At 38.6% G+C, this 72,089-nt stretch overlaps 3 protein-coding genes across 3 annotated transcripts; 2 read left to right on the top strand and 1 right to left on the bottom strand.

Annotated features, from left to right (window-relative positions):
• Window positions 1-21,942: 21,942 nt before the first annotated feature.
• nkx1.2la (NK1 transcription factor related 2-like,a) lies at window positions 21,943-24,053 on the top strand (the record flags this gene model as incomplete). Its single annotated transcript, XM_079363299.1, has 2 exons — window positions 21,943-22,162; window positions 23,443-24,053. The coding sequence occupies 2 exons, from the start codon at window positions 21,943-21,945 to the stop codon at window positions 24,051-24,053; spliced, it is 831 nt and encodes a 276-aa protein (XP_079219425.1).
• A 10,769-nt stretch (window positions 24,054-34,822) lies between these two features.
• On the top strand, window positions 34,823-53,150 carry LOC306836206 (carbohydrate sulfotransferase 15-like). The gene is made up of 8 exons (XM_079363190.1): window positions 34,823-35,068; window positions 44,510-45,126; window positions 46,441-46,780; window positions 47,480-47,623; window positions 48,308-48,464; window positions 48,865-49,021; window positions 50,205-50,352; window positions 50,459-53,150. Exons 2-8 carry the CDS (start codon window positions 44,656-44,658, stop codon window positions 50,647-50,649), a joined length of 1,608 nt encoding a protein of 535 aa, XP_079219316.1. The 5' UTR covers window positions 34,823-35,068; window positions 44,510-44,655; the 3' UTR covers window positions 50,650-53,150.
• Window positions 53,151-65,952: 12,802 nt separating this feature from the next.
• LOC306836201 (G-protein coupled receptor 26-like) lies at window positions 65,953-70,442 on the bottom strand. Its single transcript, XM_079363182.1, has 3 exons — window positions 69,370-70,442; window positions 68,414-68,527; window positions 65,953-67,453 (listed from the first exon to the last, which is right to left on the bottom strand). The coding sequence occupies exons 1-3, from the start codon at window positions 70,038-70,040 to the stop codon at window positions 67,177-67,179; spliced, it is 1,062 nt and encodes a 353-aa protein (XP_079219308.1). The 5' UTR covers window positions 70,041-70,442; the 3' UTR covers window positions 65,953-67,176.
• Between the last annotated feature and the right edge of the window lie 1,647 nt (window positions 70,443-72,089).

Below are 72,089 nucleotides of genomic sequence, written 5' to 3'. Positions count from 1 at the left end.
CTGAGATCTGGATGTTTCCTCCTGTTTCGGCCGTTTTTATCACTCCTCCCTTCCTTTGAGACACGCTCATACTCAGGGAGATGAAGGGACAGGAGGAGTGTCAAAGGAAGGAGAAAAGCCAGGGGGGTCTTCTTCTTCTTCCTTTTTTTTTTTTTTTCTTCTTCACTGTGCTCCATCACCGAGTTGTCGGGTCCCTCCTCTCTGGAGCACGTGGCAGTTCTTTCTTCAAGGTTAAGGAGCAAAGTCGGTTCTGAGGGGAGGAAGTCAGAGCTGTCACTGGGGCTCCAATTAATCTGCTTCCATTTAAGTTGTTCAGCTCTAGCATGGTTGACTCCTCTGCATGAGAATCCACAGGCTGCTCATAAGAGTAATGCACACACGTGTGTGCAGAAATGAATAAACAATGACATGCACGCATACTACAGGTGCTCAATCATTTCGGCATGTATGTTCTTACAGAAAGTGAGACAAGAGGAAACGGGGATGAGTTGAGAAATAAAGTGAAGAGGCAAAAGCATCAATGATTTAAGCAAGTCCTTTTCTGCGACTTCTCAGTGCTACAAGCCTGACTGCAACTTTGTTTTTAGAAACATGAGTGTGAGAAAGTCAAACTAGCCAAAAAACATTTTTCAACCTTTTTCCTTCATCACATGGTTTGTGAGATACGGATTCAGCACAATGTCATCCACAAAGGCCTTGGAGGGAGTTTAGGGTTTGGAAAGCCCCACAGCACTAATTTTCCCTCCCCCTGCCTTCGCCAGCCTGCTCCACCCGGCTATTACAGCGGGGCTCCTCTCCAGGGACCCCTCAAACACAGACACTTGTTTTGAAACCTTGAGCTAGTTAGATTGCCTGCATTTCAGCGAGGAAGAAAAGAGGAAGGAAAGGACGAAGAAAGGGAGAGAGCGGCCTTGTTCCTGGCTGCATCTTCCTGAGTCTGTGATTTCCATCCACCGAGAATGTAAACAAACAAAGACATGAAAGAAGAAAAACACAGACCAATAGAGGAGGCGAAGGAGGGAAGAAGAAAACAGTCAGCAGGCAAAACATATCTTGGCATGAGGCGTGAGAGACAAGTCATGGACTCATTTATTGGTGCTGCTGCCAGACATGCAGACAGAAAACACATGCAGGCGACAAAAGCTGGTTTCCAGACACAGAGGCACGTATGAAGACTTTGACTGACTTTAAGCACACATTAGTTGACACTGCACTGCCGCTGCAGAGAAGAGATTTCTGATTTCATTAATTTAAAGTTTAGTCGGTTTGAAGTCCGTAAACCCCATGAAAAAAGACACACTATAAGTTTGCTGCAGAACATATACCTATGCCTTATAACTTCAGGGGTCTTCACATTTTCTTGTGAATGTGTATTTTAACCAGTTCAGGTATTAAAGACACTGATGAAGGCCACAAGCCGAAACTCGTCATTCTAATAAAGTTTAAAAAGTTGATTTTCATGCTGCAAGTGTTGCTGGAGCCTTTTGAATTCTTTTGAAGCCTTTCACTTTCCATGCACCCTCGTGGTTGGTGAAGATGTGCCAGAAAACCCTACTCTGAGTCAAAAAAAGGAAAATAGAAGGATTCAAACAACACAGAAAGGAAAAATGGGTTATGTTGACTTGGCCTCTGTATGTGCCATGTCATGTCACTTGTGGAAGGACATTTGTTTTATGAGCATGCAAGCCAGACAAGTTAAAAAATGATTTTAGGAAAGGATACAGTCCCTCCAATGTTATCATAACATGCTCAAAACACCTCTGTTTTAAAAAGATAATGGATTCAAATAGATTTCAACCTGAATTTTAATATCCCATGACTCAAACTGCACTGTTCAGTTTCCAACTGTTATCAGAGACACTGTGGCATTGTTTCTGATACATTTATTTGTTATTATTGAATTTTGTATTAAACAAAGCAAAGCCACAGCAGAGAACTTGTATCATTCTAAAATTACCCTTGCTTCAATTCACACTGTAAGCCAATGAAAACACAACAATAAACACTCAGATGATATTTTTGTGATCATTAACATATCTCAGTGTCAGGCTAAATCTATGCATATCGCAGCTTTGGCTTATAGAGTTATAAAAGAATAAATATAAGTCACATTTCTATGTAAGGTAGGAAAGTAATCTACTACTCCTTGTGTTGTCCTGTTTTAAATATCTGTTGAATGTCATGTATACACAAGCACTGTCTACATGGCAGATTATTGTAGTCATATGTGGCCTCTTATAAAACTTCCATACTAGCTAATTACACTGACGTCAAATCTGACCGACTTCGCTGTATGTGAACAATGTTACCAATCAAAGTTCCTGCGACATCCTGTCCCTGTGTTATAACAAGCTGTTACATAACCTATGCAGAACAAAATGGTTCCATGTGCAAAAGCTTGTATTCATGGGTGGACCTGTGCAGAGAGCAGGACATCAGGAGCAGATTGATTGGGTGTCAGGAAGGTTGGGAGGAAGGAGCTTTATGAGCTTTGAGCCCCCTTTCTTTTTTTAGTATTAGTCACTATAACCTCTTTCGGTTTCCCATTAACCTCTCTTCGTCCTCATGTTATAAGTCTAAGAAAGAAGAAACAGAAATCCTCAGCGTTGATTGAGTATGAGTAATATCTGTTCAGCAATGAGAGCAACATTCAAAAGGCAGTCAAATTAGTCAACATTAAAAATTGATTTTTTTTATGTCCTTCCCCACTATCCCAGAAGTCTTGCTTTATCTCTGTAGAGAGAGATTATCTGGCTCTGTTGTCCAGGTCTCTAATTAACTCCACTTGGGAAGATTATTGCAAACATAAATTCACCAATTTATTCCAACATGGAGCCATCTACAGCTTTTCATTTAAAGCAATTTCCGTCTTTCTTCCATTTTATCTTCCACTGGTGCATACCATCGGAGCTATAGTGGCATTTCCAGCTGCCAAACCGGCCACAAATTGCTTTAAAATCTGTGTCATATGGTCTGCCTCTGCTTTGCTCTCACCACATAAAAAAACTACGACCGCAGTAACATGAAGGCAGAACGGCACTGGATACCCAACAACAGCATGGGCATTTTTTTTGACACTCTTTATCTCTTTCTGATCTGAACATATCTTTAATTTAGTAGTGTCTAAATATTTACTAAAAGCTTCCTCCTATTCAGAAGATATCATGAGCAGAACAGAAGGCCATACATCATATTTTGGAGGGCGGCCAATCATTGAAACAGTTATTGTGACTGGTGATCCTGTGAGGATGTGAGCCAAGGTGCATCTAGGCTGATGTTAAGATACAGGCTGATGATGCTTTTGGTCACCATTCTGTGTAGTTTATTTAAAGTCCTAGTGTGCCGTTTTTAGCTGCTAATGAAGCACACTGAAATAAAGAAGAATTCCTCTATTAGGGCTTTCACATTTACAGAAACTCTTAAAAAACTCTGGGTATGTCCATCAGGAACTGTTAGTGTACATGCAAACAACACATTTTTCAGAAAATGTGTGCTCAAATAGGCCGTTTGGATCCCTCCCCTGGTGGGTGATACTACCACAGCTAGGTGTCATTCTATCCTCTGAATTTACCTTTCCACACTAAACGATATGGAGCAAGAAAAGCCCAGACCGCTGCCGCTTCCATAGAGGGCGAGGTCAGACACAACTCATTTGCATTTAAAGCTGCAGACACAGAAATAGCTGTTTTGAGCAGAGCTAATATAGAGGGGTTTGTAGGTATGATAAAGTGGATTTAAAGTAACATACTTCACAGGCATGTTTTAGGGACATCTAAGACTTATTTAAATTTGTAGAAAAGGAGTAAAACCTATGAAATGTTAAATTTGCAATCTTTTTTTTTGGCAATTAGCTGGTAAAAAAAACCCCTCAATGTTAATATGTTTTTAACTTGTTATGTGGTTTGAAAGAACATGATAGCATGCATGAACTTTATCCACTCTTTAGCTACAAAATGCTCCAATGACTTTTATTTCAAATTCATGGGGCAGGGTTAGTTTGTGAGTAGTTTGAAAGACAACATAAGAAGAATGTAATATATCATTATCCTGACTCTTATGATAAAACATCCTTTTGCTGGTGCCAAATACAAACATTTACATAAATAAATAAAATGTATTTAAAGCACTTGGATTCAGTGTGTCACCACTTAATAGTGCCTCACACTGCTGTTTTGAGGGATATTTACAAGGTTTATCATTATGATGCTTTTTGATTCAAGGCCATTGTAAAAGAATAAAATACTTTCTTAGTTAATAGAAAAAATCCACAAGTGAATGACATGACAATGCCAAAAAATCTATTTTTATGATTTGATCTGTCAGTGATTCACTGACTGAATGAACTCCAGCCTTTTTTTTCTTACATGGATACTTTCTTTGTAAGCCTGATGCTAACATTGTGCTGTGTGTTTTACTTGGAATAACCTGAACACTGTTTGGTACTGGCACAAAGCCTGCTGGATTACTCAAAGTGTTTGTCCAGCAGAGAGTGTCAGACACAGAAAGGTACTCAGGGCTGACATGGAAATTGTGGGTTTATGAAAGAGGGAGTGATCTGACATGCAAAACAAACATCAGTCTTCTTTCGTTTGTGAAATCCTGAGGGGAGGGTTCAACTGTCATATGTCGGTCAGGGCAAGGCAATTCTAATCGTATCTTCCTCATGGATACAGAGCTGATGAAGACAGATTAAGAGTAACATGCTGGATAAAATTGGTCAGATGAATTCTACTTTTCTTGTTCTACTTGTTTACAGACTGGTGTTAATTTCTGCCATCCCTCTGCTGGAATGCACGACTCTCATCCTCTGTTATTTCAAATGATGATTTGTATTAAATTAAAGACTATTAGAGAAGTCTCCGTTATTTAATACACATTTTAAATGCAAAGGACATAATTCTGGTAGAATAAACCCACATGTGGGTTGATGTGCTGTCTTGAATGCAATAGAAATAATTAATTCATCAACCTGATCTCACAGTCACTTGAAGAAGTTGTGGTAAAAGAATCAAATCTGTTGCATGAAGTTGTTAAAGTTGGGAAAAGGGCTCAGATAGGTTTCTTTTGTCACAGGTAGATTAAGTAAGTATTTTAACTACAAGACATATTTTAGCCTATACACCATTATAAATTGCCAAAAGGTCATTTTTGAATAAATAAACAAGTGTTGTATAGATTCAACCGAAAACACGTGTTCCATAGAGGGGAGGGGAAAAGGGATTTTGCGATCTCTAGCAAGCTGTTTCATTGTGTCTAGTCTTTCAGATAAGCTAAGCTCAGCTAACTTCCTTCTTCCCTAGCTGTTTCCTCACAGGCCCGATCCAAAACTCAGACTGGATGAACTCAGGGACTCAGGATTATGGTCATTTTTATTGCAAGAATTTATGATTTGTCAAATCATCAAGTATGCGAGGACGCTGATGCAAACTTTTTGCATTCACATTTTTGTTGGCTTTCCACTTTCCTTTAGGACTGACTTGGAGTTTATTTTGACCTCTGTGAAGTGTAAGACGTCATTGTTCAGCTTGCCCACTAAATGTTTGTGTATTGCAGTACTACTAAAAAAATGAAATTAAAATAAAGACAACCAATGTAGGCATGAATATGAAGGGAAAACTGCAAATAAGTTCACATGTTAGTAACAACATCTAATGGATCACTTTCGTGATACTTTGGTTTTCTAGAAATTAGAAAGAAACATAAGTAAATAATGAATAATAAAATAAAATAATAAATATAAGTTGGTAAGCGATGTGTGATGTCTTGAAAGTGTGTCTCATTTTACACCATCCCAAGTCTTTATCGACTTCATGCCTGAGATCATTTAAGTCTTTAGGGTGGAGATCGGGATTTAGTCATACTCAGACAAATATGAGAGTGGCATTGATCCTCTCATCTATCAAATCAAAGTTAAACTTTGAATCTATTCAAATGGCTACTTTAAAGGGTACATCATTATAGAAACCACAGTGCAAAAATAGGACTTTGTTTACCACACTTCCATTATCTGTAACGCAGGAAGTGCGTGCGTAATGAAGGAAGCCTAACTAAAAGATAAACACACCACACCTCGTACTGTCTTCTCCTGTCAGATCCTGTCTCACTCTGCCTGACTGCTGCCTCTGGGTTAACAGGAGAGGCATACCTTACTTTTTGCTAACAGGATTAGCTTTAATTGTCATGAAGGAATCCAATCTGTTGCAGCACTCTTTCATGTTTTAGCCCATTCAAATTACAGAAAAACTATAAGACTATGTGTCATTAATACACAATTATCTTCATTTCAAGTTAACAGAAAGGCACACCGACACTCCCTAAGCACACATACCTATAAAACAGTATTGCATGATATGAAGGGCACATCCTTGGCAAAAGTATTCTAGCTTTACCTGTCACTCCCACACATTTGCAATAAAAGACATTTTAGCAAACACACATATGTATTTAGAGACAAACAAAGAAAGCTGACGTGTGGTGTGTTTACTCTGTCAGCATGTTGTGGCAAGGCCTGAACAAAAGGTTCCCGTTTTTTGGCCGTACAATGCTCCTTGCAGTTTATTTCTGGTGCCCCGGTGGTGGAGAAGGATGAAAGACCAGCCACAAAGGAAAGAATGTGGTTCCTGTTGTGGTCTTCGGGGGTCATGAGCAAGTAGATGTGGGGATGGGCCGTCTGCCTTTTGACATTGGGTGGCCCCTGGGATGCATGAGTCAAGGTCTGACTGTGGGAGGAGGGGTGAAGAAAGGGGAACAGGGGTTAGGCAAGGCTTGAAGGGGTCAGAGGGATGACTTATGCCATGAGAACAAGTCGATACAAAGGATGCCACCTCAGTATAATTCTGCTGAACGTAAGAGAGTTTTAATGAATGAAGAAAGTCTAGCTTGGCGCTGATGTAAGTTCCGTTTAAAGGTGAAGTTTCCTCAAGTCAGGTTTTCATGCTTTGACAAACTGAACTCATGTCCTTTTCCCTGCAGGGACATCTCACCTCTGCTAACAAAACAAAGACTGACAGAGGTGACACATGACATGTAAATCCCTGTGGTAACATCACGTTCACTACACATCTTTGTGTACAGTAGATGTGTGCATATGTGTGTGTGCATATGTATGACCTTGCTTCAGAAGATTTTCTGTGTGTATCATGCACTGTGATATTACACACAGCTAAGACCATGTTAGCGTAAAAAACATAGAGTATATGAGAATGCCTGACACTGTGTTTTATCCCATCACTTTGTGTTCACATGCTCTACTTTTGGCAGGCGTTCATAACTGCCATTGAGAAACAGCGGCACAGAATCTAGTTCTGCCACTGTCTGGCTGTCTGTCTGTGTTCACTCCAGCCATAGGGCTATCATTATCAACCAGACACACCCCTTTCATAATAGGCAACTGATGACAGTATGTGTATGCAGGCAACTTTTCTTTTTATAGACAGATTGTGAGCTAATGGCTGCATGAGGCAAATTTACACAGATACAAAGAAATTTAACAAAAAATAGTTCCAATAGAATACAAAGTGTCAGTGTCGCCGCACACAGTCGCCGCGGACCGGTCCTCGACCTATGTAATTTCGTTGTTCTTGTACTTGTACCTGTGACAATGACAATAAATGCATCTGATCTGATTCTGATAAATAAAGGAAAGGCACAGAAAGTTTCCAATGTAGACTGTTTGTATAATATTCCCTAATTATGTGTACTGAAATAATTCATGGCAGGCTGGTGATTGCAGCTTTACAAATGATACGTTACAATGCAAGACATTGTGATGGGAAGCAAAGTGACGCAATGCAATGCAACATGGTACGATACTAACAATACAATACGATACAAATGTCTGTGTAGTTTCTCAGTCAAACAGGTCATGATAAATTAGAAGCTTGATCCGAAGGCCACAGGACTGGTTGAAGGTCTTGAATGGTGTGAGTTTCTCTTAATCATTAACATGCTAATGATCCACAGACGCTTACATTTCTAGCTCCATCCACTAGATAGTTTAGAACTGAAGAAGCTTTTTGGAAGAGAGGTCAAACATCTTCAACCTGCCTAGTTGCCTTTGGATCAAGCTTTGAATACGATACAAAGGCTACAATATGGTACATTAGGATACTATACAAACAACTTGATAGAAACGTTACAATACGATACCTGAAAAGCAGCCAGTACAATAGAGTTATGTAAAATCAATATTATAGTAGTTCTTTTTTTTGGTTTATCTCCATTCAAGTTTTCCTCTTTAATTAATTAATAAGCGCCTTGGTGAGGAGTCATCAAGTGGTGACGTGGTGAGTTAAATATGCAGAGAAATCTTTTTTTTTTCTTCAATTTTTCAAATGCACCAACAACTCAATAATTGCATCACCAGATTAATAATGAGCATATATTATCAACATGAAAATAATGTCTGGAAACTGTCATGGATACAGTGTGCAGGGTGAGAGTGTCAAGGTCCAGGGGATGTTTGGCGTTTACACTGACTGTTTGTTGGCTGATTTGTGTGTTTTCCTCATGATGACATGCAAGAGGGGTTGCTGATGATTATCATCTAGAGTACAGCTTAATCTAATGAGACAACTGCACAAAACCCACAACGCAAGTTAACTGTAATTTGTGCTACAGTATCTGCCTTTCCTGTAACACGGCACAAAAAGTTATTGTCACGCATCACCACAAAATATATCATGTTAAATTAACCCTGAGGTTACACATAAAAATGTGCATATTGTGAAAGTAACGCATCAAAGCAGTAGCACTAGTTTTCCACTAATTATAAATTGCATAAAAATATGAAGTTTTATAACAGTTTTATTTTTCAGACAGAAAGACAGTCACAAAAATAAATAAAACGCATAAAGGCTCTCTCATTAACAATTCTGGTATTGTAATACTGATGAAGTTGTGTAAAGAGGATTAATCAAGAATATAATAATCATTAATACCAAAGGAGTATGATCCAACCTTCAAAACTGGGCCCTAAGTTTCAAACTACACTCTTTGCCTCTGTCACCACCTGGTGGTAAAATAAACTAATAAACTCAACTACTAAACTGCAGGGTCCCTTTGCACCTTTAAGAAAAAGCTAAAGACTCAGCTCTTGTATGAACACCTACGCACAAAATGAATTGGTGATGACAATGACGATTTTGATGATGGTTTTGTTCGATAATGACAACGATGATATTTAGGATGGTTTTAATGCAGATTAGAGCCCCTGAGAAAAGTTATTATTTGCCTCTGCCTGTCAGCACCTGTGTGTTCGATCAGACTTCCTTTTGCATTTACTGACATTGTTTCCTCCTTTCTTGAACCTGGGTTGTGTTGCACTTGGTGAACTCTCAGATGTACGTCACTTTGGATAAAAGCGTCATGTAAAGAAAACTGCAGAATTGTACGGGCAATGATAAATTAGGACACAAACAAAACAGATATTATGTTTGAGTGTCAAAGTAACTTATACATGCAATTGAAGTTTGGGTATAAGAAAACCACATTTTTATTACAGTTATCAAATAAAGGCTGAGAAATTGAAATCAAAGGAAAATGTTTTATGTTTAGAACACTTCGTGAAGAAATTTTGAATAAATTCGAACTCCATCTGAGCTCCTCTGAGACACAATCTGTTACATTTTTTACATATTTTGGAAGCTCTTTTAACTTTTGGATTGTATTTTTGTGTACAGCTATAATTCCCTATTTATCTAGTTTTACTTCCTGAGCCAAAGAGTAACAAATCAAAAGGTCACATAATGGCTCATGTTCAAGCACAACTAAGAAAACTATTGAGAGAGAGTTAACAGGTCACACATGTCAAACAATACTGGAGCAGCAACACCCCCAACATGAACTGTTTGCCCCTGAAATTCACACATGGACAAGGCTTTAACTCAGAGAAACTAAAAGCCCCCTGATCATCAGGCCATCAAATACAGGGATGGTTCAGCACATTTTTCCACCTTAAGATCTACCTCATAATCCTTCATACCTCATAAGATTTACTTTCACTGTGGAAAGTGGTTACACCTTTATTCCTACTGCACATTAAAGAAAAAAAACTAAGATTTCTTTTAAACTCCTGATTTAGTAAAATACTGCATACTAATCAGTAGCTCTGGCCCTGCAGGGTTGGTACACACACTGATGGTAATTGAGAGAGTACAGCTGGAAAATTACAACAGGGCAAAAACAGGTTTGGGTTTGTCAGCACAAAAGTCATGCTGTAAACCAAAGCTTTTGAATCTGGCCTTTAAAAACACCTCTGTACAATGTTAATGCATTTAGAAGGACACCATATTTACAGCTAATGTAACAGCCCTACCTGGAATTCTACTCTATTGAGCTGTGCTTCAAGGAAAGACATCTATGCCTATCAAGCAGAAGGACATGAAATTTGAGAAGCCATAACCAAACTAATAAGCCCAGAGATGATTATTCAACACGGCTGGCGAGAGACAGCTGTCAGGGATACAGTGGAACGATCCTCATGGCTTTGAACCTGAGCGGGGCCTTCGTGGGCGCAAATAGATGTAGCAACATGGCTCTGACTTCAGCATGGCAGCTGTGTGTGTGTGTGTGTGTGTGTGTGTGTGTGTGTGTGTGTGTGTGTATACAAGCCACTTCTTGTTTAACAATTTCAGGGCTTGGGTTGTTTAATGACAATGAGTAACACAGAGCATGTTCAGGCTAAATCCAATGACCAATATAATGAAAGGCACTCATACACATCGCATGAACGTGTTGGATGGACAAACTTCAGCAAACATACTTATGTGTCATTAGAGTGCATAGCCAGCAGGTGGCACCATTTCACTATGACATGTGCAGAGGAGTTGGATTCAAGGTTCAGTGCAGGGATTTAAATTAAACACATGAATCGATTTTGTTTATGGAAAACAGATGATAAGATTATTTAGCAGAGTGACTGTGACTGAAATGAGTGGCGTTCCTTCTTAAAAGTGACAGTTTTGTTGTTGTTTTGAAGAGAATTTAATCTTGGTTTGCTTCATGTTTCAATCAGAAACATAATGTCAACATAATGTATCAATTCATCAATCCTGTTCCTTATTAATCATTAAACACATGCATGCACACTTCCAGAAAAACTCCTGTGGTGAGAGCTCATGGAGCCTTTTTCTGAGTTTACTGCTCCCTCTTCTGACACAGAACATATTGCAGTTCACTCACACTGTTGGTGAAGCTCATCTTGTGACACAGGGATTTGCCTTTTGTTGTAAGAATTATAAATCAAATGGACTGGGATCAAAATTAAAATTTGAAAATTTGAATCAATAAGAGAGATATTGAGAGTATAGGCCAGAAATAAAATGTAAAAAATTTAAACAATCATTTAATTGCAAAGCAACAATTATAACCAAAATAATAATGACCAAATAAGAATATCCAAACCTCAGCCTCTGCCTTAAGGCTGCTCTTCTTTGTGCAGGAAACTTTATACATGAATTCAGTTAACTGTCATACACTTTAGGATTATTATGATGTTTGGATCAGAGGTTGATTCAAACTCTAATAAGCATCTTGTTTCCATGTGCATATTTTACGTTTATAATTTCCTCTTCTAAGTTTTTCAAATGTCCGATTGATAAGGTTTGGTTTAAGTTAACAAATATTATAACATAAAAGTCCATATGCATGAGTAAATATTTTAGTGGGTTAAATTAACAGAGATTACTGGGCCAAGCATGGATATAATTTGGCAGTTTTTTTCTAAACATTCTGGCTAAAAGGACAATTGAGCCATACCAAGCCATCCTTTTTAATTTAAGGCACGGCTTATAATTGATCATCAACCTAATGTCGGCCATAAATGGATTAAGAGTGAAGTGGGGATGGGAGGAGAGTGGAGTAAAACCCTCCTGAGACTGCTCTCTGAGTCCCTGAGGTCTTATCAGTTGCCCTCCTGGTCCCTTTACTGCCCCGTTCACTGCTCAGTGTCACCCTGGCAGATAGATAGAGGTCTAATAGAGAGCCCGCTCTGTTAAGTGATTGAGCTGTAAATACAGATTGACCTGAACTTAGACTCTCATCATCTGTAAACTCATTCAACACTCTGTGCGTCCTCTGCCCTGATGTCTGGGAGAGTCTGAATGATTTCCATCCCAGAGCGAGAGGGGCATCTCTGATCTTGAGCTGGAGACCCACAGCTCAAATTACAAATAAACGAGTGTGTGAGAGTGTGTATGTGAGGGTGCTGAAGCGTCAAACAACAGCCCCTGAGATGGTCTTTCCATCAGCTCCACAGAGAGCGGAGATTGTCCCAGGCTGGATTTATGGAAATGGTGATAAAACGTGAAGAGTTCAGTAATGGGAAATGTCGATAAAACCCTCCGCGGCACAATCTACAGCAGTTTACTGAGGAGATGAGTGGCCCGGCTGTTAGACAACTCAAATCTAATTTTCTACATAAAGGCCTGTAAGTCAACGACCCTAAAGGCTCCATAAGTCATAATACAGACAGATTCATCAGTACTGTATTTATTGCTGCGGCAGAGCGCCAAGAGAGCATTAATTCTTTCACTATGTTTGCTCTAATGGACAAATAAGCTGTTTCCTCATGTCATGTATGTCATCTCATACACATATTCAGATATACTAGCTCTGCGCTTACTCAAGACGTGAAGTTCCCTTTTTTTGTTTCTATTTTTCAGCCTTTATTAGTTAGAGCAGCTGAAGAGAGGAAAGGTTGGAAAGAGAGTGGGGGATGAAGTGCAGCAAAAGGATGAAGTCAGATTTGAACCCACGGCCGCTGCAATGAGGACGACAACCTCTGACATTTGGGCACATACATCCACTATTCTAGCCAGCGCGCTGAAACACACAGTTAATAAAAAAAGTCCATTAAATTATGATTAGGTTTTAATGAAGGCAATTTTCTTCAACAAGATAATAAGAGACAAATACTGACAGGAAAACCATTGATGTAAAAAAAAAAAAGTCAATCAATTTGTATTTTCAATGTGTTTTTAAACACAATTCCTTAATTACTCAATGTGTTGAAGTGTTAGGTTGATACGTGTCTGATGAATAAGAACTGCAACAATATAACCATTATAAAAACACAACACACAGTTGGATCTTAGATGCTAAATATATGTGGAATTAATAATGATGCAGAATCTAATATTACAACAACACACAAAAAGAAACTTTGAACTTGAAGCGTTATTCTATTTTCCTTGCTTAAAATGTAAAATCAATAAGGTTAAATAGATGGCAGTTGCATTTCATTTTGAGAAAATGTCTGATCTTATCTTATAATGAGCACTTAATGACACGCAGCCCCCCAACCCAGGCTGAAGATGCTAATTCCTGTTTCGACTCACAAAAATTGTAGATCTTTGAGTGTGAATTATATTTAGAGAAGAATTCTTAATGTGAAATGACTTTAAAAATAAAAAAAACTCTCTACTCTCTTCTAGTCTCTTCTCCCAAATATTACTGGTTTTAATTTCATCAATGAGTGACGGAACACTTTGAGAATCTAAGGGTCACATTGTACTGTTTATATCTAGATTTAAGCTGTTACAGTATGGCCCAAAAATTAAAAATAGGTTTCATAATGTGAGAAGTCGGTGTCAACGCAATTAACTTTATTTACCTGAGAGACACAAAAGTTTTATTTTAACCCTCACTTCTGAACCAGGCTCAGTGTTTTAATGGCTCGCTGCACAACATGGACAGCAAAGCCCGCACAGCCTGATATTCAGGATGTAAGGACGCCTAATGAAAGATACCGACTCCCTTCCCCCCCATGGGGTGGGAGAGGACCAACATGGTTATGGCACAGAAGGGCAATAAATGCTAGAGGACAACAATTATACCCTAATCCTTCCCTGATTCTTTGGCAGTCATGGGGGAGAAAAAGACAGAAGGATGAAGATTACAGGGCAGCAGACACATTAAAGACATTTTATAGAGGGGATATGCTGAAAAACGGATCTCTAAAGCAGAAAAATCAGGTTGTGTGAGAGAATATGAGCACATATTCACATATGTCTTGTAAGTTTTAGTGTCTTCTTTAGTTTTTTTTTTTTCAATTTTTGGGTATAACCCTGTTTAATATTAATTTACTGTATTGAGCCCCTCAGGAGAAATTAGGTGTTTACACTCTGGTGAACATGTAAAATACACATTGGCTGAAATATACAGCTTCTGAGCTGGTGATGGTGGTAGGGGGGATTTGATGCTTTGCTCAAGGGAACCCCAGCAGTGCTTAAGGAGTGGTCTGGCACCTCTCCAGTTGCCATACACATTTCCAGACTTGAACTGGCAACCTTTCGGTGGCCAACCCAAGTCCCTACAGACAGCTACTGCCGCCCCAATGTGTAAAAAAAAAAAAAAAGAAGAAAACTTTGGAACTGACCCTTCACATTTATGAGCTTAATAGGAATCCACATCAGATAACACCTATGCCAGTGCATATTTATGAATATAATATGTTTAAAATATAATTTTAAAGTCTGACTTACACAGTGGTTCATACAAGAAGCCACATAAAAGACAAGTCTTGAAAATCTTTTTTTTTAACAATAACAATTTGAAAAGAATAAGAAATTAATTTTTTAAACAAGACATTACATGTGAAAGGCTCTGTGTTAAAGTGTGTTTTAGTACCTAAAATATATACTGTATGTGGTGATCAAGCTGAGCTGAAGCCTCAGCATATTGAGGTCTTTATTTCAGCCGGTGGTCCTGCTCAGTGTCAGGCCTGGCGCTGCTCTGGGGAAGCTTGAGCCTGGATCAACAGTAATCCTCCTCCCATGGAGGTCACAGTCTCGTTAAAGAAGGCAAAGGTTCCCCCTGCATGTTTTCAGCAAAACTTCCATTAGCCATCTGTTAGCTGCAGTCTATCGAGAGAGAACTCTAGCTCCTGGGAGCAGACAAACATACAAAGACACACTGAGACACTCACACACATTCAAGGCACAGACGTTGTTTGATGAAAAAGAACAATTACGGCAGAAATGAGGGAGAATCATCAGGGGAAATGGCTGATGAAGACTTTATTGATTAGAGTAGCTCCAGCGATCAAGCCCTCACTGTAGCAATTACCTCCTGCCGGTGGGGGCTTCTCAGTTTGAAGACCTCAATGTGAAAGACGAGAGCTGGGAAAACATTTTTGCACTTTATTTGACAAAATAACAAGCAAGAGTGTTAGCCTTTGGCTATTTTTTTTCATTGAAATGGAGAAAAGAAAGCCACCAATTTGGGTTTCATTTGCTCATATACGTATGTTTATTTGTATTTTATTTGTTTCACCACAGCTAAACATGCAGCAAAGCACCCTGGGATGAGCATGTGATTATGTAGAATGAAAAGAAATCTCTTTTTGTCGATGGCTAAACAGAAACACACACACACACACACACACACACACACACACACACACACACACACACACACACACACACATGACAATGATTAATTCAAATCCCTGGTGAATAAAGCCATAAAGTCTAATGGGGGCACATCTGAGTCAACATGCCCACACACACACACCTACCACAGAGGCTGGTGTGATGGTTCTATCGTTCTGTTTACTCAGCTAAGACAGCTCAGTATTTATATTTAAATCACACTGCTGCCTCTGCTTTGACCAAAGACGCTGTAAGGCAACTCATAGTAGGTTGAATTATCAATGCAGTTGTTTAGATTGTAAACAGTCACATGCTTGGGTGGCTTTACATGCTGTATGGTGATCGTTTGCAAATAGTTTAAATGTAACAGAAAAATACAAAACGTAGTCTGAAAATCTTAGGGAGAGGGAAATAGTAACCTTTCATCACGTTAGGCATCTTCTCGTAAATACTCTAGATTAGATTATACATTTTCATCCCTGTGGTTGAAATATCAAGGGAAATGGTTGAATGAGGTGACCTTGGGAAAACCTTCATCTAAGAGGTGAAGATCAGAGAATTCATCTGAGAAGTGACCTGAAGTTCACAAAATATATTCTTTGAATCTGTTATTAGTCTGCACCCAAAACAAGGAACTCAACAGAACTAAAGATCCACATTAGTTTATTGCAATGAGTTGAAATAAAACACAAATCACGACCAAAGAAGTCAATCAAAGAAATAAAAAAAAAAAAAAGAGTCATCTTGGTGGTGCGGTGGGTAGTGCGCGCCTCCCTGTGTATGAAGGCTATAGTCCTTAACGGCCCAGCCAGTGGCTCCTTTCCCCCATTGTCTATCCCCACTCTCTCCCTGATTTCTGTCCCTGTCCACTGTCCTAGCTCTCTAATAAAAATCACAAAATGAATCTTAAATAAAAGAGGAAAAAAATAGTCATTTGAAAAGAAGAAAGCTGGAGTGCTGGACAGCCTATAGCAGTTATGTCACCCATCCCATGTACAGAGGCTAAAGTCCTGGTCACAGAGACCTCTACACTTTGCTGCATGTCATATCCCCTCATCTTAATATTTCCTGTCTCTCTTCAGCTGTCCTAAGTGTAAAAATTGATTTCTTGGCCTATTTTCTGTTTCCCCTGCAATCCTACTTTCAATTCTGCTTTTATCAGAATGTTTTTGCATGTGAAAAATTGGGAGAATACATTATTGCTCCTTTCTCAAATTTGGAACAGCTGAGTTCCTGTGTTTGCCCTTACTGTCATTAATTCAGGCTGGGAATGCATGAAAAGACACCAGCACTCCCAGTCACATCTACTGTTACAGATCCACTGTGCTCGCACTCTGCTTCCCACTAACTACAGCCTTGCACTCTCACTGTTTCATGGACTATTTGGCAAGGGCACAGAAACAAAAAGGAGATAATGGTCAATGGAGAAATATAAAGGGACAAACACAAGCTGTTTCTGCACTAGATGGAGATGAATTGGGCATAATCCATTGCCTTCCATCACACCTACCCTGCCGCCTGCACCATGACAGCAATGATGATAAATCCTACACCCACTATTTATATTTCCTAATCGTAATTAGCACGAATTATCAATTACGGTTAGTGCCTAATTGCCCTTCATAAAGACAGCTCCCAGGTTTAAACGGGTCCATTTAAATAATGTAACTAATAGCTCTTGCCTTTGCGTTGTGGATACATCTTCATTGTTCCACGTGTGAACAGTGATGGTCGCTCGTAATTTAACAGGCCAATCCGGAGAAGGAGTGCAGGTGGCATTGCGGGACTAATTATTGTTAATGAATTATGATGTGACCTTCTCAGAACAATAGCTAATCAGTGCTCACGTTGAGTGACAGTGCGCTCCGTGCACATGCCAGGGACCACCGAGCCAGTACCAGCAATCCTGGGGGCTGCAGAAAATGGAAGCCACAGCTCCTCAGTCTGTTTTCTCTTGGTGTTTTCCCAATTTGTACACTCTCCTTAAGTCACCACAACACTCTGGCTGCTATTGCAGTTTTGTTTGGAGAGGAAAACGACTGCCAAAACGTCTGTGTAGCTGAAATTACAGATTGTGAATCTGGAAAGCTTAACCAGGGTGTTTGGCCGAGCTAGCTTAGCTTCTTCTTCTTGAAGACAAAGTGATGCGGCACGTAACTGTATAGGAAGGAGCGCTCTTTACTATTACTACTTGTTGAGTTTTTGAAATGTTCATCATGCTAAAAGGAGGATTGCCATAAAAGAAAATGCAAAACAAAGGCTTTAAAAATTCAAAAACATCCTTTAAGTGAAACATCCCTGGTCAGTGCTGTGGTAAAAAGTTTGCAGACATGACCGCTCTCTGCTGTGAGTTGACGACATCAGCGTATGAACTGACCTTTACCTTGTGGTGACAGGGGCTGAGTATGACAGACAACGTCCCTCAGCATAATTTAAACACCCCCCCCCCCCCCCCCCCCACACACACACACACACACACACACACACACACCTCCACCACATCGCCCTGCATCTCCTCTGCGCTGCAGTTGACCCCTTTACAAATCACACCCCAACTTTACACATCTGCTGCCTGTCAGCATCTGCCAGGCGCACTCACCCGTCCCGCCCATAATGAAAAACTCTCATTACTCGCCTCCACCCAACAGGTATACAGGCCGTTAGGACAATTACTGGGCAATGCCACTGACCTTGTTGTTAGAGAGAGTCAAACAAACACAGAGGTCTGACTGAAAAGAGTCGTGCATTGTAGACAGAAGAATTGCCAAAATGAGGGAATCTTGAAGGAGGATTGTTCTGTATTTGTCTAAACCAGCAAACATCAATTCCAACTGCTCCTGAGTGCAGAATTAGTCGGCACATAGCACTAAGTAACAAACAGAATAGCCTTACATATCAAACACAGCATACAGATGACTAAACTGGTGATGAAAACCATACAGTACAAGGTTCGTACGTGTCATGCTGACAAATTCCGAAAACAAACATTAACTGTAGCAGAACTTGGTAGGAATCAAGAAAGCTATCGTAAAATAAACACAAGTTTTATATCGTGCCTGTCGTGCAACATGTTTTTCTTCTGAAAGTCAAACAATAAAGGCAGACAGAGTGTGCGTGAGTCACCATGAGTCAAAGTAGAATTGTTTTATAAGCGATAACCATTTAAGCTGAGCTTGACTTCCCTTTACACTATCTTATGTCCGTGTTTCTAAAACTAAACAAAGAGTTTGGTTCCGGTAACTTTCATGAATCTGACACTTGTGGTGTTTTCACACTTGCACTAAGCTCCTGTAAAACTCCTGATAGTTTGAATTTGTTCACTCTGACTTTAGAGTGTGCCCTGTGAGCCCTCTACCGTCTTCTCTGCATAAAGTCTGAATAAGCTGATGTGAGAATGCAGAAGGACGTGATCAGGAGAATTCCTTGAGCGAGTGGGAGGAGGTGGTAACGTTTATTTTTCTTTAATTTCCCTCGGGATCAATAAAGTATCTATCTATCTATCTATCTATCTATCTATCTATCTATCTATCTATCTATCTATCTATCTATCTATCTATCTATCTATCTATCTATCTATCTATCTATCTATCTATCTATCTATCTATCTATCTATCTATCTATCTATCTATCTATCTATCTATCTATCTATCTATCTATCTATCTATCTATCTATCTATCTATCTATCTATCTATCTATCTATCTATCTATCTATCTATCTCTATTCCCTGCGATCGGAGCACAACCATAAACTGAATGCATAGGACTGGTGGGATATCCACGCATGTATATAAACTGGTAAATTACATTTTTTTGTACACCTAAAACTCTTTAGACATTTTCCGGACTGCAAATGTGAAGTTAACAGGCCCAAAAACTACTATGGTCAGTTTGGGGGAAATAATCTAGTTTGAGCCAAAACAATGTTTTAAAGTTGACGTCTGGTTCGCGGAAGACAAAAAAAAATAGTCTAATGTGAGAAAGAGAAAACCTTCTGAAAAAACACCCTGAAGGATTTGTACAACTTCCAGGACAGAAATTGACAACTCATGTTTGTGCACTAACCCTACCGTTTCACTTTTGCTGCTTTGTGACTAAGTTTAACTGTATCTTAGAAACCAAGAGAACAAAACAGATGAGGAATCTGTCACAGAGGATCTAACGGCCTCACTTAATGGTTCACCGGACACTTGCTGTTCTTTTGTATGAGTCTGTCTTTACAGGAGCGTTTGGGAGGCAGTGGAGGACTTCAGAGAAAACAAGAGACACTACAGTCTTTGAATGGAGCTGCAGCTCATAATTCTGCTCCTGCCATTAGACAAATTATCTGACGCTTAGCGGACTGGGGGCAGCCTCCCCATGAAGTGATGACTTTATTGACCCTGGAGGGGGGTCTTGGATGGAAGTGTGTCTCTCTGGCCCCCCTGCTGTGTCTAACAGTGAACTCTCCTCCTCTCTGAGTTCTTGCTCTGGTCCGTACAAACTCTTCCCGCTCTCTAAGATCCACCTGAGGCCGTCCTTGTCCTCTGGGCTTGGCCCTTTTGTCCTGCTGTCACACACAAACAGATGTGCGGCCACTGGGCCTTCTCGTAGGAAGTTGTAAACCTCCAGTGTGCAGCGGGCTCTATTCATATGGAGGGACTACAGTAATGGCCGTGCAAGTGCTATACACATGCAAATGTGGACACGCAGACACCCTGTAGGGGCGGCTTTAACAAATGTTTGACTATGTAACTTCTGTGGACCATGCCAGTCTGCCAGACGATGACAGAGGCAGCAATGAAAGCTCCATGTAGCCAGTAATCACCCTGAACTGTAGGAGTAGCACAGGAAATTGTGTAGAGAGGAAACAATGTGTAAACATGAACAGATCCCCCACATCACTCACACCAGACAGAAGTACAGACAGAGTTCCTGCCCTTGTGTCTTCTGTCTTATTTGCACACAATGCAGACCTCACAGGCGTACATGTGAAAATGTGTTAATGTTGAAACGAGAAGAAGAAACGTGAAAACAGATACATGTTACATCAGAGGTGAAGAAGAAAATGACATTTTTAACACAAATTCTGATTCTGGATGAAGAGTCACTGAAGGAGTACAGCAGGAGAAGTAACTTTAAGAGGAAACATTTAGGTCACTCAAGGACTGAAGGCTTAAAACAAACTAAAGGAAGCCACTGTGAGCTGCTTCAGTTACTGGTTTGGCCTTCCAGTATCCAAACCGGCTGTCTGTAGCCATCAGGTTTTATCTGTATTGGACACCTGCTGAGAATATTGATCCTGTGCTGGTTTCACCATTTTAGCCATCAGCTGGCATCAAGCTTTAAACAACCTCATGTCACTATATATTGAATACTAATAGCCAAGACCAGGGAGACGACTGATTGTGAATATAAATCTATCAGCTTAGGTGAGAAAACAATCAGCCGTATTCATTGTAGGACTGCAATTTAGTTTTAAAAGCTTTAAAAGGAGCGAAATAGTGATTCTCAATGGATTCTTAGAGTCTGTACTAAACACACATCCTCATTTTGTGTTATTTTAGAGTGTGCCATTTGGTATAGATTGTTAACATATAAATACAAGCAAATGGGGCATAAGCCATTTTATACAAAAAAAGCCATTTTATTCAAAGAGTATTTTCTGTCATTAAACTGTATGCTGGTCCCTGCAGGGTAAAAGGAGGTTAGACAAACGCTATGTGACATACTTACAAAAATAAATAAAAATTAAATCCTGTTTTGCTACCATATGAAATCATGACAAAAGTTGCCTGCCCTCTGTCTGATAAATACATGTTATTTTAGGAGTTGCATTAACACTTAAGTTTTTATTTGATTAAAGTCTTAGTTGTCAGTAAGTCTAAAGAGTAATAAAACACTAAATGTAAAAAAAACGCCATAAGTAATGACAATATGTGTGCTCTTAAATGTAAAAAAAAAAAAAGGAACTATTGCACTGCTATATCTCAGCCTATTGATCACTGTTGCTTAAATTAATGAAAGACACATTCAAATGTATGTGATTATATCTTAACAATTTCTGATTATTTCACCACCATAAGTTGAAATGGACATTTTTCAATAAAAGCATTTAACACAGAGATGGTTTGGTTCAGAAAAAGAAAAAGTTTTCCTGCACGTTTTTACTTTAACTCTTTTAAAAGAGTCCCATTTAGGGAGACAGGGTGATCTCTGATGTGAACTGTGCCATCTGTGCCCAATTTCCTTTCAGCTCGTTGAATTATTGAATTTAATGATATGGGTGATTATCGACGAATGCTTTGAGCCCATTAGGTGGTCGTGTGAAACACTAATAGTGTTTGTGTCACGTGTCTGGTTGAGAGACGGGGGGGACAGACGATTTAAAGAGCGCGCGCTGGTCATCTCATTCATGCCGACAAACAGAAGCAGAGGAGCAGAGTCTACACTCGGAGGGATCAGCGACATTTATCCTGTTAGATGAGGCTTGAAGAAAAGGAGTAGGTTTAACTATGAGAAGTTCTTCTCCACGCGCGTAATTACGCACGTCTTTCTTTTTTTTTCTTTTTGTCTCTAAAGCTCTATAAAAGGATGCTGGACCCCAAGGACTGTGGAGTGACAATGACTTCCACTCATAAGATTTCCTTTTCTATTATCGATATTTTGGATCCGAACAAATTCAACAGCAAACGGGAAAACGAACTTTCGTTTGAGAAGGAGAAGTTTCCAGTGCAAAATACAGAGGGAGCAATTGTGGAGTCTGACAACAGAGGAGCAGGCGGAGACCTGAGAGCTGAGCGAACTAAAGCAGGTAAAGAAATCAGACGTTTATTATTTAGACAAGATGAAATATTTACGTACAATAGCCTATAAGGTTCCTTTTTTATGCGGAATCATTAACAAATGCATACCCATATATCATAGAGCTTACTGCCACATGAAAACGATACAAAAAAAGAACATGAACAAAAGTAAAAGTATTTATCATGACATACAAAAATAATTTATTTTGGTAAAAAAAGATAAAGAAAACACAAAGTAAAACGCGATTTTCTATCATAGTTATAGTAATCTCTGTATGACCTTCCTTTAATTTCCAAGGCTGCGTTTCCTTTCAAGAAAGCCACAAAGGCTTCTGCTCCCAGAGCCCCGGTGTGTGATTGGCACTGGGACAGGCAGGCCAGATAATTGTTTAAATCGTCCCATTGAGGATGCCTCCGCGCGCTTTGATCGATATCCCATTACTGCATCCTGCATATCTCCCTCCAGCACCTTGCAGGTACAAACTTCACACCCCATCCATGTCTGATCCTAAATATCGTTCGATTAAAACTTCCCTTTAAATAGATGACATTTATCGACCCACCCGCAAATATGAAACTCCATTAGCACGTCACGGCTGAGGTGGTGGAGCTGGATTTAGACGGGATTTCTTTTCCGCAACATGACATTTGAGGCGCTGTGTGCTTTATAAATTATTTAAGGATTAGTGACCGAGTCTCCCCTCTGTGCTCTGAATCTATGCTCCGATCCACTCGAGCGACCTCCGGATACTAATCAAACACTTTACAGATGTCAACTTCAGGCCCCCTGTGTTTGCTTTTTAAACTGCACAACAGGACAACGAAGAACAACACTTAACAATTAATGCATTTCTTAGACAGATGTGCGCCTTCAGATTTGAGAGATGCTATTGACTTGTGTCTTGTCAGGAGCTGTCTTTTCAGCACCACAGAAACTCAGCCACTTTTTAGGCCGTTTGCATCATTACTGAGAACGCAGACATGTCAAAGGGACTAATTAAATGTCAAAAGCTCATTGGTCCATTGCAGTTGTTATGAAGCCTGTATGCCATTCTTTTGGCTATTCAGTTAACTTTTCATTTACAACTTGAAATCCAAGAAGGGTCATGTCTATGTTGCTTTGAATCTCACTCTAAATAGCTCATAAGTTTATTCACAACCTAATAGCAGTCGTCAATTAAAACCTACATTGTATTCAAACCTAGAGATTCCCTAAAATATCTCTTTGGAGCTGGGTTTGCTGAAGAATTGTGCAGCATCTGATCTATTTATTCTGTTTTCTTCACAGAGGAAGAACAAGGAGAGGAACCCTCTCCAGCCTCCAGGCATCGTGCAGTTGTCACCAACCCCCTTCTGCTTTCAACACAAGCTGAACCAGAGTCCTGTCTCCCGGGGGATCAGGACGATGAGGAGTCGGTGGTCAGCCTGCAGGACCCTCCCCCACATAAACGACGGCGACAGGACCAGGCCTGTGCCAAACCCAGGCGCGCCAGAACCGCCTTCACGTACGAGCAACTTGTTGCCTTGGAAAATAAATTCCGCACAACTCGATACCTATCCGTGTGCGAGAGACTTAACCTAGCACTGTCTCTGAGTCTGACCGAGACACAGGTGAAAATTTGGTTTCAGAACAGGAGAACCAAATGGAAAAAACAGAACCCCGGGGCGGACAGCACCTTGCAGCCCGGCGGATCCAACCCTCTGGTCAACGTCAGTCCAAACCCGCCCACATGTATGTCAAGCCCATCCAGCTTTCATCAAACTTTCCCCAACTTCAGCTCTGGGAATGTGATCTTCCACACAGCCGGTGCAGTTCCACTTTCAACCACTGGAGGGCTCCTGCATCCCTTTATATCCAGTGGTTTCATCCAGCCAACTTATTTTAATCCACATCTATGAAAGAAGCCAAGACTTGTGCAGCTGGTGAAACATCTGGACAGATCTTTACGGATAAAAAAAAAATAGCTAAAACTTTTACTTTCGCCATCCAGATTCATTGTAACTGTTGCATTAATGATGCACCATGTTCTTCAAACTGAGGAGAAAAGATGGCAGTACAATGAAGGAGTTAGAGGTTGTCAGTCTTCAATGTTTTGCCATGGAAACAAGTCATTCAAAACTTGAACCCTGTAACTAAAGGCCAAATGTGACTGAGCCAAATAACTATTTACAAATTGTCAAAGACTGCACCTTTATGCACTGATCATCATGTTGGTTGAAACACCTGCTCACATTATGTGTTTGACAGCTCATACTGTATCATTATCGGCATCTGTGTATGGACTCTACACCTCAAACTGTGTGCAATCATCCAACGGCCAACTGTGCTTCTGCAAAGCTTATGTCTGTTGCCATTTATACAATATTACCAGTGTAAGTTAATTAAAAAAACATAAAACATCTGTGTGTGGCTCCTGTATTAGAAAGCAAAAGCACTTAAATGAGGATGGATTGCGAGACATTTTGCATTCCTCTTAACATTAATGTGGCTAATGGTGACATCAGTAATCGGTTTGTAATCGTGATACATCATGTTCCTGTTAATGGGACCAGTAAACCAGACTCGAGAGCCATTAACTCCAACAAAGCTGTGCTTACAGTGCAAAGAGAGGGATCTTGGATTAAGACTCTTACAGAACAAGTCAAACATTGACATTTCAAAAGAGACACAAGGCATCAAGTATATATTATTCAGCAAAAAAAATCAGGCAGTGACCAACATTTCCTCTGATAGAAGTTTGAGCAACTTGCACAAGTGTTTCCAATTTAAGTTACTTTATACTTTGATTCTGAACAATGCACTACTGTGCTACACTAACCATGACACTTTAAAATAAAGCTACTGTTTTTAAGGTTTGTAAGCTTTAAAAACTACCTCTGATTATTGGTAATAAAGCAATTAGCCAAAGTTAATAGATCAGTTATAAACCCTTATCAAGCAGACAAAGAATGTTAACTTTGGTTCAGGTGGTGACTGTGGATATTTGATGAGTCCAATACATGTTCTCTTTTTTCAAAGGAAAAACCCATTCAACAACATTTTGCATGGAGAAGGAGTAAACCACTGATTTATTAACAGATTTTCAACATTTAAGGATAAAGACTTGATTGTAAGGCACCTGCGTGCACTGATTTTCATTGGTGTCTTGAAACAACATGTATGAATGACCGGAAAACATTTGTAACTGAAGCAACTTAAAAGAAAATGAAAATAAAAAGTTCACTAGTAAAAATGTTTTTGGCTGCAGGTTGATTCACAACCTGGCAACCTCAAGTACTACATGATGGTTAATAATAGTTGTAATAGGTATTGGTCATCAATTCATGAATATTTAACAAGGTATTTAAGTATCTAATTCAAAATGGAACAAGTCAATGTATCAGTATAAAGAGTCTTAAAGTAATGTACTTTAAATTTATTCGCTAAACTTAAGTAAACCTTTGAATAAAAGACTGAACTGAAGTGTTTAACGCTTAACATGCAGTACTTCCTCCACCATGGTTATTCTGTCTTACACAAGACATCCACAAGGTGTCACTGTTTCCTTTATTTTTACATACTCTTAGTTTACATGCAGCTAGATATTCGAGGATAGCATTTTTATTTTTTATTGCACTTACTGGGGCACATAATAATGTTTTCATTTTTTTGAACTGACTCAACTGTTTTTTCTTTATTGAAATAATTTTCCAAATATTTAATTTATGTGAACCATCTCTGTTTACATGGGGTTTAATACGAGATATTCTTTCATTTCTGTAAGTTAAACTAATTATATAAAGGATAAAAAAGTGGTTTAAACTGGTGTGCAAAGGCAGAATGTAAAGAAAGACCATAGTAGTATGAAAGTACAGTGACAGTTCATTGCAGTCATGCTGTCAAATCAATGCACCATACATTCTCCTATTCTTCTTTATTAACATCCTTTTCTGCCTCCATGTGCAGCAGGTGTGCATGACTGATGAAAAGTATTAAGCTACACTAGCTAATCAAAGCTAAAACAGTCACCAGCCAGCAAAAAAGGAGAAGAAAAAAAGAGATTTGGCACTACTACTGGGATAGAAGTCCACTCTGTTAAGCCAATGTCTTCAAATGACATTTCACAGAAGTGTGTTATGCTTTACTATGATGTATAATATACAGGTAGAACAAGTAGCTTCTATCTATATATCTGCAGATGGTATGCAGCTGTAGGAAGAGGCAGGAGAGGAACAGACTGAGAATGACTGGTTGGCAATTTTCTCCTGACACAAGTTTGACAGCTTGAGGGCTGACAAGCATCCTTCAATTAAATGGAATTTTCTCGCTGCTGTCAAAACCCAGCTAATGTCAACCTGTCGTTGCAGTGCTGGTGTATGGTAGCTGCAACTTTTGTTTTTAGCAATCTACCCCGTTTTCACCCTCACCTATGCATACCTTTGCACATGCTGGAAGATATATATTTGGATTTGTTTGTTCTGACTGGTGTGCCCCCCACTTTGGTTTAGCGATATTTTTCATTCCAACAAGGCCTTGCATGAAGCCGAAGAATTTGACAGTTTTGATCAATACTCAGGAAAATCCGGCATAAGGAGGCTATTCCGTATTTTGGCTTGAGGCAAAAGTTATACGACAATGTGATGAATAATTTTGCGAGGTATCTAAGAGGGTCATTTACGTCCAGGGAAAGAGGACACATGTTTAAAATTCATGTTAGGAAATGCTTTGGGGCAAGGTCAGATGTTAATAGTAACAGCAGTGCTTTCATGTCTGTATGCATGTGTGCATGTGTGTGTGTGTGTGTGTGTGTGTGTGTGTGTGTGTGTGCGTGAGGTGTGATATGGGGGGAAAATTCCATCTACAGCCCCTGTTCACTTCACTTATCTTTTGCAGAGAAAGGAGTAGGAGGCTTGAATAAATAAAACGCTGCTAAGGATTTCTTGATGTGTGTGCGTGTGTGTGCGTGCGTGCGTGTGTGTGTGTGTGTGTGTGTGTGTGTGTGTGTGTGTTATCTTCAGCTATGGTGGCCCACAGGGACTGGTATGGTTCTCACTCAGGTTCACAGGTCAGATGGGATGAGCCAGCTGTGGGCTGGGTGGTAAAAAGAGATACAGCGACACAGAAAGAAGAGGATTCAAGGAGGAACATTCCAGATTATCACGTCGGCATTAACAGGAGCACTTATGTCATTAAAAGTGAATATGGTGAACTATTGAGCAAAGAGCTGCCTATTAATTCATCCCTTAGACGAAGAGCAAGATACAGTGGATACAGTTTGAGTTTGATCTGTTTCGTCTTGATGAAGAAGTTCAAATTGCTTTTTGCTCTTTTTTGGTCTCCACCAAGTACAAAATATAGCATATAATAATTACATGCACAAATGTATCTTCTGTCTGGGTAGCTTTTGAAGATGGTTTACTATTCCTCAAAAAACAGTAAAACAAAATTAAAATATTATGACAAACCTATACTGCACATTTAAAGCATTACAAAAACTGTGGCTCATTTTAGCAACACTCCATTGTATTCTTGTAGGCTGTCTGTCTGTCAATATGCAGAGCAGCTTCTTCAGCGGTTGTGAGAATCCAAAAGGCTGGTTTATTTATAAGCCAATATGGCAGCAGATCACATTTGCAACCTACACATGAGAACAGAATTCCTTAATGTGCCTCAGAATAATGTAGGGAAGTCCATTCAACAGATACTAAAGATCTGATCCGATCCGATCCAAGCTAATTCCTGTAAAATCTGAAAAATGTGCCTGATTGAAAAATAAACTTAAATGAATCAGAGTTAAACTCAACTTTTGAGTCAACTTTTGAACACTGTCCTTGTTTTTATTATTCATATCAAACTGCAGGAAATTCTCTCTGAGCTTTGGCTATTGTAAAATTAATTTAAAAACAACCTCACCAACATGATGTACGGAGGAGTGTAACTGTTTCTCTCAACCTGATGGGGATATTACTGCTTATACCATACAGGCCAAGAAATAATGAGGAAACCCAGAAAAATCAGGCTGGTCCTGGAGAGTTGTGCATGAGTTGGAAGAGTTCTGCTCGACATCTCTCAGAGATATTTTGTATTTCAGCTGCACCCTTTAGCACATCAGGGACACCGGCAAAGGCAGAAAGAGATAAAAACTGATTTCTTCAGCCAACTTGTAATGGTCTTTTAATCAGCTGTAGCAGGTGATAGTCAGGTGAAGAGGGCTTGCTACCTTCTTTGGATTTTTAATGACTAACTTTGAAAGTCATGAAAACTTTAACAGCACCATTACCTAGAACAAATCCCATTAAAACATATTTTACATCACATGCCAGAATATTTACATTCTGTTTGGAACACCAGCTGCATGTCTGTCTAAATCCTCAACACAAACTACCCAGACGTAAGACAGCTTCTGTTTGAAAAAGAAATGCTTGAAAATCCAAACACTTCCTTCTGCCTGCTTCAACTCTGAGGTTATTAATGCTCCTTTCTCCAGCTGTTAACCACCAGAAGGAAATATTGTAACAAAAATAAATTTCCAAGTCTTTAGAGCCAGTGAGTGTTCTATTTTCCATATTCCACATTAAATCACAGTTTCCTTTTGTTGTCTTTGGGATCGTCAGAGGAAGTATAGTCTATTCACATTTTCAGAGAGAGACAGTACTTTGTCTCCTACAGATTGTTTTTCCCCTTATGCTCATTGAATTGTCCTTACTTAACAGAAGAAGGAATCTCTATACAGGAGGACTTCCTGTGTGTAGCAAAACCCCACTGAGCTAAAACAGCAGCAATCCTGATTTAGAGCAAGACTTCAGACCTGATCTGACTTCTGGGAACATTTTGGAGAACTTCCTATTTTGGATTTTGTTTAAGGCAGTCTGGAAGTGGCATGCCAGTGTGTGAGCGATGTCTTGGCTAAATCTCTGGCAGGATATGTCGATGAATCTCATCTAGACCTTTTCCTCCTCCATTAAAAAAAAAATCTTCTCACTACAAGTTCTAATCTTTGCTTAGAGGCAGCTAACACTGGGCCGCTGATGTGATTACAAGACCATTGGCACGGAAGGCAAGGGCTGGATGAAAACAGATTTTCCAAGGAAAAGGCTTTGTGGCTTGGGAAATGAGTGTAATATGATTTAATCACGAGTCAAAATGAGGGGGGATTCCAGACCCTGGAATCAACTTGAACTCTGGGCTGTTCCCAAGCAGTTTGGACAGGAGTGTGTTTCCAATCATCACTCCTAAAATAGGCTGTTCTTCACTCTCATAACATCGGCCTTTTAATACAATACCATCCTACTGTGTGATCAGCTTGGGCCTGTGACAGAGACATCATTAAGTAAATCCTTTGGAGAATCCGCGCTGTATAAAAAAAAAGAAGGTTCTGCGATAAATTGTGTATGAGCTCTTATATAATGGATTTCCATGAAGATTAATGATGAAGATTCTATAAAGAAAAAAAAAAAAAGATGCTCTAGCACAGTGGTTCTCAACTGGTGTGCTGGGACCCAAAAGTGGGTTGTGAAGGTCTTTTTAGTGGGACATGAACGTGTGCCTGGAAAATAAATTGTGTCAAAAGGTCAAAAAACCCTTCAACAAGATCGTTCCATTCAGTTTCTTTATTCTGTCACACTTCCAGCCTTCCATCTCAGGTGCAAACTGCATACATTTTAATTACTTAAAATCCGATAGATTAAAAAAATATCAGAAATTCAGTCAGTGGTGGATCCTGATCCTGCTCTAACTCAAACAAAAAAGAAAGTGCAACAATAGTTTGTCCTGAAATAATGTCTAAAACTTGCATTGATGATCTCTGTTTAACATTCTCTTCACCTCTCTGCTCCCAAACACTGCAGCTTTACCAGATGTGTCATTTCACTCATCTGATGCATTCAAAGGTCAGCAGTGATAATAACACAGAGTGAAGCGTGCTGTTAATTACAGTCTGTCTCAAAGTCAAAGACCGCAGAGCTGCAAGAGAGCTCTTCCTCCCTCCCTCACACACACACAAACACAGCCAACACGATCATTAGAAGGCATTATCTCTGTGGCTGCAGAGTTAAACAACAGAGTAATGCACTCTATTGGTGCTGTTAGAGTTCCAACAGCTTGTCTGCCTTTTATATGTGTCATGCATTCATACTGAAAAGCACAACTTCTTACCAGAGGTAAAATTTTGAAACGTGGATACAATGTGAGCTGACATCTAAACTTGAACATGAAATGATCAAGAAATAGAGATGGTGAGTGCAGAGAGGAACACCTCTGATTTCTTAAAGGGATACTTCAGCCATTTGCATGAAGCTGTGTATCATTAGAAACATGGTAGTAGTGTTGAATGGTCGTGAGTCCAGCCATCATTTTGCCCTGAGACGAGAAAAATACGTTTTTCTTTGCTTGAAAGTTTTCTTCATGTGATGCAAAAAGTGTCATATTGCATCACATGAAGAAAACTTCCAGGCAAAGAAAAACACATTTTTCTCGTCTCAGGGCAAAATGAGGGTTGGATTCACAACCATTCAACACTGCTACCATGTTTCTAATGATACACAGCTTCATGCAAATGGGTGAAGTATCCCTTTAAGAAGCCATGTTTACATCATCTCCAATTTCAATAACTGTATAAGAAACAATATTTTACTTTGTATATTACTTTTTTAGGGTCATTTCCAGGGATAACAGAGGAGGCCTTCGTCGTTTGGCTGTAGTTCACAATATAATAAAGTACATGTCATCGCTGTTCCATAAACAGCTGAGGAGTTTTTGTCCTCAAGTGGGCCTAAGAACAAGCAGTTCTTTCAGGGAAAGACATTTTCCATCATATCTCACTGACCTGTCTCCTTTTGAGGTAAGATGTAGAAATAGTTGGATAACTGTTCATTTACACAAACAGCAGAGAAACATAAATACAAATTCAGTGGAGTCATGTTTGTATCTATCTATTCTGTGAAAATATAGTCAAATATTTACTTTATTACCTCTTTTTTGTCACTACCAACCCCAGAATATCATATTTCTCCACTGTGTTCCAGCTAGTTATACTGTTGGTGCTTAATAAGATGTGTACATGGGGCATTTTAGAGCTCTTTTTTTTTTGGGCCGGTGCAGTGATGTGTCTACCGTTTTTTCAACTGTGGTGACTAGTCAATCAATCAATCTTTATTTGTGAAGCGCCAATTGACAACAAGTGTTATATCAAGAAACTTTACAAAAGAGCAGATAAAAAGACTTGTTGCGGTTGTTAAGTTACAAAAGAGCAGGTCTTGGTCTTACTCATTGCTATTATAAATACCCAACGTCAATCCATTACAGCCCTTGGGAACATTTAGCAAAGTTAAAGTGGCAAGGAAAAACTTCCTGTAGTCAAACATAGCCTTAAAATTGAGGTCATTTTAAGAGGGATAATTTACATAAGGTACAATATACTATAGTTTTGTGTTTATTAACAACTTTAAAAAGGTTAAAGTGAACTCAGGTCCCAACTAAGCTGGCAGAAAGCCAATAACATTTCATTTTCTTTTTGGGGGACTGCTTGGCAGAAGCTTTGTTCCAGTCCGACTCTACTTTTATGTATTGTGTAACATGAAGCTCATTGCCACGATTAGCTTAATTAAGGTAATAGGTTTTGTAGGCTTATCAATACACAACTCCTTCCATGATTACATTTGAGTGTAAACAGTGTCAATGTGAAAATCTAAATAAAGAAGCTAAAATGAATCTTTCCTCTGTTCAGCAAGTGTTGATGCAGGAGAGAAAATAATGTGTGAATTCTCTAAAACGTGATGTTTTGTGTATTTAACAAAACTATTGTCAAACATGATCATGCTAACATGTTCGAGATGACAATATTAATGTAATGTGATGGTGTAATATTCCTCTTGTCCACTGCTGGAAGTGACCCACGTCATTCAGCACTCAACAAGTAAAGCTGAGGTTGTAGTGGATATCATTACTTATGCAGATATTTGGTTGGTATATAAAGAAGGTGTGGCATACTGGCATTGCTACCCCTAGAAAATGACCTAAAGTTTTTAAAAGTTAGTTTTATGAACGTGAGTGAATCGATTAACATACACCACATCGGTTATATTTGAACTGATGAGAACTGATTCAGGTGACTCTATTGGGAAATCATTCTGTTTGACTCTCTTCATACATACAGCTCGAACTTCTTGGAGCGATGTGAATAAATCACAAACAATTTAACAGGAATTATCCGCAATTAGACTCAGAGTCTCATGCATATGGAAATTTTCAGAAGGGAAAGGCAGTTTATTCAGATGAGACTTTATCTTTACAGAGCAGCGTCAGTTTCCTCAGGATGCTTCGTTCACTTGTCAGAAATGAACCATCTCATGTTGTAAAAGTTGCTACTGCTGGGAGCTCCAAAGATGAGCATCATGGCAGCACTCAACATTTCATTTTATTTCTCTTATTCTTTGTGTGTTTACTTCCTGCAAAAAAACAGATGTCATGACGAACGTCAAGGGAGTTAGCGCTCGACAACAAATTCCTTCCTGTAAGGAGGATGAAGTGCATCAGGGACAGGGTTTATAAAGAATTCTTTATTATATGCTCTAAGTACATTATTACATTATGATTCATGATGTTGAACCCATCCATGCCAATTTGGGCTGTTACTGATGATCAACGGTGAGTTTTTGGACATGTGTTTTTGGTGTTATCTTGTTTTGTTTGATTTTAATAACAATTTCCACAAAGTCATATCATGTTTAAAATGGACAGAGCTTTTTCAATGCAGTTTAAAAGAGTGAACACACTTCTGGTATCTAAAAAAAACTTTTTATAAAACACTTGACATTGTGAACCTGAAGGGAGTCACATACATCAACTGTAGAGGAAACATAAACCTGACAATGTTTTTATTGGTCTTTTTTACAAAAAGGGTTTAAAATGATAATATCATATGAGACATGCATACTATGTTTATGCACAATGAGGGGATCCCAGAAGGACACCAACCAGTGTACACAATATAGTTGGTTAGCTTGCTGCTGACACATTTTAACTGATAACAGAAGGTCAAAAATAACCTGATAACTTCAAGGTTACTCTGAGCACCACCGAACTTTTAATTGCATGACAAGCCAACCGACGTTCATAATTACTTAAACTGAAAGAAGTAGATGTCTTTATTCAGTAAATAAAGAATGACTTCTCTGCTATATTGTTGTGGACCAACACTTCAGTCTTTGTTCAGCAGAGTGTGTTTGTTAACATTACTCTTAGCATGAGGTTGTGAAACATCCCTGCTGACTCTTACTCATAGAATGATTCACAGCAACTAATGAAGAAAGCATTCTTCATTAGTTTAAAACAACGATACAAGCTCAATCACAAGCTAGTGATATTCAACTGACACATGCGGGCACAGCTATTTAACTGTAAACGTTGCATAACCTTGATTACACATAATTGTTTGTCCGCTACCATACAATGTCTTTACAGATTAAAGTATTATAAGGAATACAGAGAGTTAGCTTCAAAGACACCTATTCACCATTTGGCTCAAGGCCTTGCTTTGCTTCAATACCTTTTCATCTCTTTTTACAGCTGGACAAAGGCTGAACATCCACACACAGATTAAATAATGAAGTCTGGATTATTTCAAGGCTGGATGTGCTGCACTGCATTCACAAAGTTTGGTTTGTTCATAGAAATGAACGTATTGTACTTTAGCCAAAGTAAATAAAACATTATTTGAAGGAACTTATTGTATGCTACTGGTTCCATGAGTACAGTGGGGCATTGTGAACAACATTTTGACGCTATTAATATCCTTCAAAGCACATTCTTACATAAAATGCAGCTGAAAGGGCTTTACAATTTTAAAAAGCAGAAAGCTTCAGGGGCAACGAGGTGCTCAAAAAGAGGATTGGGAATTGTTTGTAGCAGATAGTTCAATTACTGTATGTTGGGTTTTTTAACATGTTCTTTAAAGAACATACAAAGCAGGCACACATACAGCAATGCATTAATACTGAACAAAACACGTGCACAATTAAAGTAACAACAGTGACAACTGGCAAAACGGTGGCTCCAGTAGCCTACCCCCAACATCCTCATAACAGGAATAATCATACAGTATGTAGACGGACTACTTTTCATGTCAATTTTCTCAACAAACGCACAAGAATCAATAATTCACTGATATGCCCAAATCTATTATATTAGAAAGGATAGATTCCACATGTTGTAGTAACCTGACACTAGAGACTGTAGTAAGACTGTTGTCCCAAAACATTCATCAAAAGCCTACTTGAAACAACAACTAATTAAACATCCGGATTATTACCGTTACGTCACTGGAAACGTCATTAGGCCCACTTGGATATAAAATGTGATCATAAAATGAGTTCTATTTATTCAAACCAGGCCCAAACGAAAACAATGTATTGAGTTTATGGCCTATAACAATAAATCAGTGCATGCAATGATAGCTTTGTTAATAGGGCTCATTTTACAGATTTGAGCCCCTTCTCTTAATTTATATGAAATTCATTCATCACAATACAACGTAAAAAGTAATCGATGAAGAAAAAATGCGGATTGAATGTAGATATGATTGGTTCTTCTGCCGCTTCCTACGCGCAGTTCCCCTCCCTCCCTCCCTCCCTCCCCTCCTCTCCTCTCCTCTCCCCTCCTCTCTTCTCCTCTCCCTCCTCTGCACTCGCTGTTGCGCGCGGGGGAGCTCAGTCAGATGGAGACTCTGGAAAGTCGCTTATTTTCTCGACAAAGCCGAGCCGGTGTGTGTCAACATGAGCACGGAAGATGCTGTGAATACACACGCGTTTATTTCACCAAAAGAACCCCCACAGACACCTGTCAACTCGTTTAATTCGTCAGCTCGATTACTGGTGGACGTCATGGCTCGTGAGCGGTTTCACGAGAGGCGCGTGGATTAAACCGACCCAACTCCAGTGTGAGTATCTTTGTTCAACAAGATGATCAGATTTTTTGATTAAGATTGTTCTCTTCATTTAAGACAGGCCCATGTTTCGTGCAGCCTCCCACTTTACGTGTTCCAAAAGTTCATCATCAACGTCAAAGGAAACGTTTTGATGATTTCTTTAGAGTCGAGTAGTTTACAGTGCGATAGATGTGTTTAGAATAGACGGAAGTAACATCAGTAGGAGACGAAATGTATCTTAAATATGGAACTGGAGATAAAAGCTACTTTAAAACAATGCGTAAACATGCTCCCCATGCTGTTCACTTGCCTTGTAATTATGTGTCTATATTTACTGTAACATAACAAACTGGAGTATTCTGCCTACATCAAGTTGTTTGTCAGCTCTCTCCTGATTCATTCCTTTCATTAAGCTTCAATGGTTACCCTCACGCTATAAAATGACTCAGATTCATTATTGGCTTTATTCATTGTAATAGGTGAAATGTGTCTGATGTGTCAGAATTTTTCTGACATGAGTAAAAAACATCCTTAAAAGGCACTATTGGCGAGTAGGCTACTCCACTCAATGAAGCGCTATGATAACATAAAATACAAACAGTGACTATCAATAATAATGGAAGAAGTCAGAGTGACATCAACCATCTGTTACTTCAGGGTTCTATGGAGAACCATTGATGGCGGTCAACATGCATGCAAGAAATGCTTTCTTAATCTAACTTTCAGGCAATTTAATGCCAGGCTAAGTGGAGCTAAAGCAGATTTTAAGCCCTCTTGACAAACCACTACAGCCTGCCTGCCTGACAATCAGGTCAGTTAGGAATCTTTTTCTGAATAACGCTTATCCTTCAGAAAATCAAAACTGATTTTGTCAAAAAATTCACTAATGTTTTGTTTTTCAAACAAGGCTGTCACCTAAACGTATTCATTTCTGCTGTAAAAACAGCTGTTTTTTTTTTTAACTGGATGCACTTCATGACATCAGTTGTTCATTTCAAATAATAAGCTATTAGGCTGTCATGTTGTATCTGACACAAGTCTATAAGTATCAGAATTGGCATCAGATTAGAAAAATATCTCTATTAAAATGAATATAATAAAGAGAAATATCTAAACTACCTCCAGTATGAGAGGACTCTTGCTGCAACAGTTTCTTGCTTGACATTTTCTCCATTCTGGTGTATTGAAGGGGCTGCTACTCTGCTCAGAGTGCAGGGCGGAGGTCCTGACAGTTAGGCAGCTGACCTTTGGACAAACCCGCCTCAGTGGACAGAGCAGTTCTAAATCACTGCAGTTGTATTTTCTTAATAATTAGGCAGAAAGAGTGGAAGTTGAGTGTGAGAGACGAGGGGATAAGGTTGGTTGAAGCACCTCTTTACGCCCCATAATCCTGCACATACCCAAACTAAACCTCACTGGTTGCTGCTCCCAGTCCCGCTGTCTGTCAGGTCAACTGCACAGGAAGGTTTTAGGTTGCCCCTGGAGTTTGTGGAACAAATGTGTGCAGCCTCCAAAATGTCAGCGCTATGTCTCTTTTGGCAAGGACTGATGTTGGAAGTCTTAGGTAATGCTACAAGTATGAGAGGGGAGGGAGAGAGCTGCACTGCATCAGATTGTTTAGGCTGGACTCAGGGGGTCCAACACAAATGGAATAAAACGACTCTGTAACAGATAACATTAGGAATGTGGGAGGATTGCATGATCCTTAAGTGCTCTGGCAACAGCTCCCACTTTCTATTTCAAGCACTGGTAGTTTTTAGCTCGAGATGACAACAATTCTCAGAAATGCACGATTGGCTTTGTATTATTTCAACATGAAATCCGTTGGGGGGGGGGGGGGGGGGGGGGTGACTATGATTCAATGTAGTCGAACTCTGATCTGCATCTGTCACTCCCTGGTTGTTTGTGCTTGAGCTGTCGTGCTGTTGAGTAATTTTCAAGATAAATGATGTGATTCACTGGAACTTTTCTTGCTTTGTTTTTCTTTCCTTTTTCAGTGACGTGTTGTTTTAACATCCCCTTTTTACAGTTGTGCCAGAAAGCTTTCGCTTTAAAGATGTGGTTGAATTTACATTTATACAACTACAGAAACTTTCTCTCAGCATGAAATAATTAATAAATGGATCCATTTCAATGTACCTGGTCATATTGCACATCGGACACAGTTCACAGTTTGACTGGGAGCGCATCAAGTGATGACTGACAACTTTCTACCAGACTTTAAGGCATGTTACTTGTTCTTTAGGACTTAAAAATAACATGGACTGTATGATGTTCAAAGTTTTAATCTATAGCCATACAATATAAAAATACATAACCCATTATGTATTTCATTTTAAACCCACCAACTATTACTAAAATCAATAGCAAAAGTTCATGAAATACAACAGACCAGAAATGGCTTATTAAGCTGCTTACATGCTGTAGCCTTGAATCTGATCCAGCCTTGGACACCAGCCAAGACAAATATTTTCCCTGAATGAATAAAGCATTACAATCTGAACAGTACCCGAAGTGAAAGGCAGAATTCATCAGTGATTATCAAGTTAAATGAATATTAACTTGCCGGATAATATATCAAGAACAATTTCAGGTTGGATCTGGAATGATTGATTTCACAGGTACAAGTCAAGTTTCACCACTCCCAACCTTTGAAACGCACATTAAATGTGTGAGAAGCTTTGGGCTCGTTCAAGCTGCTACACGTTGAGTGTTGTATTCGCAAATAGGATTTACTATACTGGTCTAGTCACACACAAAATCAAAAGCTGCGGAAATTGAGCAGTACTGACAGGATCTGTCTTAAAGCGTTTTCCATTGATGTAATTGGCAGCCCAAAGCACTCCTGGTTCCAATAAAAGAAGATACAAGTTTCAGGTAGGAGTAGAAATCGTTTTTTGTACATTAGTTAATCATAGAAGAAAATGAAAGTTAAAGACCTTGACGAGGCAGACACTGCTGGGCTGTTAAGTGCTAGTTTCACTGTGATTCTTTCTTGTTGAGTATTTTGGACTTGATCCTTGCAGTCTTGAAACAAATCTGTTATCTTATCTTTTACTGGTAGATAGATCAAGGCCTCTCTCAAATTCAGACTCATTTTGAAATGATGTGATTATGCCAATTGCAGCGTTAAATCTCATATAGGGCAGTGTATTAAAAATTACTGACTTTGGGACGTCATGTTGGAATATTGATAAACAACCAAGATTATTACTGAAGCTGATTCTTCAGTTTCAGCTATTGCATCAGAACAAAATAAAGTCAGTGGTAGTTAAACATGCGAACAAAGGTTAAGTGTTTGCTTATAAATCATATCTGCTGGGTCATGGCAATACGTTATATACCGTATAAACCAGAAACACATGAATTATTGTACATAAGTAAAATAAACTAAAGATAACTAATTTTTTTTCAGACTGATGTCTTGTTCAAGCTGACTTAGTATATACTCTTGCTTTCATAACCAAGGGTGAACTCACAACCAAATAGATAAATACTTTAATTGAGGTTAAAAAAGAGTTGTTCAATGATCAGCCCAAAGCACTCCTGGATGATTGTCTGACTTTCAAACCTCCTGATCCAATCAGTCTTTCTAATTAAGCACGCTGGAAAAAACAATGGTGTAGGTCTGAAAATAAGGGCAGAATGTTACAATAAATAAGCTTCCAAGTGACAAAGGCTGCACCGACCATCTACGTAAAAGTTGACCTTAGATCTACCGTTTGTCTTCGGGACTCCCCACTCCTTCCTCCTCAAAACTCAATCAACAGTAGGACAGATGTTTCAGGTGTTCTCTGCTTGTTATTAATGTCACATTTTTGGTTTGAATGAGCTGCTTAACCAAACAGTCTGCTGCTATGAGAAAAAAAAATGCATGCAAATATATACACTTACATGCATGGGCAAACACTTTAGCTGAGGTTCACATCTGCACTCCAGATGTCAAGATGGACTGTGGTCTGATCAAGTCAGACACTGTTAAACAAGTTTGGCGCTTGCTTTGTTTAGACTGTGCTATTTCTTCAGCAGGCTGTTTGTTTAGCAGATTAAGGATTCAAATTCCTGTGAAGGTGAACATCGTTCTTCAGTGACATCAAATCTACCAGCTCATCTCTGCTCTTAGTGGAAAGTAAAAAGGAAAGGGGGGATTAATTTGTGATGAAGAGAGCGATGAAGTCCCCTTCCTGAGACATTTGTGCTCTCTGGGAGCTGTTGGATTTCCTGCCTGGGATTTATCTGACTTATTTTCTCCTAGTATCGCTCATTTGTTGTTTTCTGTTTTCCTTCAAATTGGTCAGTTTTTTCATTTAGGTAGAGAAAGTGTCATTATTTCTTCAGTTTGGTATCCCATCTGTCTTTGCTTGACTCTCCCATCAACAGGGAGGCTGGCCTATTTCCTTTTGTGGCATTGGTTTGTTTTGTGCTTCACATTTCTCAGCACTGGGATTAAGCCAAGTCCCAGTCACAAAGTGCACTGTACAATGTCAGGATGTGTTTACACAGATCTAAACATTAAGACATGATTAAAAATGTTACAGGAAAGGCAGCAATATGTGTGTGAGTGCCAGAGTACTGGCTCTTAGAACTGAACTGACTAATTTCAAGGTGTTCTTCAAAGCTATTTTATGCTAATATTTGATAATGTTGACACTGAACAGAGCTGTGCAACAGCATGTATTATTCTCTTTGTGGAAGAGCTTTGCAGGGAGGCAGATTTTTCATTTGCTGTTTAGTTGATATCCAAGCACACGAGGCACAGATTTGGTTGAGACTGATTGGCATCATTATCTCACAAATAAGTAGTGAGGGAAAAATTAGAGGGTGTTAGACAGAAAGATGGTGTGTACCCATCAATTCTTGAACACCCTAAAAGGGATGTCAGTGAACAAATCTGGTAGATAAATACATGCCAATTTGAACACTGAAATGCAATCAAGTTTGAATATATTCTCGCCTTTTGTCTGAATCAAGTACTGGAAGGTTAAACACACGGGCCAATAGTTTGATTGCTGTGATTATTTGTATAATTCTAAATTTGATCTGAATATTCTGGGCAACACAATGTTGCTGCAGATAAGTAAATGATGTATTTCACAATAGGCTTGGTTAGGTTTTAGAGAAAGAAGGTGAAGACATATTCTTTGCAAAGTGAAGAAAAACTACTTCTCTGATTTTAAATCTCATTCATTTATATAATTGTGATTTTAAATGAATGAAGGACAAAACGTAATTTCAAGTTCTATTTGAAAAGCTTTTCACTCCCTGAAGATATAACGTTTGAAATCCATCTTACTTAAACTTGTATTTTATCCATTGAGCTTGACCTCAGAGGTTTAGTCTGTAGAGGAATACCAGAGAGACTGGGTTTGATGTTCATCTTGAGTTTTTTGGTTAAAAGAAAATCATGGATTTCACAGTTGACGTAAACAAAAGCAGATTGAGATTTAAGAGCCTATTGGTTGTTGTTTTTTGAGAGAGTTGAGACCTTATTCTGAAATAAGAGCTCTTGCATTCTTGACCCAAATCTGTTTAAACCAAATGATTGTACTCACACTGCCTGGTTCAATTCAACACATTTCACGGCAGGCTGAAAATTATTTTAAGTTGATGTTTTGACCTGCAGATGAGGAAAGAGGAATACTATGTGTTGAAAATCCTGGGAGATCTCTGAATTCCATGGCTGTCTGCCATTTCATTTTAGCTTTCTCTACAAATGGGGAATGTTGGCCTGATCATGGCACACTAATGCAAAGGTCAGAACGTATTGTCCGGAGACCAATTTATAAAAAAATCCAGCATGCAGTTATTGATCTGTGTTGATGGACTGAACAACTGTCTCAACAACATCAGCATCATTACACCCCACTATCAGCTGCTTCTGATTTTACTACAGAAAAGAAAAACAAATGTGCGTGCATACGAGGATCACTTTGTGGGGTTTAAGCCATGCTAGATGCACTGATGGTATTACCAGTTTGTCAGTGTGGGTCCAAACTAAAGTATCTCAACAGCTGTATTATAAATTACAGCTGTTTTATGATATTTTGTATACATATTAATAACACCATGATCCCCTGACCTGAAAAAAAAGACATTTTGGTATTTAAGTAAAGCACAGAACTTATATTAGATATATTATGTAGCTTCTATTTAATGTGTAAGCTCTCTTGGGCGAATATGACATCATAAAGCAAACTTCAGTCGACCCGATTTCCAATAAACAGATTCATGGTGTTAACAACCCTGCACTTTGTCCAACAACAAGAGTAATTGTTTGCTTTCATAACAGGTCAGCCCTGACATTTTTGCTCTTTTGACAACAAAAGCATCTGATGTTAAGATTGATTCTACCTTTTATTTTGAGTCAGCAGGATTTTGATGATGTGTTTTCACCTCAGTTGATCCCACCTGCTGTTTGCTTTCTGCCACGGATTGATTTTTACACCAAAGAGGTCTAAAGGCTGTCTCTCCTGCTCTTCCTCACGCGCTGTTGCTCATCTTTGCTGCTTTACTTCCCCACTCTGTACTTCACACTTGACTCTCACTGTCCTCTTTATACTCTGTCACATTTTGAATTTTTTTTGTACCGCATTTTGAATTTTGCACGAACCACACATGAATCTTTAAAGGGGAGAAAAAAATCGCTAGTTACAGAGATCAGAGGGGATAGCAATTACAGAGATTTGTCAAAATATAGATATGCAGAGGCATGAATAAAATAAAACTGGTTAACAGTAGTGTTCATTGATATGCTTTCCAAAACAGAGCTTGAAAGGGACTCAAACATTCACATCATTAAAAGGGTGATAGAACATAAAACATAGACATTTAAGACATTTAGAGGTGAACCGAAGGATTACTAGCATAAAATAAAATCCATTTGACCCACACTTCTATCAACTTCAAGTTCTGTGGATGGATTTCATTTAAAAAACAAAATTATAAAGTTATTTATAATATAAGTCCAGTACCTCCTCTAGAAGGATAAAACAACACGTTCTTGGCCCATCTTTATACATTTTCAAGTCTCTAAATTATTTTGTGTGGACTTACTGAAGCTAGCCTGATATTTACACAGTCAGCATGTCCACACTGATGAATACTTTGAGTAACTCAAAATGTACACACCTGTTACAACATTACTGCAGAGATTAGGTGTAGTCTACAAACAAAACAACAGATTCATGAAGCTTGAGGGAGAATAACAATTGCCCTTCACTTACAAAAGATGGGATGAAAGCACAGAAGGCAAAACTGAAGCAGCAGAAGCTTAGATATCTCAGACTTGAAGTCCTTTGTGTTGAACTTAAAAGAAACTTTCCAGAATTCCCATAATTCAACAGTAATGTAGTATTTTGGTTAGACACCTTATCTAAGAGATATGTGCTTCAAACTTTCTGTAAAAGCTCAATTTTTGGTCAACAATTTTAATTTTTGAAGCTAGCTTAAGATAACCCTGATGACCTCACTGTACATCGTCAGGTTTGTATTGTCTGTTAGGCTTTGGAAAGCTGTAATATAATTCAACTGATGAAATCCTTATAAAAATTAAACTTGATGTAGAGGGCCCCTCCAATCTGACTGGGCAACAATGATTAGCATTGTGTTGTTCTTGTGCATTGTGCCCTATTGCACAGATAGTTGGAAACTTTCCATGGGAATAAACGGGAATAAACAAAAAACGGGAATTTACAAAATTGAACATTGGCCCTTAACAGGGAACTTAAATATAGTAGGTGAACATTTATTTTAGCACAATCTTTATGAAAAAAAAAAAATCATGCAAGTACACTTGAATATTTATGCTATTCCTCTATCACATGCACAGAACACACTGCTTCATGCAGGGTTACTAAGGCCACGCCCCCTACATGCACTGTGCCCTCCACCATCAAATGCACAGATGATTCTCGAACTCAGCCCAGAGCACAAGACTATTGAAACCACACATTTTAGCTGTGGACTGCATCAAGGATGATGATGTTATGGGGTAATATATTTTGAAAATGTGATGTAAATCTGTTGAAATGTTTTCTTAATTGTATTATTTTGTATAGATGTCTGCTTAGGACAAACAAAAATGTTTATATATATGCTTGGATATAATACAGTCCTACTGAATTAACATACAATTCCAATTAATTCCCATAATTCTGATGAAAAGTTCCCGATTTGGAATATTTGCAAAATTCCCAAGCTTAACTTCCCATGGAAAGTTTCCAGAAATTTAACAGAAACTTTCCACCCCTTTGAAACGCACAGGTACCATATTTGAATGAATTTGAGTTTATATAGGCCATCCTAACCTAGAGATGCTCTCCATCAACTCATCCAATATTTAAAAAACCCCATCAACCATAGACTCCTCTCTACTTCACAACATTGTCCATTAAAACAAGAATGTGCTCCCAGTTAAAGCTACAGTGGGATAGGTTTTCTTTGGAGCTGCTGTATGATAGCATTCTGCCAATTATCTTTGTAGGTGGCTGTATGGTCTTCGAAATCTGTTTTTTTTCTGTCTTTTAAAGAAATGGTTTAATTTTTTCATGGAAAAAAATCAAGTAATAAAGCTTAACTTATTTGAGATCAGGGGGAATTTATTGATATCATTATACTTTGTAAATTTCACCTCTAAAGATCTAAGTGGGAGTATCTGGGGACACTTCTTGTTTTATACTTGTTCTTTAACAGGCCCCTGTTGTGCATTAAACGCTGTAAAACAAGAGAGTGCTTCATGTAGTTCCCTAAAAGACGGGTGCAGGAAATCATTTCCTGCTCCAGTGGGACTTCAAATCAAACACTCTGCAACAAACGAAAAAGAACTGGCTGAGTAAGTGTCAGAGTGAACATTTCACAGTTACAAAACACTGGATCACTGGACCTGAAATAATAATGACTCTTATTATACATGTGGCGGAAAAAGAAAACAAAATGCTTGCAGTTGCTCGCCACGCTGAGGGTCCACCTGTATCAATACCTAACTTAGTTCTCTCAGTGAAAACTTGAACTTGAAAAAGATATTTCCAGATTAACAAACCAGAGCTCTCAGCAGGCTTTTCTCAAACGGGGGTTAATGGTGTGTTTTTAGTTTTAAATTACAGAGTAACTATTATTCTGACCTTGAGAGTCTCTTGGGAGAACTGGTCTTTGCATGTGCTTTAAGACCCTCATCATAAAGTGAGGATCTCCACTGAGCAGGCCACACACACTCTGCAGCTGACCTCAAACATTTTAGGTTAAATGTGCTATTGAGGGTTGTAAAGTTCAAATTCACATAGTGAAGCCCCAGATGAGGAATAAAGCTTCCTGAAATACCCTGACATTAAAAGTGTTCGCACCACCTTCCTTGGAATCATGGGATTGAAATACTTCAAAGACGAGAGAAAAGCTTCTTTTTTTGTGACAAAAAACCCCCTCATGTAACACGTTTTAACAACTGTTTCTCATTTGCAGGAGGCCCTGCTGAAGACAAGGCAGCGTGAAGACAAATGATGACTTGCAGTTTGAAAAACTATGATGAATGGATACATCAGGACACACACACTCCTATGAGTGCTGCTTTGAAAAAAAAATAGTTTCCTTTTCTACATGCCTCCAGTATGTCACTATCAGACTACAAAAATATGAGCATTCCCCAAACTGACTATAATTACATTCACACCTTGCTCATTGGTGAGAACGATGGGAAAAGACCTGTGAGAACTTTTTTTGACTTTCGGCACACTGACCCGCTTGAAAATCTGAATACAAAGTGGTCTCCTCTGGTGTTGCTGACTAACCTGCGGAGCTTTTCAAAAGTCAAAGTGGTGAGCTTTCTGATGGGCCTGACACTGATGTTCCTCATCATGGCTTCCTACACCCTGACATGGGACAAGAAAGGACTTTTTTTGACCCCCTCACCCAATCAGCTTAAACCTGTGTTTGTTCCGACATGCACGGCAGTCGCTGACGGTTCCTCTGAAAACAGCTTGATGGACATAAAACTGCTGGTGAAGATCATCCGCTCCAAACTGGAATACGCACCCAGGAAGGTGCCGGATAAAAAAGGTGTCATTGAAACAGACTCCCATGTAAGTCTGAAAAAACTAAATAGTCTGGCTGATTTTTCATGTTCATCAATTGAACATATATCAGTTGTTTTTGTTCCACTTTCATTTTGAAGTTATGCAATGTTTTGACCCAGCAATGACAAAAACATGCTTGTAAATGACCATTGTGGTTCTTGTGTATTTTTTATGATGAAAGGGCTTTGTAGAAGCTGGCAAATAACAAACATATTACAGACACAGCTCCAGTAAATGCTTGTTAACTGGAGCTCATAATACCAGGTGTTTGTAGAGGCAGAGGTGATGGTTCCACACCATGTTTCTAAGTCTGTTCAGTTAAAAGCAGTGTTGTTCAGGGCCTACTGACTGCTCTTACAATTTAATAATGTACTAAATATTTTTTGTGTGTGTTGATGTTGTCATCTTTACATTATCCAATGTAATTTGGAAGAGTAACACACGTTATAGTTCTGACAGTTTTACTTTAAATCCTCTAACTGCAGAAGCAGCATCATGAATGGCTCAGTAAGGTGAATACCCATTAGTGGTGTGTGTTAAAATGAATGGTTAAAGGGATGCATTTATATTGAACATTGGTAGTCTTGAAAACCAATCAAAGAGCTGTACATTACATGTTACACTAATTCTCATCTGGATTTACATTTTCTGAAAACATTACAAAATCTATAGGCAAGTTACAAGCAAACATCAAAGGCAAAGCAGAGGAAAGGAAGTCTTGGTTGGAAGTCTTTAATCGCCAACTCATCGATACTACGGAAGCCCAAAGAAATTTGAAGTTGCTCCCAGAGGTCAAATTGTTGCCAGACTAGAGGGATGAGTTCCAGAAGGCATTCAGCCTTTCACACATTCCTACGCTGCTGCAAGGAGGATATTATCAGCTGGCCGATTAATCGGTCAGGCTCTAGCGAAAAAGGGTCAGATTTCATTTCAAAATTCATGCAGATGAATACACAGAAGCTATGTCCTTTGGAGCAACTCAGGGCTCAGTGTCCTGCATTCCTAGGGACACACTTTATGTGGCCAACAGGAGCCAAGAATTTAACCATCAGTCTTTCAAATAAGTATCCAACTCTTTCTCTGAGCTGCAGTCGTCATTTCAGTTGCTAAGCCGTTAGCGCAGCCTCTTGTCAAGCTCCAGATGCTGTATATTCACAGTGCACAATGCAAAATGACCACATGATCACAAACTAACAACATAAAGGAATTTAATATCATCATCCAAATCACAATGTACCAGAGGCCTTTGCTTCCCTCTACAGTGTTTCTGTCATTCTGTCCACCTTCTCTATCATGTTCTCTGTGTTTCTTTTTTTGCAGCTGTTCTCTGTTATTCCTCGTCATTTCCTACCCAACATCAAGAGCCCTTGCTGGTACGAGGAGTTTTCAGGTGAACTCAGCTCTGATCCATACAGGAGGAATCTCTTTAGCCTGCGCTCAAAGAGCTTCAAAACTCTCTGCGACCACCTTAGGGCAAACTTTCAAAAGCACTTACACCACAGAGACGGCAAACTGTTTCGTCTACGTTGCCTGCCGTTCTTTTACATCATCGGCCAACCAAAGTGCGGCACAACCGACTTATTCCACAGGCTACTGCTGCATCCAGAGGTCAAGTTCAACACCATGAAGGAACCTCACTGGTGGACCAGGAAACGCTTTGGTGAGTCACCAGGAGATGGATAGTATTTATAAATGGGAAACTTGCACATTGACAGATATAAATGAGTTTCTCTATCCAAAGAAAATGAACAGGTGGCTGAACATGATTTTGAAAAGTGTTTGTTTGTTTATTAATTACCTGAACAAAAGAAAACTAACCAGCCTCTGTGTTGCTTAACACTTTTTTAAAGTTTTACTTCAAGCTAAAAAAAAATGTGGACAATTTTATTTAAAGAATTCAAGAGTCTGTTAACAGGGATCGTTTGGGTTTTGGGGATGTGATCGCTCCAGACAGTGTAAAGTCCTATTTTGATGAGTCCATATTTCCTTTGTATCTAGGTCAATTTTTTCCTTGCTAGACTTTTTTTGTATCTAATATGAGAATGTCCAAATCTGGAGAGAAACGAGTCTGCGAATTACAAAAGTACATGATAATCAAAAACTTCCTTAATTCTCACCCTGTTTCAGGAAGTGCTTTAATCAACAGCACCAGTAATTGTTGTCCAAAAGGAAAATCGATGTATTGTACAATCTTGATAATGTGTTTGTTGTCTGCATGTTTGCCTCTAACCCTAAATCATTTTTTTGTAACAGCTCAACCAGATTCAAGGCTTATAGAACCCAATAAGTGAATGTTATGGTGCAGAAGTCTATAGAAGACTTAATAATGAGCTGTCTTTGGGTGTTCCTCTGGCTGCAGGTTATATACGTTTCAAAGATGGCTTCCAGGAAAGTTTTCCGGTGGAAGATTACCTGGATCTATTTGACTTGGCTGCCCACAAACTCCAAGAAGTAGTCAGTGGAAATTCATCTGGAGACCACCGAGCACTGCAGCTCATAACAGGTGAGCACATGTGAAAGTGTTTGTGTGATGTGGCTGGGTTAAGGATTTGGTATTGTTAGCGTCCATTGTGCGTCAGATGGAAGAATCTCTCTACCTGCTTTTATGTGCAGTGTTTTGTGAAGTTCTCTCTGAACAGCTGGACAATTGAATCCTGACTATGATTCAAAATCCAGCTCATTTTTTTTTATCCCATATTGTTATTCTGTTAGTCAAGTGGCTCTGACCTCAGGACAACTGCAGCGGCTTTTAAAAGTAAACAAAGAACCTCAAATGCCTCGGGGTGGCATCAAATCTGATCTTTTATTGTTCTCTGTGTATCTCTGAGGTTATAAACAAAGTTGATCGAAACAAAGTCTGTTTTTGATGTAAAATCCATGTAATAAATGTATCCTTGTCTTGTAAGTTTGCTTTAATGTCTGAACAGAAGGATGAAACTTATTTTGCTGCTTTTATGGAGACAAAACTAAACTGACAAAATATGTTTTAATTTAGCATGGAAAATGTAAACGTTCATTTTCTACATATGTTTTTGCAGCTGCGTGCAGTCAAACAGGGGGAAACATTATGTATAATGTTAATGAATCTTATTGTGGCTCAACAAATGCACTGTGCTTAACTGTCTGCCTGACTCCCTCCATTAATTGTCACCCATATTTGTTGCTGTGATTGTAAATGTCTTGACAGGTGAAGCCAGTGCATCCACCATGTGGGACAACCAAGCGTGGAGCTATCTTGACAGAGAGAAGGAGGCGGCAGAGCCCCCGTTCTTGGCTCAGGATTTCATCCACACAATTCAGCCTGGTGCCAAAATCATCATCATGCTGAGAGATCCAGTAGAGAGGTACAGTATTAAATAAAAATCAGGATTTGACTCGGTCAACTACCTTACAGTACAAGTAGCTAGATAGCTACATAGACAGACAGACAGACAGACAGACAGACAGACAGACAGACAGACAGACAGACAGACAGACAGACAGACAGACAGACAGACAGACAGACAGACAGACAGACAGACAGACAGACAGACAGATAGATAGATAGATAGATAGATAGATAGATAGATAGATAGATAGATAGATAGATAGATAGATAGATAGATAGATAGATAGATAGATAGATAGATAGATAGATAGATGGATAGATAGCAGAACACACTTGTTGTACATTATAAACTTGATATACCACCCAGCAAAATATCTTTTTAATAGTCCTAACTGACTGTTTCTGTCTGTTTTCAGGCTCTATTCTGACTACCTGTACTTTAAGATGGCCAACAAGTCAGCAGAAGACTTCCATCAGAAGGTCATCGACTCTGTACAGTTATTTCAGTCCTGTCTCTCTGAGAGGACGCTTCGCGCCTGTGTCTACAATACCAGCCTGTCCAACACAATGCCGGTAAGCTGACAGGGTGGTCTTACATTTTAAGGAATAAAAGTTCAAATGAGTAAATGTGATAATATCTCAATTTTTCTTTGAGAACGTCATCCTGCCTTTAAAGGGTTGTTAAAGTAATAACACATGAGAGCAGGAAGTGCAGTTGTGCTTCCTGTTGTACTTTAATATCAGCATGGCTTTGATTTGGTTTTAGAGTGTTGAATATAACAACACTTGTGCTGATATTGTGCAACAGCAAAGCCTCAAGTGTAAAAAGTAAAGAGCAGCCGGAACAGAAACAGAACTCTTCTCAAAAAAGAGAAAAAACTCTATCACACTGTTTCTGTTTTCATTGCTCTTCTGTTATAGACGTCAAGAAACTTTTCACTTGACAAAAGTCTGTCGAAGTTTGTGAAGAAGGTTTCGAACACAGGTTTAATAGATGAGCATTATTAGCTGGTGGCGTTAGATATTGCTGCCCTCCAGAGGACATGAAGTGTCAGTGCATCTGAATTAAAACGGTATGGCTGACAGTTATCTCCAGCAAACATCACTACCACTCTTTAGTTCTTTGATCCATTTACTATGGTTGTGACTTCTGTGTGTATGTTAAGTATTTTGTCATGAAAAGTGTACAGGGTCACTTGAAAGGCGCTTTAAATCCAAGCTATAATGCTATTTAATTTATTAGTTATATATTTTTAAAAAGTTTGACCCTGCACTTGCTAAAACATAAAATGCAGGTAATGAGCTTATATATATATATATATATATATATATATATATATATATATATATATATATGTTCTGAGCTTCCTGAACCTCTGCCATTACATCACTGAAAGAGAGCACAAGCAAGTTTTTAGCATCTGTTTCACATCATAGTTAGAAGGGCACTGAGAGCATTGACCCAAAGTATCACCCTGGGCACCAACGTGGGCCTGTCGGATGTGCATACAGAAAATTCTTGTACGACTTTTTGGTTAATATTACCTTGCCATTATTATGCTTTAAAACTAATCTATATTCTTTAGATTTTTTTAAAACACCTGCTATAAACGTTGACAACGGATTCTTTCAACAGCTCACTATGAGGAATTGTGTGTGAATTGAGATGTAACAATTCAGTTCAAACAATTCAGACAAACTATCAATGAACTACAACATACTTGTGATGTTCACTTCAATGGATTTCTCCCCGCAGGTAAGGCTGAACTTGGGGATGTATGTCACCTTTTTACTGGACTGGCTAACAGTTTTCCAAAGGGAGCAGATTCTTGTTCTTCGACTTGAGGACTACGCAGCTAACCTGAAAGTGACAATAACGCAAGTCTTTGATTTTCTCAGTTTAGGTATGTATCTAAAAAAATCATTGATATCTGTTTGGTTGTGTCTAATGTGTTTATTTCTTTCTTCGGCTGTCTGTTTTAAAGCTAAAATCAACCTCACCACTTGCAGGTCCTCTGTCAGAGCAGCTGGAAGTAGAACTGACCAAACGGCCCATGTCTAACACCCGACGGGCGGCCGACAGAAACCTGGGCCCGATGCGTCCAGCAACCAGAGACCTCCTCAGGGAGTTTCACCAACCTTTTAACCAAAAACTGGCCAGTGTGCTGGAAAACAAGGCCTTTCTCTGGAGTAGGTCCTGATTTGACTAAATGTGGATGAACAACCAGAGCAAGAATTCCTACTGTAGAATGAGTTTACAGTGGGAGAACTTATTTACTGATGTATATTAACTGTGGAATTATATGAAGCTCTGAGAACGTTTTGGGGTTTGACTGTGATATTTATTTGCTTTTACAGTGATGTGAAAGAATGATGAAGCCGAGATGACATTAAAATATACTGATTTTATGTTTCTGATGCTTCTAAAGTGTTTCCTGAGCTGCTGTATTTTAGACCACACAACTTTAGAAGTACATTTTCACTTGCTTCATGACTCTTCTTGTGGTCATATACTACAACATTAACTGGGTTTGCAAGGACTAACATCCCGTTTAAGATTCTGACAAGCTTAGTGAAGCTGCTGAACCTTCTTTCATTAACTAGTTGTTTTACAGAGCCAACTGGAGTCTCTCTCAAGCTCTCAGAAGGCATTGACGGTATATCAACATCAGGGTTGTTTTCTTGTGCATTACTCTGCTTGCACTTTTCTTGACTTCTCTGAAGTTTGTCCACGCCCTCCCTGGCACTTGCTGCCTCACCTTTTGCTGACTTTTTTTTTTTTGCTACTCCTCCACTGGCCTTTTCAGAAATGAACGTCAATATGATCAACTTTAAATAGGCGAAAATATTTCATAAATTAATGCCAGCTGTTAAATTATAAAAATGCTTACTTTGTCCACAAAAGCCGCAGTAGCTCATTCTGTTGGGACTTGGATTGTGAACTGGTGCAGACCAAAATATGGAAGTAGGTCTTATGGCTGGAGAGACAATAGGGCACTTCCCGAGTACTGCAGATGTGTCCTTGAGCAAGGCACCAAACCCCCAACAGCTCTTTGGTGTAGCAGCCCCACACTGACATCTCTCTATTAATGCATGTCCGCAGATCCTTTGTGTGCGCATTCGTCTTTCGGGCCCATGTGTGTGAGGAGCATGTCTCTAAGTAACATAGTGTAAAGTCAGATGATTGCAGAAAAAATAAAACACCTTAAAATAAAAGCTATCCAAATAATTGTTGGATTAAAAAAGTACTGCGTTCTAGGTTCTATGGTTGTCCAAAATGTCATGCTTAGTTATAAGGTTATGGGGCAAGAGTTAATGTATATACTAGTAGATTTATAGGATATCCTTTTAGTGATAAGCAGTCATACAATGGTCTCTTGAGTAAATATTTACTAATAGCTTTAATTGATTCTAGAAATATAAAGAATATTCAGTTCATCATTTTGCTTTACAGTGGACTAAGAATGACAACAGAGTCAAAGGTACATGAGGGGAAACTAAAGAAGAAACTGGATGTTTAAGAGTTGAATACAAAAATAAATAAATACAAAAGACGTTTTTGGACAAGTCCGACAAGTTTGCATGACTGTCTGCTTGTGTAGAGATTAACCACCAGAGGGCACTCGAACCCATCCTAACTAATTCAGCATCTAACCTCCCACTCCACAGAGCCACAGAGCGATAAACTTGATATTAAAGAGATAAAATATGCTTACAGATAGATACCAAGATCCCTCTACTGAATCATATGACTGTGATTAAAAGCTGATAGGGACATATCTTAAAAATTCCAAGTCATTGCAAAAATAAACAAGTGTATTTAGGGTTCATCATAACAAGCACTGTAAAACCAGATCCTCATGATGACATCATATGGCTCGAAAAGGTTACAGAGCAGATGATGAAGTCTCTGCTGACCTGTCTCTAACCCCCGCAATCAAATTCTTCTCAGTGATCATGATCGTGATATGTATCTCTCATCAGTCTCGAGTATTAACACGGAAGATAACACAAATATAAATTACAAACCAGCCTCTGAGTAATCAGTGCTTAGTTAGTTCATATCTTTGATTTACATAATGTCTACTGTTTGCACTTTCAATTCACCAAACTGAGAAATTAAAAATCCATCTAGATAAGTTTGGAAAGAAAAACATCATAACGTATGTAAGTGTGCGTGTGTGTGTCTGTGTGTGTGTATATATATAAAATCGAACATGATGTGATGATGTTTATGTAATATGATGAGTCATATTAAACTGAGATTTGTAATATATAAAAACTAAAACTTTCCCTTTGGGACCCTCACAACAGAAAAATATTGTAGTTTCTAAAAACAAAGGCAAATAAACCGAGAACACGTTTGCAGAACAATTTTCTTAGTTGCATCAATACATTAAGTGTGGATGTGTGAAGTGTGAAGGGGTGTAAAAAGGAAGAGCTTAATAAAGATAAAGGGAGGTTGCCGTTGCAGGCTGGGAAGAGAAGGAGTGAATTCTGGGACTTTTATATCTTTTCCGAGTACTGGCCCCAGGTGCTGCAGAAAACATGTTGATTCAAATATCAACAGAGCGGGTTGAAAATGTCACAAGGTTGCAAATAAGTTACAAAAAATTACGGAGAAATAGAAACTTTTAGGTTTATTGTTTTGTGATTCTCAATAATTTTGTTGCCATAAAAATAAAATACTGTCTTTAATTGATTTACGTTACATTGAGTCTTGGACTTTTTTGCCATCAGTTTGTAACAAAATGAAAATACATTTCATTTTGTTTCAATAAGTGTAGGACGCATCATCAGAGGTTTTGCTTAAACTGAAACATAATGGTGACTTTCACATATAACCAATGTCTTTATTCATGTCATTATTCCCCAGGCACGATTTCATGGCTACTGATTCTTTTTAATCCAGTTCAAACAGATAACATTTTTCCTTCGCCATTAAATATACAGCACACTGACAATTATTGACAACAAACAATCAGAGACAGCAGATTATCGATGGCTTGTGACAGATATGTACATCTTTAGCTGTTTTATATGCATTTAAAATGTGGTTGGTCTCTTGACAAAGATCCATGAACAGCGGGCTGTAATAGAAAGGTAGTCAGGATGAGCTGATTGCCCTTTTCATGTGATATTGAGGGTAATCCTGTAATCCTGTGCAGGTTTTACAGGTTGACATTCCTCTGATTATTCAAGGGCATAGGACTGTGCAAATAAGAGTTTGTGAATATGCATGTGTGTGGGAATGGATAAAAGAAGCTTGACTGATCAGTGAACTGAGCACCCACACATCCCTTTGAGCAGCATCATTCCTGTTCACACACTGTCTCACAGTTTTAACAAACACCTGGGAAATATTACCATAATCTTTGCAATCACCATCATCAACTTCATCAACTTCATCATCGTCATCTCCGATTTAACATTAAGCATTTATTTCAAAACAACATGCACAGATTTTGAATTGGTGATTATATTATATGTTATTTACAATACTTAAAGGCAGGGTAGGTAATTTTCTCCAGATACACAAGATTTGGCTTGAAATTGTATTTATGTCCGGACAGTAATTAATAATTCATGTGCTCTGAAAGCAAAAAAGGAAAATAATTGTAATCTGTAGCAGTTGTAAACACTTAACAACCTCGACCAATGTTGGCACTCGACCACATTTTATAAACCAATCAAGCCCCTCTATCCCATGCATGCACTAGGCGACACTCAAGGCATGAGCTGAAATCTGGACCAATGCTGTGAGTGCATGACAGTGAGGGGCGTGGCTTTTAAGGGAGCACAGAGTGGAGGGGGTGGGTGAATACGAGAACAGAGAGGATGCTTCTTTCAAAATCATGGTAGTAGAACACTTATGGGGAATTTTAGTATAATTTTTCAGGGATGTTTCAGGGATATCGCTTACCCAAAAGTATGGGGGGAACTTTTGGGATTTTGCCGGAAATAATGAAATTATTATTATAATGAATTTCATATATAATATACATTTGGGTATACATTTGGGAAGTGCCCTATTGGGTACTTCCCAGCTATTTCCCTTGAAATTTCCCTTAAAATCATTGGTTATATTTTCTCAGAAAATTTCTGGATTCTGTTTAGCATTCCTTGTGGCTGATAATCTTTGTAAAATTGTTGGAAAAATGAAACTGAAGCTTGGGGGCATCTTAAGCTCATCGATTAGTGAATCAATATAGAACACAATGATTCATAATTGTTGCCCTGGACTTACTGTAGGGCCCCAGAAGCTTAAAGCTGCTGACAGAGACACTGGCATAATAGAAAGCAGAGGGAGAAGGAGAATCCTTAAAGAAATTTTAAGGAAAGTGAAAACCTTGATTCTTTCTCTGACTGTCACGTAAAACATTGTCTTTATGCAACAACTTGAGGCTCAAAGATATATTTCTTGAAAAACAAATGATTATAGTAATAGTAAATAATTCACAACAAGTTCCCTTGTAAACCTAATTATTGCGAAAAATGATTGAATATAAATGTAAATACTGGAAGCAAGCAGTTGCGCTCATAAGGTTCAGAGGAGTGATTTGAAAGTTTTGTATTACTTTAGTGAGCTTCAGTGTTGATATTAATTTAATGCCAATTAACATTATTTCTGAAGATTCTCCTCAGAAGTACACCGAGGACACATGGTCAAAATAAGAGCAAAGATTAATTAAAACTGACTAGCCTTGAGGGTACAACAGAGCAAACTGTAATAGAAATGAGAAGAGACTTTTTTTCTTTTTTTGAAAAAAGCTTTGTAATTGGTTTGCTGTAGAAAACCTCCAGTGATAACCCAGGACCCACACATGCTGAGTGAAAAACAACTCCATGTAAAACCATCCAAACTATTGTCATGTTGTTTTTTGTGTCAGGTGTTGCTGCTGCATGCTACAAAGTTTGCTATTCTCTGAAAATGTGGTTACGCCACTTTATATATTTAATGCAGCATCCCTTAGTGTTTACAAAATACCCAGAAAAACAAGTCTTGTTTCAGCCAAGGAACAATAACAATGTGGATCATGATAAAGATAGAAAGTGATTAAGACATTTATAACCAAATTCACGATGTGCAATCAGGTCAGATTTTAGCAAGCACTTTATGTCCCGGTTCCAGTATCTACAATTTCACAACAAAATCAGCTGGGAGCAGTAAATTGCAGACATCTGGAATTACGTATGATTCAGTGTTCATCCCAATTAATCAATTATATGACTGTTTATCCGTACTCTAACCAGACAGAATAAGCCCTGATTCTGAATCACCCTCACTGTTTTTATGCCACAAACACAGTTTTTGAATGGGTCCAATGCTTACACAAGTTGTACATCATTCTTAAAAGAGCTTTTGGAAGGGTTATTTATTCAATTTAAATGTGTAGTGAAGTTTCTTTCAAGTTCGTATTCTACACCTAAATGTGTCATGGATAGGTCCATCAACTAATGGACAGGTTGCTTCAATTGCCATAACTTCCAAAATGTTCTTTTTTCTTTCCCCCCCCCCAGAATAACATGTTCCTTGTAGAATAGAAAACATCTTTCTCATTGAAAAATGAAGCATGAGTGCAAAATGATGCTCTACCTGCAGTCAAGGAATCCATTATTAGAGACTACATCAAAATGTACCTTTTAACAAAAAATAAAGCTGTTCACAGTTGGGTGCAAAAAATGGATGAGAAAAAGCCCCTATAAGTGTCCATTCACTTGAACCCACAACATACCAGACATAGTCTCTCATACTTTATCAACTCACTTCCTCTTTTGTTCTGTTTATAATAAATGCAGCTGCTAGAGACCACTGCCTAACAATACAAGTATATGGGTGGTGATAAGTTGCTTGTATCCTGCTGTATTTTTGTTGGACAGGGCTGGATGTAACATGATGAACATTCTTGTGAAGTCTTGCAGGAGCTAAAATACATCACTGTCATATAAAGTTATGTTATGGCTCCTTCTCAAGGGAAATATAAAACACAATGTTTATGGTACTATTCTACATAAATGAAAGCATAAACCCCCCCCCCCCCCCCCTCCCAAAATATATAGATAGGACTTAAAGCTGTAAGACATAAAATGATGATGTTCGTTCAGCATGTTTACTTTTTTGCCTTTGTCGATTCATTCTTAATTAAAAACTGACTCCAGAGGCTCACTCAGTCATTTTTTTTCTTTGACTCAACGAACAGCAGCCTTCCAGGGAATACTCATTAAAGCCATCCAGCCAGTGTCAACTCCTATATATTTGACTTTGATAGAATAGCCAGACCATAAAAAACGCACGTCTTGAATTTGAAAACAGTAATGCATAATGTATCTGAAATGTCAGAGTGAAGAAATTGATGCTTTAACATCTTTGTCCACATAGAAGAAGAGGAAAGGAGAGGACTGTCTGCAAAGAGATAAACAAAATTTACCTGATGCTACATTTAAACCTAACATTAATGTTATAGAAGAGAAAATATCAAAAGGGTGCTGTCAGAGTGTGAAGCAGTGGTTAATTACCTGATTCAAAACATGTATTCCTACATCAGTTCTTCATATTAAGAGATTGGCATAAGTTTGAAAGTTAAAAATCATGCGTTATCGATAACATGTCAACAACTATGATTTCAACTGGATTAACTGTGAACAAAACACAAAAATCCAACACTCGGTTAAAGCAACGGTTTTTTTTGTTGTTGTTTTTTTTTGCAGAGGCCTTAATCTATTTGGATTTCTTTCCACATTCCCTCACCTCAGCAGCAACAGTTAGCAACATCAAAAGGTGGCCTGTCTGTCTTTATCCAGCAGGGAAACGCAGAGTTAAAGTGTGATGGAGATAATGGGATGCTAGTAAACAACTGGGCATGAGCAAACACAATCAGCCATGATTCAACTGTGCCATGACTTCAGTTTCAACAAGAGGAAATGCAGCCTGCTGCCTCATTTAAACGCACAATTGACAGGAACACTGTTTTTTTATTTCATCCAGCAAACATTTATTATTCTAACCTTTTGTGTATGAAAATTGTGCCTTTCTGTTTTACAAAAAAGACACTCCTATACTTGACTATGAATTTCTCTATGTACTAAGCTACATGTGTCCAGAATATAGTAAAACATTTCTTTCTGTATTTCTTAAAATAATTTCTTATTTCAAAGATTGCGGCTTCTCACATTTTCTTCTTTAATGATTTGGCTTGTTTTTTGTTTTTTTTCCCACTCTGATTTCTAACACTAAAGTGATTTTTCAAATTTACACCTCTCCTTTGGTACACCTACATGTTACTATGGGTAACCATGGCAACTCAGGTTATGTATTATTCTTAGTAGTATTTGTAGTTCTTGGTTGTACAGGACAGCACACTTTACCTGTGTGTAAATGGTCAAATAAATGTGACTCTTCTTTTACTTTAAACACATTTTGCAAACACTTAGACATTGGTATCAGTGAGCAGCTAATGGAGTTGTTTGTTTTGCACTCATGGACTCTCATGGACATGAGATCAACAGGGATCAAACTCTCTTTTGTGAGAGCAGAGGAAGACTCGCTCTCGCTCCTGAGTCACAGTTAGCCTTTTCTCCATAGCAGTGTGTAAGGAGAGTATCTGCTTTTATCATTTCTGACTCATTCATGTAAAATGTCTGAAATTATAATAGAATCAAACTTCAAACGCAATGAAGGGGGTATTGGAACGTGGAATTATATTAAAAATGACACATTTGTGTGAAATTTGTGTAAAATAATGTATTATGTAATTTATGTTTTTATTATGTCACTATTAAATTCAGATTGTTCCATTTTGTACTTTTACTGCTATTTGAATTCTGACTTTATTACATTCATCAGTCTGAATGAAATAAAACATTATGATAAATCTCCCTCAATAGTTTGGGTTGAAAAGCTGCAGGACTTTAAAGATCTAGCAGGGCCTACTCAAAATAAAATCTTGTGAAGACAGTATTATTTTATGTTTTTCTTAACCTAATCATTTTGGCCTTTCCAAGTCAAAGCTTTCTCTGTATGAGATTTACAGTCTTTGTTAATAGCTAGTAATTACTGTATGCTCTTCCAGTTTCAATATAATTCTTGCTCTATTTTTCCTTGTTTCCTTTCTATGATAAATTATTGGACATTTTAATTTAAACTGTATCTCCACAATATTGAGATGAAAAATCCTGGGCCCATCAAAGTGTTTCAAGCTAATCAGTGAACCATGAATATGGGTGAGTTTCTCTTACCTTGGAACTCAGAGGTCGAAGCTGGGAATGCTGTCACAACCGAGGTAACCACGTTCCAGTTGCGAGTTGCCAACAAGGTGAACAAGCAAGATGAGTGCCTCCAGGAGTATCTGTTTAAACAATACACACATAATAGTTGGTGTGTGAAGGTCACATGAAAACATGCCCAGAGGAACTTTCACGATGGTGTGATCCATTTAATTATACTAAAATCAGACTAAGTTGCCAATAAACACTATTGTGTAGCCTACCACATAAACTTTAATGTGCATACACTAGCAGCCATGCTGGATTTGAATTCTGGCTACTGGAATTACTCTGAGTTTCAGAGCCACAATTCAGATTCAGGGGGTGTTCTTGATGATGATGATGTATCTAACTGGCAACTCAACATTTTCTGACTTGCGTGATCAAATGGAACATACATGTATTTATCATATTTTATGGAAATTCATTCAAAAGTTGTTGAAACATTAATTTCAAAACAAATATCAGTTTCAATCAGTGCTATCAAAATTCATCCTCTGATGACAATAAACATTTGTCAGCAAATACAATAGATGCTAAGATAACTTTTTGAAATCCAAAACTGTACTCTTTTGAATGAAACTCCAGAAGAATTGAGGTAATCCTTGTGCAAGCTGCACGGCTGACATGAAAAAAATCAAAGCAAAAACGATATTCTTGACATGCTAAAATATTCTCGCCATTCCTCTACAATAAACATTTTAATTTACCAAGTTGTTCATTCAGGCCCTCTGCTCATCAATACATTGGGCAAGCAACTGTGTCATGTATTTGTAACTTTAAGACCAATACGTGTGTGGTTGAATTTGCAAATGCACTAAAGTCAAATACAAAAAGTGACAGCATTGCACATTTCTTGACTGTGCCAAAAAAAACAGTTTTCCAACTAAATGCCTAAAAGAGTTGTTGAAAATCTTCTTCCTGGTAGGAATTTCCAAAAGGTCTGTTTTCAGTGACCTTAAATGTTTTTTGGGTGTGTACCAAAGACCAAAAAACACAGACAAGTGATGTTTTCAAAAACACTTGTTTTGTTTGGCACTTGATGACATTTTCAAGCTCTAAAGTGGTTCCATTTTCCAATTATTTGTGCTCACTTACCCTGGGCAGGGTCGAGGCAGCATTTACTCTAGACCTGTCAGCAGTCTAACAAGTGTGACACATAGACAAAGCAATCACAACTACCGTTTTCAGTTCATCTGACCCTCATGTGTTCGAGCAGCGAGAGGAAGCCGGGGCACTCAGACAAAATCATGCATACACTCAGGGGGCAGTGACATTGCTTATTACTGCACTGCTCAACAAGTGTGGACAACAAAAAAGTTCCACTGAGCAGCTACATCAACAGGCTCCTTGCATTAATTCTTCACTAAACTGAGCAAAAAACATGATGTATTCTTCCATAACATTAACTCCTTTTAAACTGAGTGTACTAAACTCCAGATCCTCTCTGTTTTTTGTTTGATATTTTCTTAAAGCTCTTACGTCACTGACATTACAAGGGAGGAATATATAATTCTAGGTCTCTCTTGGTAATTGGTATCAAGCTTTTTCTTTTGACAGTAATTCTTTTTGCAGGACATGAGCTGTCTTCCTGATTTGACCTCTGGCGGCTTATTCACGAGTAACAAATTGTTCTCCAGGAAAGTGGCTCCTTTGTCTGCAACTCTTTTCTCTTCCAATGAAATAACTTGATGGATTTTTTTGGCCTAAGCCACAGGCTCTTATCTGGCTGAAATAATAATTGTGAGGATCAGTTGTGTTCTCTATCCTTTTGATAGGTTCCCAATCCCTCCCATTGGATTTTCTCCATGTTCTATAATGACAATCTCCCTGCATTATTCTGTTAGATTTCCTCTGTGGCTGAAAGTATTGAATGAATTGGACATAAATGGTCACATTCTGTTGCATCCTTTCCTCAATCCATTGTGCCGCTCAGCGTTAGCTGATATTATGTGTTTTTCTCTCTGGTCACTAAACTGCATGTTATCTGTTAGAATAAAATATAACCCTGAGTGTAGTCTTTACCTTTCCTCTTTTCTAAATTGACACACACCTTTAAAAAGAATTTGTCATTTTAGATGTGACCCCTCTCAAATATTGTCTGATGGGATTTCTAATGGTATCTCATGTCAGAGTGGATCTTTTTGGCACTTTTATTTTTTATTTATTTATTTTTTTTATCACACATGGCCTTCACTGCGGCTGACAGCAGGGTAATGAAAACGGTATCACCTGTCAGATGTATTTCAAAGCATCAGCACATAGCCTCAAGGTTTGATTGCAAAATGACCCAAGGCAAAGGTGCACAGTGTTTACTTGATATTGAGGAACTAAGCAAAGTAGCAGTAAATGGATTTGAGATCAAAAACCATTCTTATAGAACAAACACATTTTTATGCTCAAAGTAAGCGAAAGAAATGACTCAGCAGTTTTTCATTTAGATTGAAACATTGTTGAGTCCAGCTAATAGATTTTTTTTTCTTCAAGTTGGTATTCTGCTTGCATGGCTTCATCAATGAAGTGGGAGGCAGCTGTGTGAATATGTGCCTTGTATACCGTGCAGCCCTCTTAAACATGGACTGCATGCTAACTGGAGACAAGAAGGTAGGAAAAAAAAACTCTGACAAGACCTGACAGCATTTAGTGCACTTAAATTGAAATCATCAGTTTGGTGTTATTGGTTATATATTACAACTTCTTATCCCAGCTATTATTAGATTTCTGGGCTGTTCTTTCTGATTTGATTTTAGGTGTTTTTAAGGACTGGTCTCAACACAACAGATGTTGTTTGAAGAGGTATTTCTTACACTTTACTGTACCAAACAATATTTGAAGCTACGGTACAGTTATTTTTTCTCTATGTAAATGACATGCTGCAGCAGAATATGTATCTCACTGCCTCCCACACAAGCTCTGCAAACTCAACTACGATAAAACAAATTGTATGCCTTGTTGTCTACATGTGATCTAAATTTCACTTCAACAGACTATTATTTACTCTGTTCTTGCAATCCCTCTGATTCACTGAACCATTTGAAACATCTCAACTCAAATTCCACACTTTTTCCAGCTGTAGTATTCTGATCATTACACAGCTGCAGGTTGAATCACACTCTGAAGACTGAAGCCACTCACGTATCACACTCACTAACTGTCAGCATGCAGAGCAGCTTTAGGAGCTGCAGGCTAATATTAAGTCACCACAACATAGCTAAATCCACACCAGGCATAGTAAGTGTGGCAATGGAGGATACTATTAACAACAACATTTCTGATTCCCGATGTGCCTTTAAGTGCTCAACTATTTACTTTGCATAAAAATGCTTATAAAAGCCTTGTGGATACACCTTAATGTGTATGCTTTCTTTTCCTGAATTTTGATGATTGTCTGATCTATTTTTAAGCTCAAAGTGAAGCAGCATTCCCTGCCCTGAAGTTATGCTGTTGTTTGAGTCAGGGCAGCATTACTCAGCTGTGGATGTGACTCACACCCGGTGAGGAGACGCCTGGGTTTCTGCTTACTGAAAGATATGATTCAGCTGCAGGACTAATGCAAGATTCATTTTTTATATCTTCCAAACAAACCTGATCTTTTCTTTTCGATTAAAATATACATCTTATTTCTGTTTTCACCGCCTTCATGCACAATATGTCAGTCATGTGCAGAAAAGTTCCTAAATATAAAGAAGACAATTTTTAACATAGGCACAACGTGAAACGTGTGAAAGGTGTCATCATGTCAGAACATGTAATTTCACATACATATATTTAAACCAATTCTGCAGCTAAGGCTGGCAAGGTTTCTCTTCTCTTTAGATATTAGAGCTGAACATCTGTGTAGTCTATTCACACAAAGGTCAGATTGGGTTAAGTAATAAGCACCCTTCATTGCTTTGAGCGGTGAACAATGACATGCGCAGAATACAGCCAGGTGATTATCTATTTTTGCTGAGGAGAACACCAGACCATGATGATTGGTGTGTGGATGAAGAATGGGAAGAATCTGATCATTTGTGTATTTTTAAATATATGAGTCTCCAAAGACTATTTTCATTTCATCTCTAAATGGCATATGCATAGATCCAAATGAATGGATAGCAAAACGTGAAATTAAAACAAACAACAACCTGTGCATACATACCTTAAAATACACATATTACAAAATATTATAGTTTACCCCCATTCTTTCAGCTAAATCAATAGCAAAATACATAAAAGATAACAAAGCTGAAAGTCCGATGAAACATTTACAAAAGATGGTCCAAATCCTAAATAACAAGGAGAATACCTGGTCCAAAAACCCTAGTACAAGTTTACATGAAGTCTGGGAGCATAATGTGTATAAACGCAGAGGGAAGTTCTTTCTTAACAAGCTAGTAGGTGTGTTGATAACATTGTTCACAAAGAGTGGAGTTTCTCTGCTTTATACTTTTTACTGTCTGTATTGTGATTTCTGCTGTGGGTTTGTATTGCAGTCCTTTCACAGTCATGCTGCAGTGATATTGACACAGAAAGAGCAACCATAATAGACTCCTCCTCCTCCTCCTCTTCCTGTAAGCTCCAAGCCCCACCCAGCCTGAACCAAGTATTTCCAACAATTATATATCAAACACAAATCTCTAGTGGGACATAAAGTTAAACAGGAAGTCTAAAAAATAACAGGACCTGATTATCTGGAAATTCTGTGAGAATTGGACTACGGGCATGGCAACTGTTAGTCTTTATTTGCATTTTTGCCCTTAAAACTGTTGTATGCAAGGGTAAAGTCCATCAGGCTGAAGTCCTTAGGGATCTCCTCAAACCTCTCTATTAAAGGTACAAGATTTCACTTCTTAAGTCTGTGCTGCAAAACATTTTCAGTTCAGAGTTTAAAAAACACAGCATTCCTGGACAGAAATAGATAGTCTTTTTTAATGTATTTATCTCTGCCCAGTGCAGGCTGTTTACTTGAGGGCATGGGGAATACCATGGCATGTAGTCCAAACTTTCCCATGATTCACAGAACATCAATAACAGTAGACAGTTCTTTACTGTACTCCCTGTGTTGAAAAGCTGGAACAAGCCTGTCTAGCTGCTGTTAAAGAAATGGGTTGAGATTAAATGAGATTTCCATACATAACTTAAGTATACCAGTTATCTCCCGACAGGCTGTTTGGTAAGGTTTAAAAGAAAAAAACAACAAACATGTTTAAGGTTATGTCAAACAATTAGAAATGTGATTTAAAAAAATAACATTTCAATAAAGATTTGATTCCTATCTCAGAAGCTCAGTGTTCATTGGCCCATGCATAACCCAGCTCCACTACAGTTAGTTGGTTTTACTTGCATTTCTACTTCATCACTATTAGCAGTCTGTCTGAGTGTCTAATAGTTTTGTGAGAGGGTTTACATTACAGTTTGTTTAGAGCCCTGTGTTTCTCGGAAGGATGTATAAGTGTGCCTTGTATATCTTTGTGTTATATTGCGGTGTAAAAAATACATTTCCATTGAGAAATTTGACCTTAAACAATGTTTGATCATATTTTATGTAGATGACTTGTGCTTTTTTAAGACTGGGAGAAAGACTCTTGTCTTCAGGTTGGTTTAAGGTCAGCCACCGCGCTCATCTCCCCTGCCTTCCGGTTTCATTCTCTTGTACTTCCTACATGCTGAGACATAATCACAAGGTCTGCACACAGGGTTTCGTTTATGACAGAATTGTGTCTGCCTCTCACCCACTCACTGAGTCTCCCAGGGAGATTATACACACCTCCAGACTGGGGAGATTTCCAAACTTTCAGAATATATTTAACTAATTGCATTTGGTTGGTGAGCTGTGAATGCATTAGTTCAAGAAAAGAAGCTTTTGGCCTTGTGTTGATAGAAGAAATACAATCAATTGAAAGCAGAATTGTTTTTATCAGAGGCAGAATAGGTTTTGTTTCCTGCATGCACAGTTTGCCACGGATAGATGAGAAAGGCGGTTTATGATGAGGGAGGGTGCAGAATCTCTTTGCACTGATGTAGCTGCCTCAACTTGGTGACTTAGTGCCTACTCCCCTCTCTGTTACTTGCCTCCTCTTCTTCTTATCCCACTCCTTCTAGAAGCTCTGCAATTAAGTAAGCCTTTAACTCTCAGCCCTGATGCTTTTGTAAAAAAATCTTTGTTCTGCTGCCACAACAACAGCAGCAGTGGTGGGTGGATCACATCTTAAATGATTTCTCAAATTAATTATTCCTTCTCTTTGACTTAATTAGCGTGGGAGAATAAAGGTGTTAAGATTTGGCAGGCTTGTCTTTTGGTAGAACATTGTTCAGGCATTAATTTTCTGTCCATATATTTTTTAAAGTGATATAACAATGCTGCAGACATTACAAAGTATTTGAGGAGATACCTGGCAAGTTCTTAAAATGTCAAAATGCACAGCATTTATTGCAATAAAATCACAAACGTTGTTAGCAAAAATCAAATACAGTTCTGACTAAAAAATAAATAAATATTTTGTATGCCTTTTAAAGGCTTTATACTTTCACAATAAAGTAAAAGCAAAAATTCCAAAATGAAAAACTTGTACAACCCACAAAACACAGCCGTGCACACATGGCCTGAGCTGCAGTGTTAATAACACATCATAGAACAGTTGCTACCACATTCAAATTATAGTTCACCCTGTTTTTCCCTATATGCAACAATACTCTGTGATATCACACGATAAACAATACTCATAAGTTTGACCTCACTGCATGAAAAGGCTGCATTGTCACGCTCAACCACAACACAGATTACCAAGAAATAAACGTGTTGTCAATCGTTTCCTCTGTTGAGTGTTGATTGAATCAGAGAGCTCAAAGTGTAAAAGGCACTTAAGAACTCTGGCCTAGTAGCTACAACATACAGTAATTTCAATTAAACCATCAGTGCAGTGCACTTCTCATTATACAATATGACTATCCAAATCATTTATTTCCCTACATCACACTTAAACTGCATTTCATAGGCCAACAACTGAATATTGAGGTCCGAGGTTATGATTGAATGTTGATATAGAAATCTAACTGTTTCTTTCTGGTGGGTCTGGTGGCGTTTCTTGAATTAAAGGGCTTTGCTTTTCTGACATATGGTTTAGTGATAAATAACTCTGCAGACACACAGTGAAAACAAAGAAATGCATGTCGGTCCGTCGAGATGTACAAATATAAAAGCGAGTCCATTCTACCATATAAATTGTTATGCAAGCTTTGGGCAAACTGTCACACAGGTAACACACATATATCTGGACTCCTGGGTCAAAGTCTTGAGCTTGATAGCACATTCAATTCAATGATGGACTTTTATCACTTTTTAATGTCATCTGACTTCCACTGCAACCTCTGCCTTCAGTGTGTGAATGTAGTGTGAATGGGTAAGTGTGACCAGCAGTGTAAAAAGGGCTGGAGTAGCCCAGTAGTAGACTATAAAAGCACTATACAAGCTCAATCCATTTACGTTGGATTTTGCTCATGTCTCAACTTTCATGGCCCACATTAGATGGCATGTAACTCTGAATAAGTGGTCAAAATAAATCACTGCACAGCTGACCTGTGTGGTCGTATATTTAGTAGAGAAAGTGATAAAAGGTTCCTGGGTTGTCTTTTCTGGAGCAGGGGGGCACAAATAGTTTAGGTCTTGATTGGAATTTCAGCCACTGCTGAAACAATTAAAACCAAATTTAATTTTTTTTCCCATAATCTAAATAACAATGTTTCACAAGCTATTTAGTACTAAAGTACCAGTCTGCTACAAAACCTTCACTGGTGATAAATAGATAAAAACAGTATCACACTTCAAAATACACACAAAACCTACACACATCTTTTGAAGATGAGGCTTTTGATAGTTTATCTCTCAATGTATCCAACTGAAATGTATTATTATAATGCAACATATTCCTCACTGTTCATCCTCAAAGATGAAAACCACATCTTTAAGTCTCTCACTGTTTGCCTGGGTAACATGTTCATTCATTACTATGAACTTGGCCATGTTTTTTTTGTTAATCTTGTGATCCCTCATGTACCAGATCTGCATCTACAAATTCACTTTTTCTCCTTTGTAAGAAACATTTGAAAATAAACTACAGTACCCAGCTATCATAAAAAAAATATATATATTAACACGGTTTTAATGAGTGTTGATGTATTTTTGTGCCCTATTTTTAAGACGTAGGTTTCCACAGCAGGATCAGCCAATCTTGAGCATGAGTATCACAGTCAGCAAGAGAATATATTAGGATTTTGGTTTTGGCCTATCATGGATTTTTTTTTTTTTTACAATACAAAAATACAGGGTATTGCAAGTCTTGTTCTTCAACAACTAGGTTTTTTAACCCTGAAGTTACACCACCAAACACAGTTTATGTAGAGTACACATCTTTTCTCATGAGTGTCAAATATAAAATCAGAATCTTCGGCAGAGAAATGACCCTGACAGTCTCTTAAAGTATCCTTCACTGTCCGGCTGGCTTATTGGTGGGTTGTTGGATGTTGTTGGTTGTGTTGGCACTGTTGCTGCTCCTCCCTGCGTTGCTCTCAATCCTGAGGGAGGATGAGTTGAGCTGACTCCTCTTGAGGACTTTGTTAGCCAGAAGGCTGCACGTCTTCCTGTACTGGTGACGGAGCAGCGAGTAGACAAATGGGTCGCTTGCTGCCTTGCTGTAGGCCAAACATTTGGAGAGCACGCACCAGTGAGGGCTTATGGGCCCCGGAGCAAAGAGCTCGACGATTCTACCTCAAATGAAGCAAAAAGGAGAACAAAAAGTCATACACAGTGAATTAAAAAAGAAAAAAGCGCATAAGAGCCAATTCTTAGAGCAGTGCAATTAGAGTAGAAGAAATGTAAAGCGAACAACCCTCCCCCAGTGCTATACTGTAAAAATGTCATCATTTCACTTCACTGAAATGTCACCACTGTGTTGCTGAATGTTAAATGATTGAAGATTTTTTCTTTAGGCCTGTTTTTTAGACAAATCTTTTGGTTTCTTTTAAATCAAATTAAATGAAAGACAAAGCATTCCTTTGATGTTAATCTCATGATATAATTAATGTGGAATCCTTAATTCCAACAGGTCTTCACACCACACAGCTCCTATTGTGCTTTCTTTCCATACCCCTATTCTAACAGCTTCTGACAGGATGCCACCACTAATACTGGGGCTAATACTAATGAGAGCCAGTGATAGCATCACTGACTCATTTGTTATCTCCCTCTTTCTCTGTCCCTCTCACTCTCTTCACCCGCGTCATTGAGGCTCAGTGACAAGGATTACAGCTGTGTGTAGAAACAATTAGATATGACACAGGAGAAGGGAGCAGTGAAACATCTACAGTATAAATATAGCTCGCTAACAAAGCATTGAAAAAAAAGAAATTGTCTTCTTAGGTCGATAAGCCAAGACAAACTGTGTTAGCAGCCACAGAAAGGTAAGTGAAAACCTAGAATAAGTCAGTCAAATAGTGTTGGTAGAGCAGCTCTGTTAATCTGAACGAGAAAGATGTCACCTTTTTGTGCATGGCAGACAAGACTTGCACAATTAAACAGAAATTTTGCTGCATGAGTCAAACCACAAGACTTTAAAAAAGCACCAATCTTTCACATGTTTTGATAATATATGTTGTCAAATATTTCACACATCTCCCCTCCACCCCCACACAAAACTATATACATTATCATTAGTGTCTTCTCACCTTGTAATGACATAAGGGCTGAAGCACACCACAAAGGTGCCGATGAACGTGCTGATCTTCTTGGTGGCCCTCAGCCTCCTCCGTTTCTGTTCATCCAAGCATTTCTGCCGCACACTGCCAAAGCACACAGGTAGCATTATCTACCCTGGTGGCAGCATCACAGGCACGAAGAAAATATGCAGCGGTCCACAGAGAAAACATGTCGATTGGATGTAGAAGAAGCAGTGAACTGTGCGCCAAGACTCTGAGGATTACTTTGGATCATTGTTCTGTCTTACACAAATGTTAGAATTATATATTGACAGAAATGTAAAGTAATGGATTATTATTTGTCTCAATATAGACAGAAAACACATTTAAAGAAGCATATTTAAAAGACCTCTCTTGCCCAAATAAGAGATCCAATAATCATGTAGAGGGATGCCACAAAACGTTTGTTTTGTATGTTTTTAAATCAAAGTTAAAAATGATTCGAACTACTTTTATTTTATGTTAAAATCTTTTTTCCCCTTCAATAAACTAAATAACTTGAAAATGAATTATAAAAAATTAAACGTGTCACAATCCAAGGTCATGTTTTAAATTGCTTTCTAATTTCTTCTATTGTCAAACTACTTCTTCAAACTCCTAAATGTACATGTTAAATGACACCAAAACAAATGAAAGCAGCTAATACCAGAAAATGGTTTAAGATTATCTTATTGATTCAGCACTGTTTGCAATGCAAAGAACAGAAAATCCACCATAATCTCCTGTTGATCCTCAAGAAATGAAATACGATGAGCAGGTTTTAGATCATTTTACAGCACACTGATTGTTTTAACTGTCAATGTTTAGTCAAATGATCGAGATGCTACCCCTGGGTTGCTTAAATAGAAAAAAACGGGACAGACAGAAAATGCAATTAAGGACAAATGGCTCAAACTGAAAGTAGGCTATTTGTAATGGTTGTTTACCTGGGATGAATATCCACAAGCAGCACCAACGTCTGCATCGTGATCACGTCGATGCGTTTACAGTGAAACCTCGCAACTTTCAACACTTTTAGATACGTTACACACAACACAATGAGCGTGAGGAGGAAAGTGAGAGAGTGCAGAGCCACGGTGAAAATGATAAACTGCATCCCTGCTCCCTTCGCCCTCACATAGCAGAGAGTGCACGATGCGTAAAGGTGGTTGTACCCGACCCAGGAGCGGCAAGTGGCCACCGTTGAGAAGCAAAGTGAGTGTATCCACGTGTATCCGAGCGCGATCACTGCATCCCGGTGCCGGATCCTGGAGTGGTAGCTCAGTGGGAACACCACCGCCACCCACCTATCGATGCTGAGAGCTGCCATGCTGAGCATCGAGTTTGTTGTGAGAAAAGTGTCGAGGAATCCCACTATCTGACAAAAGACTCTGCCTCCGGGGTGGCCCGTGGTGATGAGCCCGACAAGAGTTAAAGGCATGTTGGACACGCTTAGCAACAGGTTGCAAAATGTCAAGTTGAGGATGAAAAGACCGGGTACCTGTTTGCGGATCTCCGGGTTGTACAGAAAGCAGATCAGCACCACAACGTTGGACAGCAGCGACACGATTATAATTCCCAAAACCAACACGGAAGCGGCTACGTCTGCTGCGTCCATGGTGCTCCCTATTAAATATCCACACTTTTGAAGAGTGCATCCGCAGTCCTGATGCAAACTGTCATCGTGAGTTTCAGCCACTACATTCCCATATAGCCTACTGCAACGCACACTTTCTCCCAGAATCAAAACCTAGGTCCAACTGCGTCCTCGGTGAGGTAAAAGCGAAATAATAGAGAGAATCTTCACCAGATAAGCATGCATTCATTTAGGATTCCGTTTCATGGGAATGTAGTGACAACAGGAGGTTTTTGTCTTGTGACGCGTTGCGGTAGTTTGCAAGCAGCCCAGTAGGTCTCCGCTCAGGGGTTCCTGGCTGCGCAATTGCGCGCGGATTGTCAGCTTTGAAAAGGACAAACAAGTAGTTGAAGTTGTCGATATCTGCAGCTTCTCATATTGAATTCTCATCCATCACTAAAGCACGTGTACACCCCCTTTTCATAAATAGCTTTCAGGTGTAAAAATAGAAGCACGACGCACGATTGCGTGGTTGTTGGTAAGGCTGATGTCATGAGCATCACGTTGACCACAGCAGATCCGCTGATTAGATGTTCTTTGCAAATAGAGACGTTGTTCGTGAATATCAAAATAGACAGTATTTAATACGTTTTACTTTAAGTCAGTGTCTGCCTATACTGAATCACATTACCATAGTAACATAAGCATATATTTCTCAACAGTAGATACAGCTCCAGACATCATTGCGATAGATGAAAACCCAGAACATCCGCTTAATGTTGTAAGCATGGCGCTTTGTCTTTATGGATGTATATGCAGTCTATAACTATAATTATGTACAGGTAATTTATTCAATAGCACCTTTTGGGGACTACTGCATTGTTATATCTCTACTGATCATCCTTTCGTCTATTTTATGCTATTCTACAGATCATGTAGGAACAAAAAATACTACATGAAGAAGATCATCATCAGCATGCAGAAAGTCCTGATGCATTTACAGACAACTCATGCTCACTATTAAAATGAAAATCACTACTCACTAGATGAAATGCACTACTGTATTTGTTTATCTATTAACATCGATAAGGATGCTCCCGTTTGAGTCCTTTGGCTTCAGGAGGATGTTGCCTAAAACTTGGCTTCTCCTTATTTGAACTGATTAAAAGCAGAGAACATGAGGAAGGCAGTGTTGTCGTGAATGACCTTAAAAACCAACCTCAGGCAATGCGTCTCCTGTCCGGCCGGATTTATGTACTTCACCTGGACAAACCAAAGCTTTCTTAAAATGATTTACCATCATTTAACAGGTGACGCTATGCCTTGGTTAGGATATACATACAGGTAAATACATTCAAACACCTCACGATGACTTGCACTTAGTGCAACAATGTGAGTATCCATTCCATTCAATAGTTCATACCCTTCAGTGTCATTTGACAAGTCAGATGTACTTCTAAGCAGCATGCTTTAATCAGCCTTCATACTGTATAAATCTGCTTTAAAAAGAACAAAAAAAGAGAAGAAAAATGTTTTCTCAACATATTATTAATAACCATGGATATTAAGAATGTGTTCAAACCTTTTATTTACTCTATTGTCCTGAGATAACGAGTCATTTCCAGTTATTTTCTGAAGATCTCCAAAAAACATATCTCAGTCTCGAGATGAGGAAGCTTGTTTTCCTGTGATAATCTATAAAATTAACTTGTTTCCACAAAACCTTAAATTACTTGTCTTGCTATTTTCATGATAACAAAGCTTGCAGCCTCATTAGATAGGATTAATTTTACGTCATTATCTCCATTTTACAAAGCTCAATTATTCATGACGACAGTACCATTTTCTGGGGATCTAGAAACAGGGCCAGACCATGCCATGCTGACATAAACCACACTGAGGAGGTAAGTTTAGCCTAGTTCTACATTTATGCAGCTCTGGGGAAACAACAGAATAAAAGCATTAGTCCATAGAGTTTTTTCCAAATTTCCTCCCTTAAGTATTGGAAGAGAGTTGTTGGCCCCTCCTTTTTTTTTACCAATTGTCCTCCAGGTAATGGATTTCAGTCTCATACCACGAGGGATCAGGCAG

Source organism: Symphodus melops (assembly GCF_947650265.1).
Source record: "Symphodus melops genome assembly, chromosome: 15".
Lineage (NCBI taxonomy): Eukaryota > Metazoa > Chordata > Actinopteri > Labriformes > Labridae > Symphodus > Symphodus melops.
This window is presented reverse-complemented; position numbering and strand designations above follow the sequence as displayed.

What these genes read in the sequence shown, in the direction of transcription:
- LOC306836201 (XM_079363182.1), bottom strand. Translation starts at nt 70,040, where the DNA reads ATGGACGCAGCAGACGTAGCCGCTTCCGTGTTGGTTTTGGGAATTATA. An exon ending in CTTGTGGATATTCATCCCAG is followed by an intron (nt 68,528 to 69,369) that starts GTAAACAACCAT and finishes GTGCTTTGGCAG; the next exon opens with TGTGCGGCAGAAATGCTTGG. An exon ending in AGCCCTTATGTCATTACAAG is followed by an intron (nt 67,454 to 68,413) that starts GTGAGAAGACAC and finishes CATTTGAGGTAG; the next exon opens with AATCGTCGAGCTCTTTGCTC.
- LOC306836206 (XM_079363190.1), top strand. Translation starts at nt 44,656, where the DNA reads ATGTCACTATCAGACTACAAAAATATGAGCATTCCCCAAACTGACTAT. An exon ending in GTGGACCAGGAAACGCTTTG is followed by an intron (nt 46,781 to 47,479) that starts GTGAGTCACCAG and finishes CTCTGGCTGCAG; the next exon opens with GTTATATACGTTTCAAAGAT. An exon ending in AGCACTGCAGCTCATAACAG is followed by an intron (nt 47,624 to 48,307) that starts GTGAGCACATGT and finishes ATGTCTTGACAG; the next exon opens with GTGAAGCCAGTGCATCCACC.